Source organism: Ochotona curzoniae, unplaced genomic scaffold (genome assembly GCF_017591425.1).
Source record: "Ochotona curzoniae isolate NIBS_2020 unplaced genomic scaffold, NIBS_Ocur_1.0 contig_1014, whole genome shotgun sequence".
NCBI classification, from domain to species: Eukaryota; Metazoa; Chordata; class Mammalia; order Lagomorpha; family Ochotonidae; genus Ochotona; species Ochotona curzoniae.
In genome coordinates, this window is record NW_024464920.1 from 17,096,670 (window position 1) to 17,168,758 (window position 72,089).

The following is a 72,089-nucleotide window of genomic DNA, read 5'->3' on the forward strand; positions in this document are numbered from 1 at the left end:
GTGCAGTACATTACTGATCCTGTTGGCTTGCAACTTCTTAAAGACTTAGGATAATTTTTCTAGTAACTCAACCGTCCAAGCAATCTTTATTGGCTTCAGAACTAATGCATATTTTAGATAAAACAATGCAGCTGAAGATAAAAGGTGAATCAGTTATAGCGCAGAGAATTCCAAACAATAGGATATTTTCTTGACACATTAAAGAGTTTGTTATAAGCAACTGAGATAATTAAAATATGTGTGCTGACTTTCAGTTGAACACCCTAGAAAAAAAAATTTTGTGTATAACTTTAAGTTATACATTGCTGACATGCTAGCAGGCTAACACTGCATTTTATCATTGGCTTTTTGTTTTTCTGTCCATATGGCTTTGCTCTTTCTGGATTCACCCTTATATGATACCCCATTCTTCACAAAATTTCCTTCTCAATCTGTTCACAACTGCATCAACTATCTTTCCTGTTACGATTCTCTTTTTTTGCCATAAAAAAAATGAGAAAGAACTTTTGTAACAAAAACAAACTCAGAGAGCCACCATCCACCCAGATTATTTTTCTAAAGCAAAGGCTTCATCCAGTATCATAATCCAGTTACACTCATTCTTTGTGTTCTCAAAAGAAAATTGCTCAAAATGCCTTTTGAAAAATGAAGTTCGTTACTTCAGGACACTTGGAGTAATCTCAAAAGCAGTACTACTAACAGTGTTACTGCTTAAGGATAAAACAGCTTGAGACTTTGTTCATTTTTAATAATCAAGTAGCTACAATTAAAACATTTCATTTATCTTTATATAAAATTGATTTACATTTTACATTATATGTTTATGAGCTTTAATTCTTTTATTGCAAATTTAAGACAACGAAGTAATTTCAAACAATAATCATTTTAAAATTAAGGAATCATTTATGTAATTTTCTAGAATTGAATAAAACAGATTATTTCATGTCCTTCAGTTTGTTTTGTGGACTTACATATAGCGCAATACTGAACACTACTCACATGGAGGAACTTTTCTATGAAGGGAAAGTAGGAAAAACATGAAATATATTCAATTATAGATGGTTTGCTTTGCTACCACCAGGGGGCGCAATGGCAGTATAAAAAAGTTCAGTTGTTAAGGTGACAAATCGAAGTGATCTTTCTCATTTCCAAAGCTACTTTGTGATAAAACTTTTTAAAAGACACTTCAATGAAGAAAAAAGTCATATACTTTTGCATGACATTTAAATAACATCTCTTGCTCTTGAGCGGAAAACCCCCGGAATGAATAGTGGATCCTATTATCTACAATTAACTCCAAGATGTGAAATTCCTGGAAACGTTGACAGCATTTGTTGCTAATTAACTAGAAGAAATGGAAGTGGGAGAAATAAAGAAAATTCATCTTAATTATACTGCATCACATGATTATTAGACGTTAATGTGCAAATTGTTTTAGATACAGCCTGATGAATGTGAGCTAGGGGAAATACTGTGTTAACCAGTGTCAAATGGTACAAAAATAAACACAAGCTATGCACAGTTTTGATTAGGGAAGGAAAGAAGTGTGATTTTTTTCCCAGTAAGAATATTCTGTAAATTAGTCTTATTTGATCCCTTTAAAGGTTGGAATCCTTTCCTTTTTTGTGCTGCTGCCTTGGAACTATAGAAAAATCTAAGAATTTGCTCCAGGAACAATGGTTGAATGTATGTGTTTACATTTGAAAACTATCCTAGGATGTACCTATATGTTCTTTAAAATTTCCATTGTTATTGCTATTATTTAGTAACACACTGATCTTCCCTAAGCTATTAGAACAGTAAAGTTCTTCAAGAGCTGTCCTAAGTCCATCATTGTGGTAATGGACAATAGCAGAGAGTCAAGCATTCTATTGCCAAGTATATATATATATATATATATATATATATATATATATATATATAAAACAATTTCATTGGGAGTCCATCTTTGATCTGGAAGTAGAGATGCATACTATATTGCATCCTCACATCTGGATATAATAGTCTCCATTGCACAATTACTCTACAGCCCCTTATAATGAAAAGCCAAAAAACAAAATCAACAAAAGGAAGAAAAATTAAAATGTACAGTGTCATGAAGTTAAATGGTATGCTACTTAATGACTAAAGTGTTGCTGAAGAAATGCCACTCTTTAGGTACATTTATGAGATGAGTGTACTTTTCTTTCTTTCAAGCATTTTTATCTGAGCTACTTCCAACAAATACCAACTTCTGAAGGTTGACTGACAGTCAATCCAAACTGCCTTCTTTCATGCTGTGCTGACCTTCCAGGTAAAACTCACAAATGTGAAGTGGATGTTACTTGTTGGGATTGTAACATCTCCACAATACAGGACTTCTGAGCTTCTGCAGTGACCTAACTTAGTCTTTAATAGAAAATAGCTCACAAAGATGGCAACTGTCAGAGTGGTTTATAATCTCAAGTTGGAGATGGCCACACTCTACAACGGCCTGATGAACACCATTGCTTTATTACTATATATATTATATTAGTATCGTACCTATGTTTACATAGGACATCTTCCTTGCTATACCTATGGGGTCTTCTTGGACCTGCCAACATCCCTGTCCTGGAATAGTCTTGGGTGTTTCCGCCAGCTAAAATCTGCCCTCCACCTTCCTTTGACCATCCGTTCTTGTACTCTTCAATTTCTCATTTTAAATTTTATTTTTTTGAGAGCAAAGAGACATAAAACGACACCAAGGTAACTCCCATATACAAAATCACAAACACACAGGATATGGTGGCAAGAGTAAGGTAGAGAGGCAGCTCCCACAGGCTGGCTCACTCTCCAGGTGTCTACAGCAGTTATAGGACTGCACTAGAACAAACTGCAAACCAAGAAGTCAGCCTGGGTCTCCCACATGGGTGGCCAATACTCAAACACTTAAATTGGCGTTATTGTCTTCCATAGGCTGGACCTGTACCAAAACACCACGAGAGGACCTCCGTGTCCCAACACGCATCTGGATTTCTGTCTTTCTCTGTGTCATTTTTAGAAGACTGAGTGTTATAGACTGGTCAAACATAAATGTTTCCAAGTTTGCATTCTGAGTGTGATCTCGTCTCTGTGCCCTTGTCAGTTTCTATTAACTGTTCATCAGCGATTTGTACAGTTCATGGTAAACTGTAAACTGCTTAAAAATAGCACTGCTATTCATTATTGTGCTCGTTCTCCCTATACTTACAACCACTGAGTACTCACAATGTTCTTACTGAATTAAACTGGAATACTATTTTAAGTTTGTTACCTGTTTCCATGTTTAATATTCCTTTCAGCCACCCCCCATAACCTCTTCATTATCATTAATCTTGACACTCAATGTGAATCTTTGCGATAGTCAGTTTTTTCAACCATCTCAACATTTCTCAACCTGACTGGAGAGTCAGGCAGCTCCACCACAATCAGCAAAATCAGCTTTCAAAATTCACATGGCTGGCATCATGTGTACACAGGAGATGAGTAGTTGGGACATATGTGGGTTTACGTCATTTATCTAAACGAGTCTCTAGTTTGGAGCTGTAACTTTGATTCATCTGAACAAATAATGATGTTAAACTCTTTGTAAACCCAATTGATCTTCCTGTTCAATTAAAGTCCATTTTCTAGACATGGAGATAAGGATAAACTTGTACAGAGTCACAGCCACATGCCCTTATATAGAAAATGCTTAGAACCGAGTCTTTGAAGATTTGTGTAAATGTCAATCAAAATCTGTATCTAATTGTGCTTTGCCCGTGGTCTACAGATTTCCAGCTCATTTCCATTTGGCTCTTCCTATCTCTTCTCTTGCCTTCTTATGGGAAATTAACTTAGAGCCATTGATGGTAGACTTGTGTAATGACAGTATGTTCTGCAGTTCTAACTCTGATTGTAATATATGCTTTATTGAAACCCACATGTTAGTCAGCTACCATATTCTACTATTGAGGTCCCATACGGTGCTTATAATCTCCTTTTTGATACCTAAGAAAATACTAAAATACAGAGTCACTACCCACTGTGTGTGATGCTCAGAAACTGTCCTAATAAATCTTCCTTTTTCTTTAAAGTAAGACCAAAATAAAATCATGAGCAAAAAAAAAAAAAAACCCCAAAGCTATCCTTCAATGACGTTTTCTAGTTCTACAAATGAGTGTAATAACCTACTTCGTTTAAAGAAATGTTGCTTATCCTTTCTCCCTGTCCCTCATGCTACAAAAGTCTAAAACTAGTCCTGAGACACCTGCAATTCCCCAAACAGGGTGGGGAGACGTACCTGCAGTTTGCATGTCAAATTTGTGCCTAGACAGTAGGCCCCAGTAAACTGGCAGAGGCCAAAGAATAGAGTGAAAAGGAACAGGCAGGCAAACTGAGCCTAGAAACAGCTGCTATAACAAACAACAAAGCTCTAATAGCAATCCAAAACTTAAATATAAAATTCACTTATTGAAAACCTGTGCTTTGACAGGCCTGATGCCAGGTTAATTTAATTTCATGAAACATAGCAGAGTGTGATTCAGAGTTCAGAGGATGATATTATTCTCATTGTGTAGGTTTAAAAAAAATAGAACAGAGCTACAGAGGGTTTAAGTAAGGATAAGTCTTATTAAATAGAGTGTGGATGGGACTGAACAGTTTCATTCCAAAGCAACAACTAATCTTCATTACGTTAGTACCAGATCTAAGCAACAAGAAAATCTTGCATTAACATGCTGTTGAAAACAGCATGCCAAATAAGAGAAGCTAAGACTTTAATCTAAAAGGGCATTTACTTTAAAAAAAAATTAAATACGATTTTGAATTTGTTTCCAGTGCTTCTGTTCAACCATGTTTGTCTCCGTTTTCACACTTAGGTGTGGTCCATATCTTAAACAAATGCACAAACCCCTTTCCTCAAAATCTTTCTTGTTAATAAAGGGAATCTAGAGAACCTAAATGGGCTCCACTTGCATTGAATCCTTAACCAGTGTGGAAGATCACAATGTGTATGAAGAAAAATTAAGGGCAAATGACGTTTCATCCCTAGGGAAGTCAAAGTGGTGGCCAGGAGAACATTTCCCACTTTGTACTCTAGGTGGAGCCACACACAAGCATAGGCTGAAAACACCAGCCCAGAGCTGCCGTTCTAGACTTTGTATGAATGTCAACACATTTCTTTGACTCAAAGAATGTAGAATGAGCAGAAACTGATGAGGTAAGTTTTAAACTTTCATTGTGCTGAGAAAGAATGCAGGCCCACAAACTCCAAGTGGATTCTCAATTCCCTTCACCTTCCAACTCTTAAATTACTTCTGCTGACAGCTCAAAGTCTGATCTCAATTCTTCTCCAACACTTGCCGATCTGTTTTCAGAAATTAATTTTTTCATGAGTGTCTCTATTGTTATAATAATATTCTAACAAGCTCAAGCATGTGCGAACAGCATTAAAGGCTATAAAGTAACTTTCCTTTATGATATCTTGCCTTTTCTTTTTTTAAGATCTACTTATTTTCATTGGGAAAGATAGAAACAGCTTCTGTCCATTGGTTCACTTCCCAAGTGTTGTAATGGTCGGAGCTGAGCCGATCTGAAGCCAGGAGCCAGGAGTTTCTTCCAAGTCTCCAACATCAGTTGCGGGGTCCCAAGGCTTTGAGCCACAAGCAGGAGGCTGAAGGGAAGTTGAGGAGCTGGTATACAAACTGTCACCTGTGTGATAGGATTTAGCCACCGAGCCATCCCATGTAGTCATGATAGCTTTTTATATGATTTATGAATAATGCCTCGCTTTGGATATAATCATCTGTTATCTTTTGATAAATAAATATCCTTTGGTTCCTAGACCACAATGCTCTATTCAAATGACCTTTTATTTTACTTTTATTTTACTTTTATTTTACATCTTATTTTCTACATCTTCTTAATCCTGGAGTAGGATGGACATGATTGATTTGATGCTGTCTCTCATTAAAAAAAAAAAAAACTCATGAATCTTTAAATGAATAGCTATGACTGGGCTGGGTGATTCTTCCTTTAATTATTTGTATATTTCCTTGATTTTCCTTTATGTTCTACAGTATAAAACTTCTCAATTTACTTTTGTTTCTGACACTTTCTTATTATGTATTTATATTCTATAGGATATTTCTAGCAACATTCTTTTTTATTGGTATTGTTTTTTTGTTTTCTTTTGCATCAGTTTTGCTAAGGATGTATCAGTTTTACTATTGGATATGTCTTGACAATGGGATGCTGGTCCCCCACTAGTGTCTGTGGCTTCAATGTCAGGACACACTGAAATAGCAGGATGACCTATACTGCTTATGAAGGAAGACTTCTGATGTTGGTTGATTTTCTGCATCACAGCTCCCTCAAGTATCTATTTTCATTATTATAATTCTCATTTTTCTATTTGAGACGTTGCCTCAGTGAGAATCTCATTGATGCTCAAATGAATAAAAGTCAATTATTTTAAATTTGTTTCCCTTCCCTAACTTTTTGGGTCATGATTAAAATATTAATTTCAAACCTTTTCTCTCTCTTAACATAAACATCTAAATCTAAATTTTCATTGGATTATGTTTAGGGCTTTCTCCTGCAAATTTTGATTTTTATTACTGATTTATTTAAAAATATATTCTAGATTAAATTATATCAAGGATCATAACGCTATGAAGAAATCAACAACAGGATGAATTTGGGAATATTTACAAATATGTGAATGCTAATTGATATAATCCTAAGCAAATAATGGATTAAAGAAAAAGTTAAAAGGAAAACAAAAATATTTTGACACAAACATTAATGGAAACATAACATACAAAACTTAGGTGATATAGCAAAAAATAGTTTTAAAAAGGAAACAGAAAAGAAGAAAAAAAACAAAATTCCAATAATACACCTGAAAGAACTAGAAAAACAACATTTACTAGATTGATTACAAAAGAGAATACACAAAAAAAGGAAAGAAAAGACACTACACATGATACAATACAAATAGGATCATAAGAGAACGTAGGAACAATCGTACAACAAATTTTATAAGCAAAGAGAAGCACAAGTCTACATCTGTATAACCTATACCACTTCATCAGGTGGTAACACAGTGAGAACAGACTAATTACAAATAATGCAGTGGAATTTTCAAGAAAAAAGTCTTTGTGTAAGTCAGATTTTTGAAACTACATTGAGACACTTGACACAGGCTATTTATGGAAAATAAAGGTTCATTCTGGTTTATGATTTCAAACATTCAAATCAAAGCTTATGTGGCCCCACAGATTGGGCATCTGTTTGTTAAGACCAGGAGATGGAAAAGTAAGAGTTCCTATGAAGGAAGCAGAGAGCAGCTGGGCTCCTAGCAAGCCTTTATAATCAAGCACTTCCTAAGAACTGCATTCTGACAGGACAAATCCAATGATCCAAGGACCAGTCATCAGAATTACATTGTTTGTACCATTTTAATATCATCAACTTATGATTCAACAGTTAAACAGCTCCATGATTTCATGAACCACATCTTCATATAACAGAAATTAATGAAACATAGCAAAACCTGTATTAAATACCATGTATCTCACTCACCTTTGAAGTATCCTAAAGTAATTAAGTTAAATTAAAAATGAAGTTGTAAGATGAAAGTAAGGTGGTGATATGGAGGCTTAGAGTGTTGGGAGTGATTGTTGGAAGATCTTGGATAAAGGCTCTGTTAGTGGGAATTGATTCAAATGATCTACTGATTTTACAGCACGGTAACTCTGTAGCAATATATTGAATTCTTTAAAAAGGCTAATGTGAGGTTCTCAACACAAAATGACAACTACGTGTGGTAATACACATGCTCCTTAAATAGATTCAGTCACACCACAGAGCAGATACACTTCAAAGCAATGTGTTACATGCAGCAAATACATACAATTATATCCGTCAATTTAAGCATTGAAATGAAAGAATAGCATGTTTTTTTTAAATTTACTCTGAGATCTTCACCACAATATCTGTTCTCACAGTCCCAGACCACAACATTATTTTATTGCACATGTATCTATTATAATATAAAAAAAAACCTGTCTTGTGACAGTAAATCAGTTCAAAGACAGCTAAGTGGTAAGAATCAGTTCTGACACCACGTGTTGGCAATCTTAACCCTCAACCTGCATAGCAGTGAGAGCTAATATTTATTGATTCATTATCTTCTCAGAATATCTTCATGATATCCAATGATATATCTGTTTTGCAAAAACAGACACACAGACACAGAGTTGCATAACTAAGAAGTGGCAGAGCTGGAATTCAAGCATGTGGAGTCTGACTCAAGCCTTTACCTTTCAAACTTCTACTATGGGCATAAGCAGAATTGATTATATTCACATTAGTATTGAAACCGATAATTTATAGGAGCAATTATTTTATTGGGGTTGCTTGGTGGCTTGATTTTTTTCTATCTACTTATTTATGCTGCAGTGACTGGCTGGTATTTGTCTAGTTCATAATCTGATACAAGGATGCATTCCATTACAATTTAGTGCAATTTATCAGGAGACTTTGAGTGTATCTCCTTAATTATGGTGCATTTACAGGGGTATTGCACAGAGCTAGTCTGCTCAGAAATGTCATTTTAAAAAATGCATATTTAAAAATATATGATTTATTGACAAACATCTAATACATTAAACAAAAAAGATCCTCAATTTCTCTGGAAACATCAGAAACTTTAATGAATTCTTGCTTCACATAGGGATATTCCACCAGAGGTTATATTCACTAGTGTCACCCGTTTAATACTTTCAGAATATGTATTTAGCAATTCTTGATAAGTAATTCCATTAAAGGACAGCAATAATCTATTTTGTTTTATAAAATTGTGAATAGACCCACCCTATTCTCTCAAATATTCACTTCAAATAGTCTAAAATTAGAATGTTAGTTATTTAAACATTTTATTTATATTCATTCAAACTATTTCTTTACTTAAGAAGTAGCCTGCTGTAATTGTGCATGGCTTTGAATCTCTGCTCTGCCACTTTGTGACCTCAAGGAAGTCATTTCATTTTTCTGTTCCCAGTTTCCCTTTTTCCATAAACTGGTGATATAAAGACATACTTACCAGGGCCAGCGTGGTTACTCCTCTGCCTTCATTCTGCCATTCCGTATGGGCATCAGTTCATGTCCCAGCTGCTCTACTTCCTATCCAAGTCTTTGCTTATGAACTGGGAAATAAGAGGAGGATGGCTAAGGCCTTGAGTCCCCACATCCATGTGGGATATCTGGGGAAAAACAAGACTCTTGGTCCCCTGTTTCAGATCAACTCAGCTCCAGCTGTGTAAGCCATCTGCGGAGTAAACCAGCAGATGGAAGGCCTCTCTCTCTTTCTTGCTCTTTCCTTATCACTCTGCCTATTCAATAAGCAGACCTCTTTCTACATTCATTTTTTTAGACTTTGTTATTTATTTGAAATGCAGAGTTGTTGAAAACAAAAGGACAGAGAGAGCCAGTGGATAGAAGATCTCTGTCTCTCTGTCTTTCCTTCTCTTTGTACATTTGCCTTTCAAATAAAAATATACAAATGTTTTAAAATAAAAAGATAAAATATCATAAGTAGTTACACAGTTTATTATTATATGCAGTGCTATAAAAGCTCACCTTTGAGGACATTAATAGTACTATTTTAAGTTACATTCATACCAACAGAATATGTTAAAGATATGTGTGCTTCAAATTTTCATAGATTTACGTGCCAGAAAATTGCTTCCTGAATAGGGAATAACAATTAAATGCTCATCAACAATTAAATGCCCCCTTTAGTTAGTGGGGGTTATTATTGCTAATACTTTGCCAATCCAATGTTTAAGTCGTTATATGCTTTTGTCTTCTATTTTCTTTTCTCTCATAAATAGTGAGTTTAAGTGTAATAGTTATTTAAATATAACAGTTCCCCACAAACCCATAGATTACATTTATTAGGCATGGCAATTCATAAAAGTCAATCTGGGAGTTTTGTTCCATGATTCTGTCCCAAGGGCTTTTATGAGATTTCCTTAAGCTGTAGGTTGGGGTTACAATTTTGAGGGAGCCATGCACTTTGTACACGGCTGCTGACAATTGTGTTTAGAGGCTTCTGTCTGTTCTATGCACCTGCCCACTGGGCTGTTTAGAATATGACTTTTTCCAAAAAGTAAAAAAAAAGCAGATGTCGCAATCTTTTCCCAACTTGATGCTGACAATGACCTGCTATCACTTTGTCATCATTTGTTAGAAGCACGACACTAGGTGTAAGCCTCTTGCATTCATTAAGAGTGTGCTAGTAAGATCTGGCTATGCTCAGAACAGGGCAATCAGGAAGCAGCATTGCAGAAAATGCAGGCATATTTTTAACGTGTCAACATTGAACTTCCATAATCATTCTGTGAGGTCTGTTTTTGCACCACAAACATTTTTAACATTGCAGTTGTTAGGAATCTGCTACACATTAGAATCTTACTGCCAGGCTAAACTATAAGCCAGTGATTTGAGGAACTAAGCACACCTGTTTGTTTTGTTTTGTTTTCTGTATTTTCTACTTCAGTCACTGGAGTAACCGCTTAGTTCATCACGAAATCTAATACCATGTATTCTCTCCTTTGCATTCCTCCTCCTTTCCTGTAACAACAAAGCAGGCTTGTTTACAAAAATCACTGGAAAGGAAAATGGAAAATGAGAACAGCTCTCTTGTAGTTTTAACTTTTCAGCTGCTATTACTCCCACAGGATTCAATCTCAAGTGGTTGCCAAAAGTCAGATATGTGACCCCTACCCTGCCAATTGCTGCAAAGAAGACAAGCTTCATATAACAGAGTGACCATTACTTCCTAATCAACGTTAAGAAACTTGCACACTTAGCAGTCTGCAAATCCATGATCCCTTTTTTGGGGGTTTTCCATGACCTGCACCCAGTTCTGGCACCTGCTAGCTGGTGCTGTAGCATACCCCAGCTGACCTGCAGCTATGCTGGTTCTCATGCACACCAGCAGGTACAGTAATTTAACACAGTCTGAAGTGCTCACAGACTGGGTCACCCCAAGTCCCAGCTTTCACATTCAGCAGTGGAAACATCAGCTCAGTAAGGGAGTCCCAAAGGTCCCCTACGAGACCTTCTCCCAGTGCAGGATCTTTTGTGCATTGGCAGCTACTGTGGCCCAGTCTGAGATGGCACACTCCCAGTCTCAGCATTTGCCAGCAGCTGCTACAGCCTGGCTCAGTCTGGCTCTCCCCAGGTCTCAGCTCTTGCCAGCAAGTGCAATAGCTTAGCCCGGCCTGGCCTACCCCCAGACCTCATCTGAACTGTTGGATGTTGTGGTCCAAATTGGCCTGCCCTTCACCCTGTCCTGGCTCTCACTCATGCCAGTGTGTGTTGTGGCCTGACCCTTTTGGCCCACCCCCAATCCTGGCCCACATATATGCTAACAGGTGCCTCAGCTTGACCTTGCCTGCTCCCAGCCCCAGTTTTCATCCTCGCCAGCAGGAGCTGGGCCTAGCAGGGGAGTTCCATAAGTTTCCTTCCAGGTCTACCCTCAGCAATGACTCTCGCATGTACTGGTGGGTACTGCTACCCAGATTGACATGGCCAGCCCTCAATCCTGGCACTGACTTGGGACTAGGGTGGTGTGTCTCATCCTGGAATTCCCTGTCTTCCCCATTTATCTTAAAATAATAACAATCACAATAAGCAATTATGCTAGCATACTGTAGAGTTAACACAAATATGGCATTAGCCAGGCCAGGATGTCCACAGCTGCTGCCTACTTTTCTCCCCAAAATGTAACATTTGCATAGGTATAAGGCAACCTAGGCAGTTGCCTATAGCTAGAGCATAGCACGCTATTAATTCAAAGACCTATGCATCTGTATCAAATAAAAAAATCAGTTTTATGCTAAGGTGTCTTTTAAGCATAAACCAAGCATAAGTGCTAAGGGATAATAGTCAATATATTCTTAAAAGTTCTCTCTGGGGCCTGATGCAGTAAGCCTACTGGCTAGTATCCATCTTGCACGCCAGTATCCCATATGGGCACCAGTTCTAATGCCAGTGGCCCCACTTCCCATCCAACTTCCTGCTTGTGGCCTGGGAAAGCAATTGAGGACGGCCCAAAGCCTTGGGACCCTGCACCTGCATGGGAGATCTGGAAGAAGCTCCTGACTCCTCGCTTCACACTGGCTCAGCTCCAGCTGTTGCAGCTGCTTGGGGAGTATACCATCAGACAGAAGATCTTCCTCTATGTCTCTCTTCCTCTCTGTACATCCGCCTTTCTGATAAAAGCAAATAAATCTTACAAAATTAAAATTTACTGATTTCATATAAATATATAATGGGCAAAAGCCAAAGACTAACTCATTAATGAAGATGCCAGCAGAATTATAAAGTTAATCCAAGAGAGCAAGCACTGTTCTGTGTAATGATTGAAGACAACAAATTGAGATAAAATTAAATTAGTATAAAGTTGGCTAATATTAATGGAAGCAATAAAACTATAACTTTTGGGTTATCTCTCGTGCTACACAGAGTCATCCGTCGAAGTGAATGTTGTGGCACGGTAGGTTTCGAACACCTGCATCCCCCATTGGAGTGCCTGTGATCCACTTGCAATCCAGTTTCCTTTTGACCAGTCCTGGCAGGCAACAGATGATGCTTCAACCACTGAAGTTCCTTGCGCCTTACTGTGCTGGCCCCAGCCCCGGCTAGTGCAGGCATTTTTAAGTAAACCACCAAGTGAAAGATCTTTCTCCCTCTTTTCTCTCTCATTCATTTTGGTTCTTTTATTACTATAAAGAGAACAGATTTCATGCATTTCACAGTTGCAATTCTAAGAAGATAATCATACTTCTCTTTCTCTCTTTTTGTCCCCATTTTGTCCTTTCTTTCCAATGTGGTCCTAGGCAGCTAGTTCAGGGTCCTGAGCTTGAAATCCAGACCTTGCTCAACTAAATCGTTCTTTCTGCCCACCTGTGATGCTCGCCTATCATCACCTGGAACCTGAGAAGGAGGGAGGTTGCATTGTTACATAACCATAAAGGCCCATGATAAGGAGGGGTTCACTCTCTTGGTCAGGTGCTTCCATTGTTCTGGCACTCCAATTCTTGGCCTCCCCAGTAATTGCTCTCTGGTTTCCTGTGGACAGACTGAGGACAGGTAGCATGACCCCTGCATGTCTGCATTCCTCACCCTCTGTTCCCTGCTCCTGTAAGTCAGTAAGGATGCAAAGATGCTTTGCATTCCTAATTTGTGTCCTTCTAAGAGTTCCAGGAGAGATGAGGTGTAGCCGTCATGGAATATGGACAGCCAGGAAAAGGTGAATGTTTGCAGCTTTGTAAGTGTGTCCAGGTGGCTCACTGCAACTCTCTTAGGGTAATTCTATTGTTGAAGAAGCTGGGACATAGGTCTTCAGTTTAATGGATGGGTTTCACGGTAATGAGCATTTGCTCCTCTTTGGGTTTTGATTCAGACTGGATTGCTACCAGGACTTGTCATTTGCTAATTTCTAGTGGGCACTGCCATCAGCAAGCTTGGTTAATAAAGACTCCTTAATATCCTAGGCTTGTCTGGCATGACCCCTCTCACATCCTGCAACATTTTGTGTTTCCTTTAATTTTTATAGTAACATACCTTCAAATCACTTTGTAATAGGGGTTCCCAATGCACTCCAACCATAATATTGAATAAATACAAAATAAAAATACCACTGTTCCACTGGAATATGGAAACATTCTGAATCTTGCTTTCACTCTTGCTGCTTCTCTGGCTTTGACTCTCAAATATATAAATGTAAATAAATAAATAATGTTTACAATTTTATTTGCATTTTATCTGTACAGAAATCATGCACCAGAACCCATTTTTTCAATTTATAATATGATATGTAATTTTAGAATTTTATTCTAATCTATAAAGAAGTTGAAAATGTAATGCTTGGATAGTTTTTTAAACAGAATATTAGACAAATTTCCATATATCATCTAAAGGGCATGCAGCTATTTGCTTGCCTTATTCACAAGTCTGATGTAATATTTCTTAATACCCTCTACCCACAGTAAAAATAGTTAATACTTAGGCTAATAATATGGCTTTGTACTTTGTACGCGTTATTTCATTTTGTTCTCAAAATCAATAGGTATAAGCTCTTTTGTTAACCTTACTATTTTATTACAAGAATTCGAATTAAAAAAAAAAACTTATTAACAGTGTGAATACTTTGAAGGCCGTTACTGCACTCAGTCAGCTACAGTTCTTAGAAATAACATGCTAATGGGCACTGTTCACATCGAATAGCATTCCCTGGCCACGATAGTGTCAGAATTTAAACATCATCTTAAAATTCAGCCAACTTGTAGATGCAAGATTAAAATCTCACTTCACATACTATCTGATTCTTAGCGATGATGACTTTCTGAATAGTTTCATATTTTTTTTTACAAAAATTGTTGTTAGCTTATTTTTGTATTGATGTTTACCACCCATATTTTTATTCCTTTCATTTTTTAATATCTGAGGAATACTAAGCATTTGTGCTTTTCCCCAGCTTTACTGAGACATAATTAACAAATAAAAACTGGACATGTTTAATGTGGACAACCTCTTTGTATTTAATTCTTACACATCAAAGAGCTTGGCATGAAACCTAATAGGTTATTTTATATGAGTAATAATAACAACCTAAATGAAACTCATTTGTGATAGCTTGAAACTCAACACAAGATTATGCTAGTAAAGACAAAATGTTGTTTCCTCTTTCTCTATTAAACTCTTTTATTGAGAAATTCAGTAGACAAGCACATATAGTTTTAAGAGAACTGACACTAAAGGGAACACAGATGTTTGTAAAAGTAGGATTCTTGGTAAACTGATTTCAATTATTGTATCAGTAAGTAAATAGCATAGGTTTAGAGGATTACATTAAACAACCTAGAATATCTGGTACAAATTCTATGATAAGTAATTTTTTGGTGATATGCCAGCAAAATTAAACCAAAACTGTAGTATAAGTGCATTAAAGTTTAATTGATATTGTATTGATGTGTATATATTCCTGAATATAGAAGTACATATGCATGTTCTTACAGGCTTATAAATATGTATGTTTTTTAATAAAACATGCCATTTTAAGGTTTGTGTTTTCAAGATTTCTCTGGAACCACTAACCATAAGTCCATTTTAGGATATTTTGGACTTTTTAATCATGCTGACATCCACAACTGACAAGGTCACTGAATTGAAATATTGTCTATCATATTTTTAACCGATTAAGATTTGGACAAATGTAAATGAGATATATAATTTAAAATTATAAAAACAAAATGTCAGACTTCAAATAATATAATGATCCATAAAGTGTGCAGAGGGGCGTTTAATAGAGAATTCTCCTAATAAACAGTGAAAAAAAGAACTATTTTTGTGTGTGTGTGTTGCACAGAAACCTGCAAATGCCAGTACTTTAAAAGCGCGTTAGAACACCTTTGAGGTCACTTTGGTTTGCAGTTTCTGAGTTGTAGGGCAGGCCCTTACAGACTGGGTGAGTTTCTTGGGTTCTTTGCCACAGCCCAGAGCCCATCACGTGCAGTCCTTTCCTGTCCTTTCTCTCCCCTCCTCATCTCCTGCCTCGGAAGCATCTGGCTGGTGTGGGTTGAGAACTGAGTTAGGGGCACGGAATTCTGGAAAATGCGCCCTGGAAAATGTCCCTGAATCCCCTCCCCTGTCCCTGCCCAGGGTTTCTCGCCCGGCGCCGCCCGCCCGACTGCCCGCTCTGCTGGGAAGCCCGCCCACCCTCGACCTCCAATGCACCCTCCACTCCCAGGAACTCCTCTGGGCGCCTCCCAGCTCACTTTACTAGCTGAGGGGCGGGAGCAAACAATCCACTTCTGTCTCACACTCCAGGGTCCCAGAGGCACTCCCTGTGAGTGGTAAAGACGAAGCAGGGCTGAGGGTGTCCAGGCCGGGACAGTCGGACACAAGCCCCAGAGGTCGTTGTGGGATCTGCTGTGATCCGTCCACCGAGGAGTCCTTGGGCTCCTCCACTAAGAACCTTGGAAATGTGGAGGAGGGGGAACTGAGAACAGCTCTTAACATCCTGAGCTCTGGGGCTTAAAATCTCAAGTGGTTTCTAAATTCACTTGGGCCTCCCTGGAAGAGTTGGAAAGTTCGGGCACCCGGGGAAGGATATTCTTCTGTGGAATCGATAGACAAAAGTGCTGTTGGCCCTCAGGATCAGGTTACTTTTTCCCAGACTGGAGCTGGCTGGGAGGGGGGTTATTATTTTTTTTCCAGTCCTTTTATGTGTGTTCAGCTCACCTTGTGTGGCTGGGTGTGGAAAGTAGGGGTAGGGGGTGGGGTCCCAAACGAGTGCAATTCTCATTCCATGAGTATTACCGTGCCTCTGGGGTTGGCAGTTCTGAAAGTTTAGTTAGTCTGCAAATAACTCAGGAACACAATAGAGGCCACCCCCCCCCCTTCCTCTCTCTCTCTCTTTTTTTTTTTCCTGCTTCCAAACGCCTTCTTTGAGGCTGAAGCTGGGCAGGTCTCCAAAGGTGCAGCAGCCACAACAATCCCGCAGTTCAAAGTTAAACAGCAGTTGCACAACTTCCAGCAACTCTCTCAGCCGGCTACTAATGAGCTGAAAGCCAGGCACACCGGAGGAGGTGAAGAGGAAACGTCCAGGCCTGCTCCCTTTGCTTAAGAATCCAGATAACCCAGCTCCACATCCCTGACCGCGTTGGACATTCCATACCTGCTGTGGGCTTGCCTGGTAGACCATGGCTCCCTTTGGAAAAAACTTGCTAAAGACTCGGCATAAAAACAGGTAAAGCATGTGTGTGTGTGTGTGTGTGTGTGCTGGTGTGTCTATTTGCGAACGTGTTCACTTACTGAGGAGAAGTATTTTTGTGGGACAAGAGCCTAAGGGAATTCGGCTCAGTCTGATATGGACAGCACTAAGCAGTGGGAAAAGGGCAGAGCAGTAAGAATGGTTGTGTCTAACTTCTTTCCCCCACCCCACCTGTATTCAGTCTTGTATCCAAGCTGGGACAGCCAATGGTTGCTGTTTCGGATGCCCTGGGCATCTGAAGGACGTAAGCTGGCAGGTTTCCTATTGCTTCCAGCGGGACTTTAGAGTGGGACAGAAACATTTCAGCTTTGGCTATAGATGTCACTAGACGTGAGAGCCACTCATTCCAATAAAGCACAGGTATTGATACAGTCTGGAAACTGTGCCTTGGCTCCCTGGAGACCGGGACATTCCTGGAACGTAGGAAGTCCCCAAAGTGCAAATACTCCCCAGAGAAACTTTATGTGAACCACTGTTTGTGAAAATGACAACTGTAAGTAGTTGGAGGCACTGAAGGAGAATTCAGACAGCTGTTCTCCTAATCCTCGATTCGTGCCAATTCACGTTGCTTGGATTTGATCATTTCAAGTCTGCAAGACCCATTGAATAAATACATACATAAATATACTTATCATACACACAGATTTTCTTCAGCTAATGTGTGTGCTTCAGTTCTTTCAACGATTTAGTTGCACTTCAAGTGTTACATATTTTTATGCCAAAAACAAAATGTGAGGGGAACTTTAGAAATGGAGTTTAGTTTCTGACTTTGTGTGTTTTGGTGTAGGGGCTTTTCCACTACTCTTCTCTCCAACCTGCCTGTTTGTACTTGTCATAATTCACTTACTATAAATGTACATGGTAGGAAATTATATAATTATTTTAGAGTGTTGGCATGACAATATGGAGTGAGAGCTTATCTCTCCATACCTTAATGTGTGCATAAATGTCTACTTCAAACATTGCTTTTCACTCATGCTATATGGATTCACAATTAATTTAACTTTTAGCACATCAATGACACATACTGTAAAACTTTCTTAAAGTTTTATTTTCTGGGAACTTAGTGATATGACTGGTGATCTATGAACATTAGTCAAGGTAGCTGTATATTATGGTTATTCGAGTCTTTAATATTTTTATGATATTGATGAGAAGAGGTGCATTTTAATGTGTGTTTATTTGGAAGAGTTCCCCACCAAAACACCCCCCCCAAAGTGCTTTTCTGAAACAGTGTATTGACATTTGTACAAGTTTTATAAAACAAGTTATGTTTCTGACATACCTATCCAGTTGAGACTACTTGGAGACTTTTTTTTCAATGTAAGATTTATCATCAGTGTGCCAGATAACAGGCCAATAAAACTTTGCAATCTCCTGTGAGTTTTGCTTGGGGAACTATGTTCACCACTTTCTTCAGTTTTACTATCACACCATCTCCTCTACCCAGAAAACTAGCTATTGTCCAAGGTGGTAAGTCCACATTCTTTTAATGTGACATTTTCTATGGGAAATGCTAAAAAAGCTGAAATGATGAGTAAAGACAGAATGTAGCAGTGTTCCTAGTTTCTGTGAGAAATTGAAATGATATTTCCTAAGGTGATATTTTCTTACCAGTGCAGGTGCTTTGCTGGAGGTCTAAATAGCTTAGGAGGTGCATACACCATTCTATTAATTCAGGACTTCCTTTTACAGATTTGTAGCTTTCTAAACCTGAAGGAAAAAAAAAATCAAATGGCTGCAATGATTGGTTAAGAGAAAAAGTGAGTGTCACGAATTAGTTAGTAAATCAATCACGTGGTATATTGAAATGGAAGTGGTTTATTGGGGATTATTTTGTATTGTTATATGTGAGCTCTTTCATTTCTTTCTGCCGGTTTTGCAGTGAAAGTACAGGTGACAATTAGTTATATGATTTCATTTACCATTTTGTTTAGTAGGTTCCACAATGATTTAAATCATCACAACCCAATATACAGAAATCAAATATCTTTCTTTAAATTGACTAAGGATTCATCCTTTTACAGAAAATGTCATTGACACTTAAAGTCATTTGATAAAAGCTAATGAATTCTTCAGCACTCCTTCAGAAAGGCAAAGGATGGATTTGAATAGTATATTGGAAGATCTTGTAACAGACAACTTGAACAATGAGAAGAACTATTTGGGTCTAAGTTCATGTTTATATGCAGAAACTGATGAATTACTAGAAAGAATATTGGTAACATGAGATCATAAAACTTTGAGAAAGGTGTTAGTGACTTTTCTTTGCGTGTTAACATGTACCTATCTTTCAGTTCTTGTTTACTCTTACAGTGGTATTTATTCATCCATGATTGAACCTCATGAGATAGTTCTTTTATTGTTCACATAAGAAATGGACATCTAGGAGTTGTATAGACAAATGGGATGCAAAATTTACTGCAGTTTTTATATCTATCATTGTATCTATATATGTATATATCTAGGAAGGCAAAGGGAAAACCTGAACATGGTGAATAGAGTGTAAAATAGTACCTGGAAATAATTATAGAGACCTTTTAAACCAGTTTAGATCATATCACAGGTGATAATATATAACCTCATCATATCAACCTAAAATTAAGAGGCTTCAAAAATGTACTTGCAATGAATACATTAAAAGTAAGTATTGAAGCCTTCTTATTGTGTAATTGGTATATAAAATTTATAGTACCTCTGCTTTGGGATGTACTAGAGCATTAAGAAAAGGAACATTCTATTACTGCTGTAAATAAATCATGAGATGACTGTTCTTCAAAAGAAAGAATTATTTTTTGTGGTTATGGTAAAAGTTGTTGTCAAGAATGTCTCTTATTAGATACCATAATTAGAAATATGGTGATTTATCAAATTAGCAAAAGAGGAAATTATTGCGCAGTATGTTTTGTACTCCTAAACTGAAAATTTAAGATGCTCTTAAAACTGCAGTGGGAAATGATAGATATCCAAGTATATAAATGTTCCTAATTTTCAGGAGTTCTTGAAGGTGATTTCCCCTAATAGTACTCAGAACCACAATCAGCTTACCTGGCAGCAGACAGGTGATTAGGAACAATGACTGGTATGCTTTGTTCATGGCAAAAATATCCCAGAAGCATTGGCACAGTTTAAATCGAGCTCTCGGTAAATACTTGAATGATTAAAATCTAATCCAACTTAAATCTACTGCAGGAGATATTGTGGATGTTAAGTCAACATATACCACAAGCTGAATAACTCTTAAATGAATTAAAAAAAAAACATTCTAAAAGTTTGAAGCTGTTTAGCACTCTTTATTTAGTTGATGTTTTGATTTGCTAGACTGGATAACTAAATAAATTTTGTTTTATTTCAGTGATATGTGCTTCTGGGAGATCAAATGATAGCACTAAATAGTTCTGTAGAGTTAGAAGTGTTGGCTTGTTCTTTTTATCTTACTAATGATGTTGGGAGAAGGTTGAAGGTATAGTATGCCTTTATCTCTTACAAGTATGTACAGATACCAGTTCTTGACAAGGAAACATATTGCCTTTCTAAAATGAGGCTTCTTGTATCTATAATATATATATATGTAAAATAAATGTATATATATATATGAATGTATATGTGTTTATATATATACGTATACAAGTTTAGAATGCATGCGTATACTAATATTCCTCACTGTGTATTTGCTTAAGGGATTTTTAAAGGCACTTCAGCACAGCCCTGGTAAACACTACATTTATTTCCTTAAAGTTAATTATTTACTACTTTGTAAATTGTTTCTATTTCTGTGGAGCCTGTTGTAATACTATACCTTTCAAAGAAAGTTAATACATTTGTTGGATGAAACTGAAATTAATCGCTAATACAAATAATCACCCAAATATAGCCGTGGGGCAATGTTTAGCACAGTTTTAAGCAAGGTATTCCAAGAATAACAAATACCAATGAATTTTAAGTGGGTTTACAAACAAGGGTATTTACCCACTCTTCCTGAAGGTTTATATCTGCACACTGCAATTCCCTCTGGTTTTATTAAATGATTTAAGATTTCTGCAATAAAATTCTTGTTCAATATGGGTCCCCTGAGAGGAGAGAACTTATTTGTACCATTTCTTTCTAAATAACCAATGAGTGGGAGTTCAATAAATATTTCTGCTTGGATGAAAATATCTAACATATTGTCCTTACCTGGATCAGAATATTAGATCAGTACATTTTGATTGAATGGGTGGGTGGTAACTTAAAATAATGATTCTACAAATCCAAGATTAACTTATCATCACCCTTGCTCCCATGCTCAACCCCTCCTTGTTTTCAAATGGTAAAGGGCCATGTCTGGCGAACAGGTGCCTGGAGACTTTCCCAGGAAGAGTTACTCATTCTTCAGGGTTGTTGTCACTTCCCCAAGGAACCTTAACATCACTCGTGTATGTACCTACTGATAGGGGCTAACTATCACAGACTCCATTGCCAAAGAGGGAGCATTTCTCCCCTTTTTTGAGATTTGTTTTCCCATATGAAAGGAGGATGTGTGCCTTTTGGTGTCAGATATCTAATTAGTTTATGAGATAAAGGCAAAGTCCTGAAAATAGAAGAAAAAAGGTTTTCTTTAAGGCTTCCAGCTTTCCCTCTGTCACAGCTGTGAGAAGCCTCTCGCCCTTGGAACTCCTGCATCTACACCCCAGTGTCTGGTTCAGAACCCTGCTGCTTTGCTTCTGGGCCACAGCTTGATGACTCAAGTTATTTGGGATCCTACCACCCACGTGGAAGTCCCAGATTGAGTTCTAGGCTCCAGGCTTCAGCCTAGCTCAGCCCTTTCATTGCAGGAAAATGGGAAGTCAACAGCAGATGGAAAATCTGTTTTTCAACTTAAGTGAAATAAGTGAAAAATAAATGGAAAATCTGTTTTTCAACTTAAGTGAAACAAGTGAAAAATAGTTTTCACTGTGTCGTCACCTGAGCCTAATCACATAGATTTGTCATTGCCAGCTGCTGTGTGTCCTGGGGAAAGCACTGATACTCTTTTTAATATAACACTAGTGAACACAAGGGAAAATCCACCATTTACAATACAGGGGAGAGCAATCTTTAAGGAAAAGATTGTTCAAGTATGAGTTAAAGATAAATTGCTAAAGCCATTCTGGAACTATGGGAAGTTATGTGCAAGTGAGGGAGACCTGATGTTCAAGCATTATTAATATCAGTATAGATGAACCATTGTCACACTGCTTATATCCTTTTGCTTGCCTAGCACTCTTCTAAAAATAATGATGTGAAAAAGGAACTACTTAATTCTCTATTTTGCATGTAAGACAACTAAGACGTAGAGGGAGTAAGTGGCAGAGAGAATCCATGTCCGTTCTTCAAACCATTAGTCTGATGATCTATTTAGATCTATTTTCTGATCTTTAAAATAGAGTTACTTCTAAGTCACCAATTGTGTTATTAAAGACTTAGTACAACACTAGGACATATATATTCACTTACTGTTCAAGCCTGTTAAACTCAAAATAATAAGCCTTACGTTCAGGTGGGTTTTTTTTTAATACTTAATTATGGTGGACTTGGGGTTATTTAAATTCTAACCTTCACTAACCGGAATTTCTGTGCTACCAATTATCTTATCCCACCCTACATGTATAAAGAGAGATTATAAATTACAAGACATAGCCAGACATGAGTCTAAAATGTTACACAGAATTATAGTTGAATTGTAATGAAAGATTTGGATTTTGATACCTATTGTGAGCCATTAATAATTTTTCAATACACAGAACAGTATAATTAAGGGTTTTTTCCTTATGTGGACTTTTTCTAATTTCGACAAAAAGGAGGACACATAGTTTAAAAATATTTTCATTTGTGTTAAAAAACTGAGAACTTGGATTAGATATTTAAAATATTATTCAGTTTTAAGCCTCCAGGATGCTTATATATTCCTATTAGAATTTTGTCTATTGTACACCTTGCTTATTTTTATAAGTTAACCTTCAAAAAAACAAAATTACAAGCATGAGTATTGTATAATCACATTTCACCTCAAATGTGATGCATCGCCATGTGATCGCACAAAGAATGACAGTATGTTTGCAAAAAAAAAAAGAAATTCGTTTACAAATGAAAATATAAGTTTTTTGAATGTTTTAGTGTTTGCTAAATCTATTTCTAACAGTACAGATCCATGAATGTTACAAGTAGTTATATTTTCATTATCTCTCTATAGCTCTAATAAACATAGTTTTTTACTGTGCCAGGCATGCAAAGACACAACCTCATTCTTAACAGATTAAATTTCTAATTGGAGAAAACAGCATTATAGTTAAACAACTCATGCATGCACTTAAAAAAAAATCACTCTTCCATGGGAAACTGTATTTGACAGGGTAAATAAAATCACAGTTTTTGCAGTATGATTTAGAAAATGAGGGTGTCATGTCCAGGAGTTGTGGAAAGTTATTTCTCTTCATATATATTATATATATGTATATATCTGTATATATATAATATTTACAGAAGCATAAATGCTGATGATTGACTCTATAATATATAAGATAGGAGTGAGTGAACAGAGGTAAAGCAAAAGAACATCATCATAATTAGGTAGCATTTATTAAACTCCCACAGGTGACAGGCTTGGACAAGAGAATGGAACACAGTAAGATGTACAAGCAGCTGTAGGAGGGGGCTGAATCACAGGAAGCTGAGGCTGACTCAGATAAGGTAATCAAAAGGGGGACACCAGAAGCAGACAGTAATGTGGCCAGTTTGGAAAAAAGAGTCCGTAATCCTCACAGGATTGGTAGAAAACAACATTTACAACTGGAATTATATTGTCAGTGTTAGGAAAAAAAAATTTAAGAATGTATGCGTATGTGTCAGGCTTATAGTCAGCTGTAGCTGACTGCTGTTTATTCTAATAATCAGATTAGTCAGCTTATTGGATCATGGAGTTGGCCTTATAGGTCTTTTAAATTTTATTTCCATTCATGCAGACAGTGGCCCAACTTGTACAAATTTCCATGCTCACTAATTATGGTGTCTGATGGAAGCTTTGTGTCTGAGGCCTAACGATGTACCGCATGGGATGTGTTTGTTCTCATTCAATTACGAGTACATTTCATAACCACCTGAAATACCTTAGTTACTCTATTGCTCTAACCACTTGCAATCCCAGTGAAATTTCCCATAGTTATGATTAACTACAGGAACTTAGCATCCAATTGAAGACCATTATATTCTTAACAGACAACAATCCCCTTGGCAGAGCCCAGAGAACTTATGTTTAGTTTTGTGTATGAGGTCTCATATTTAATTGGAAGCTCTGAGAGATGTTATTGAGAAAACATGGTTATATTCATAGGATAGACACAAAACAGTCACAATCTTCTATGAATGAAAGAATTTAATCACAATTAGAAAAAAAAAACACGTAGGAAGCTGGAGTGGACCATGGGCGTTCCCTCTTTATTAACAGTACAGGAAGCTAGGCAACTTACAGAATAAACCAAGCGGTATTTGCCTTTGTTTTTTTTTTTTCTTTTCTCTTTATTTTTGACAATCTTTACATGGTTAATTATGGCACAAAGATTCAAGGGTTACAGGAAAGTGGGTAAGACTATTATTTCCACATTCTCTTCTTTTTCTGTATTTTGGGTAAATGGGGCGATAATGCCTTTGTTTTTTGACTTGTGTACTCTAGCAGAGTAACTCAAGCTTTTGTTGTTTTTCCTGGAATTGTTAACAATAGTCATGAGATATAAAAAGATTATTTTACTTCAAAGGTTCATTGTTTTTAGTGGTTCTACTTTAAACCAGAAGAAATGGTTAAGTAAAATGATAACTTATGAAAAATAATATTTCACATGTCTAGAACATACTACCTTATGTAGCACTGGTTTTTATTTATTTTGCTATTTGAAAGGAAAACATGGAGCAGATGTTTGGTCAAACAATTAAGACATTTCATGGGCTACCTACATGTCACTTCAGGATGCCTAGTTCAAGTCTCAGCACTGGTGATGGTTCCAACTTCCAGCTAAAACATGTCCTGAGACACTGCAGGGGCTTTTCTTAAAGAGAGAGAGAAAGAGATTTGTTGTTAATGGAAAGGCAGAGGCAGATCAGATTTATAGAGAGGGAAAGATCTTTCATCCACTAGAGATGGCTACAATGGCTGGAGCTAAGCTGATCCAAAGCCGGACTTCTTCCAGGTCTCCCACCCATGTTATTACAGGGCTTGGGCCATCGTCTAATGCTCTCTCAGGCGATATGTGGGGAGCTGGAAGGGAAGTGGAGCAGGCAGGACACAAACCAGCACCCAAATGTGATCCTGGCATGTGCAAGGCAAGGATTTAGCCTTTGAGCCATTGCTTATGGCCCCAGGCTGGGTCTTCACTACCCATATGGTAGAGCTGAGTTGAGTTAATTGCTCCCTGTTGTCACTGAGCCCAGCTCCAGCTGTTGAGAGCATTTAGTGAATGAACCATTGGAGGGGAGATCTCTCTGAGTCTTTCATCTTTAACTTTCTCTCTCTAACTCTCAAATAAAATAAATCTTTAAAAAATGTAAGGAGTGGGCCTGGAGTGGTAGCCTAGTGGCTAACGTCTTCACCATGCATGTGCATCAGTTATATTCTGGTTATGCCACTTCCCTTCCAGCTCCCTGCTTGTGTCTTAGGAAAGCAGTAGAGGATGGCCCAAAGCAGTGTAAAGCTGTATCTACGTGGGAGACCCAGAAGAGGCTCTTGGCTTCAGGTTGGCTCAGTTCTGGCTGTTGCAGCCACTTTGGCAATGAACCAGCCTCCTCTCTGTAAATCTGACTTACCAATAAAAACAAACACCAAATAATTTAAAAATTTAAGGAGAAATGAAAAACATTCACTAACTTGCACCTGTTTTAATGTAAGATAATGATTGCTTTATGCTTTAAAATACTAAAATGAAATGAATATTAAATTAATTTCTCATTTTAGGCACATTATGAAAGTTTAAACAGATACGGGTCACAATTTTAAGGATCTTGCTCATCAACAGACACATTATATATATACAATATTATATATATAATAAAACATATAAAATAAAATATTATATCTAATATATAATAATTATATGTATATACATAGCATTTATATATATAAATCATTAAAATCAAAAGCTGAAATTTTAAAGAATCCTAATAAAAATCCATTGTATTCTACCAAAAATACTTGCATTATTGTGTAATATGTGTCACACACATGCTACTCTATGAGCTAGAGATAAAGTAGTAATGACAATATTCAAAGTTGGTTATCTCCTTCAGTATATGGTACAGTGTTAAGCAATACAAAAATTATAAGTGACTATGACATTTTAGATAGGAGGAAAGAAACCAGAAGCTCGTCACGTGAATCATGAAGAAGAAGCTTTTGGTTTAAGGCTTGGATGGAATCAGGCATGTAAGGACCTGAAGGGAGATGGATGGAATACAAAATGTAAAGTCACATCGTTGAAATAGGGCTTGGAGCTGTGGGAGCAAAGAAGGAAAAGCAATATGAAAGGAGTTTGTTCATGGGAGTTACACTGGGGAAGCTGCATGGGGGCGTGATTCTTTAGTAGACATTTTGCGGATTTAGGCTGTTGATGTTGTGTTAAATGAAAGAGGAATCTATTAACATGTTAAATAGGAAAAGCATATGATTTATGTTTTTTAAATTAAAACTATCTTACTATTGTATTTACTTTGATTTATTTTCAAAGCAATGAGACAGAAAGACAAAGTTAGACATTTAGAGATCTTTTCCAGTCACTGGTTCACTCTCTAAATGCCTACAATAGCCAGAGTTGGACCAGATCGAAGCCAGTATCACAGAGACCCCAATGCTTGAGCCATCACCTGCTGCTTTCTAGAGTGCAAATGAGCAGGAAGATGGATTCAAGAGTGGAGCCAGGACTTGAACTCAGTAATTCTGGTTTTGAGATGTGGACATTTTGATTATTGTAATAAATGATTTTTAAAATATCAACCATAATTACTGTATAAAGAGGCACTTGTAGTAGGCTGAAGAGTAGAAACAGGAAATCCAGCTGAGGCATTATTTCAAGAATATAAACAAAAGATGATGACTTGTCTTGAAAGCAGAGAAGGAAACAGAGAGTGGTTATACTGTGGAAGTAGAACTTGTAAGATTTGTAATGGATTGAAATACAAGATTTGAAAAGCATAGAATAATGTAGAATGACTGACATTTTTTACTTGCACAACTGTGTGCTTTTACCAATCCCAGAAAGAGATACATATATGAAAGCAGGTTTTAAGTGAATGTGTTAAAAATTAATGATTCTCCCTTGGCTTTATTAAGTTTCAAATGCCTATTAAATGTCCAAAGGAAACATGACTAGAGCAACAGATCAAATAAGATGTAAAGAGATAAGGAAAAAGCAGTATCACTTTGTTTTCCAAAGAATAGCAGATGAGCTAGGCCTGAAATTAGAGGTGAGATTTGACTATAAAAAGGAAGAGAAGAATATTTTAGGTGATGAAGAAACAAGAATGTGAAAGTATTCAGTGTGATAGTATCAGTGCAGTTTGCGGAAGGCCAAACGGATAGTACAATTTATTTCATTTTGTGGGAGGAGCCACTGAAGAGCTATCAGCAATAGGATTATTTGATTGTTGTGTGCCATAAAGATAAGCCTATTTGAGAAAAAAAAATATTGGAAGAAGTAGAGAAGGAATAAGAGTGGGATAGTTAGGAGAGAGTTAAAGATATATTTTGCACATAGAGGGAAGAAGATAGAGACAAGAGTTATAAAGGCAGGAATTATAGGAAACAAAAAGTCAGTAGGTGGGGACAATATTAGCATGGAAAACTAATGTCATTGGTATTTTGTTTATTAGTAACTGGGATATAGGCTTGCCATCAGAAAGAACAGAAAAAAAAATGGCAGGTTCATTTTTTTTTAGGGAGAGAACAGGATGATGAGAGAAAAATTCAATGTGTTATTTGACTGTTTCCAAATAGTCCACCTCCAAACACCTGGTGTTTGGATATGTTGCACCTGAGACAGGACTGTGAAAGCAGCCTTTTATGGGACCTGCTCTCTCCTTTCCTGATGTTGATATGGAGCTGATTAATACAGAACACTGTGCACCTGCAGTGGGACTTTGAAGGCAAAAAATCCAGGCCTTCCTTCTGACTAATCCTATATTAATTCCAATCAGCCCACGTGATACAGTCATCCTTTTAAGGATAATTTAATCATGAATGTGGATTGAAATTGCTCCCAAGCATGACCATCACCTCAACTAGATTGTAAGTATCTTTTGTATAAAAATTGTGCTGTTTTCACAGTTGCTTTTTAGTGTAGATAACTTTGCACAGAGTACTTGGATAGCTAATGAGCCTGAGGAAACGCACTACAGAAATTTTAAAAAGTGTAAATTTTGGGAGTAGATTAATTATATAGGTCAGATTTAGGATGTCCCTGCTCCACCACTTCCAATATTATTTCCTACTGATGCATACCTTGGAGAAAAGCTGAAATGCTTAGGTGTCTGCCACCCACATAGGAGACACAGAAGGCATTTGAGACTCGTAGCTTTTGCTTGGTCTAGCCCCAGTTGCTGCAAGGATTTGACAAGTGAACCAGACAAAGGGAAATTTGTCTGCCATTGTGTCTCAATTTTTTCTATGTCTACTTTTCAAACAAAACGAAAGTGATTAAAATGTATAAGTAAAAGGTGATGCTTTTGAGTAAAAGTCCATCAATAGGGACTGGTAACATGGTATAGTGGGTTATGCTGCCAATTGTGACATAGTTGTCTCATTTCAGAGTGTAGTTTGAGCCCCTGCTACTTCACTTTTAATTAAGCTTGCTGCTAATGTGCCTGAGAAAGTATCAGAAGATGGTTCAAGTATTTTGGCATCTGGCATCCTGTGGAACAGGGTGAATCTCTGACTCCTGGCTTCTTCCTAGTGTAGGTCTAGATTTTGTGGTCATTTGGGGGAGTGAATTATTGGATAGAAAATCTCTCTTTCACTCTGCCTGCTTCCCTTACTTTCAAATAAAAAAAAATCAAAACAGGCTATATAATAAATACTTTAGATTTCCCCAGTGTACTGTCTCAACAACTCTGTCATTGCAGTGAGAAAATAGTTATAGATAATACATAATGAAATGGGCATGGCTGTTTCTCAAGAAAATTGTATTTATGGAAACAGGTGGTAAGACAGTTATAATAATAAGCAGGCCATAATTTTCAGACCCCTGATCTAGATTACTGGTTGAGAAGTTCACTCAGTTTACCTCTCACAACCTCTGCCTTTCATCTTCCCAAAAGGAAACATTTAATAAGTACCTTTAAATTTTATAGGTAAAAGCTGCTATCACAGAAACCAACTGAAAACACAAACAAACAAACAAACAGCAAGCATTACACAAGATAGAAAGAGTGTTACTGGATTACGAATGGGCTTTGATTTCTACATTGCTTGTGGGAGGGATTATTTAGGAAGATCATGAAATTGTCCTAAAAGAAAGAATATTTGAAGCAGAGTAAGAATCCAGTGGAGAATGGGAAGAAAAGGTGATGCAGAACTAGGGAACACATTATAGAAGAGCACAGAGTCAAACTCTAAGCATAGTTGATTCATTTCAATCCAGTCTAACCATCAGATTAGGTGATTTATGTGACAACTGGCTGTTTTCCTGTTAGATCTGTCATACATCAGAAAGAAGTTAGGAACGGCTGGCATGAATTGTATATTAAAGCCATCTAGTGTGTGAGATGGGGATGGTATGAGATGTTGGAAGGAATCCTAGAAGGAAGGAGGGAGAAGGAAAGTGTTGATGATAGTGGGAGGAAGGGGAGTGATTTAAAATGGACTCAGGAAACATCCAAAGACTTTAATCAAGGAAGCTTCAAAACTAGATATGCAGTTTGAAAAACATGGCAGTCTGGTAATACCATGGGATACAAATATGAAGGTTCAAGATTTCATAATAATATAGTAGCTTACTATGATAACAGAGTAAAACAGAAGAGCAGATATTTAGGTCAGTTGTGTAGAGACACAGTATTGAAGTTTAGGAAATAGGGAGAACAGTTTGGATACTAGATTGAGAGGAAGACTAGTTTTTTTTTAATGAGACAGATTTGAATTGTCTTTGGGTTTTACAAATTCAAATTTCACGTAAAGGTACCAAGACAGGAAATTGAAAATAATAGGTGTAGATCTCAAGGGCAAAATAATTACATTTGAGTGCATGGTCAGAAAATTGATAGCCAGTGTTGTGGATATTGTCACAGCTGTTCAGAAAAACATGTAGAGTGAAACAAAAAAATGAGTCACAGAACCCTAAGGGATGCACTGTATCAGATGCAACTTGCATAATGAAACATTATCCCAAATTAGGGTCTGAAAGAAAATTTCATTTTAGTTTTGCCGAATCTGCAAGTTGGCCAGAGTGTTTCTGCTGGTTACATTTGCACTAGCGCATAAGCAGCTGTCCGGCTGAAATCAGGTGCTCTCCTTTCCCCTCTCTCTACATGTAACCTTTCATCTCAGGCTTTTTCCTCACACAGTAGTTCCAGGAGAGCATCCCAGAAGGAAACAAGCAGACTGCAAGGCTTTTTGAAGCCAGAGCACCATGAGGATTTTGTAGTATTCCATTCATTTTAGCACATCCCAAGGTCTATTCCAGGAGTGAAGAAATAGCCTGCTTTGTTTCTATGACATAGTTTCATCGGCTCTGGGATTCCACCAGACCCTCCCCAAACCCTCTCCCCAGGTTGGATTCCTCCACATTGTTGCAGTAGTACAGTTCATAAACAGTCATGATTCCTTCATTGCAAAACCTGCTTGTTTTTATGAAACCACAAAAAAAATTGTCATTATGTGAATCTTTCCTGTGTGTCAACTTTCTATGTCTAATGAATGGAAGAAGGAATGTCTGGTGGCAACTAGGAAGGAAAAGCTAGGAAAGTAAAAGGAGAATTATACGAGAATATTGTCATAGAGATCAAGACTGAAGAGCTCCATGAAAGGGAGGCAGAAGCAACCACATATACTACATTGCAGAAGAGCATATCAAGTCAGTTCTGAAAATAACCATTGATTTGAACAGTTTGAAGATTTCTAGTAGGAAATCTGTCATTAAGGGATAGTTCTGGTGGTCATTCACTTCCTGGTACTTTGAAGAGTTCCTGGAAGGAGGTAGAAGAAGTAGAGAGTGACAGTAATTGCAGTTTGAGTCTGTGAAAGAAAAGAATACGTGGTCGCAGCAGTCATTACAATAATGTACAGACAGTAGAAAAACCCAGAGGGTGAGTAAGGAATCAGGAAACAAAGACCTAACAGAAGCAGAGGAAGTGAAATCCAGAATAGATGAAAGTTTAAAACTTTGGAGGAAAAAAACGCATGAACTACTTTTGATGTAGATGTCCGTTTTTTTTTTTTTTCTTGCTTATAATTCTTTCCAGTGCTTTTATTTTTAATTAATGGAATGGTGTGACAGGCCCCCATCTGCCCCTGTTTGTAATTGCCGTCTAGGTAGCTTGTTTTTGGTTAGTGTAAAAAACTAATCATTTTAGACAAAGCCTCCATTTAAAGTCACATTTCATTGTCCTTGATGACAAAAGGGATTAAGAAATTATCTCATGTTTTCACCCATACTGTTTGAAAGTTTGAATTCTTGCACATTGTTATTGTCATTCATCATAGCAACGTATCTCAAGTCACATGCAGAGGAGCCAGTGTAGGCGGTCCCAGAAACCAAGATCATTAGGATTTATTTGTTATTACATAGACAAAATGAATTATGGATTCCTTCTTCCAAAGGGAAAACTAATGCTAGTGGTTGAAATAACTAGAGTACTACTAAATGAAATATTGAAGATAGGTAGCTGTACTTTTACTAAGTAGATTCCTCTTACAGAATATTTCTCTACAAAATACAAAACAGTAAAAATAATTTTAGGTACTTGCCAGGCACAAATAATACTGGGAAGAAAAAACTAGAATTTCCAATGTGATTAGATATTTTCTCAGCATTTCACCTGGTTAATACTACATGTTAAATATTTACATTTGTGTTATAAATCTATTTCCGGAATCTGAGCTATGAGCTTAGTTTACTTAACCCCAAGTAGTCTCCAATGCACATTCTTTACACATTCCCTTCCCTTTTTTCTGTTTATGGAAATTATGTACCACAGCTTCCCTGCAGTTATGGAATGTCTGCTTTTTTTCTTTCTTCTTTTTTTTCAATCCTGCATGACTGCTTTTGCCATGACTGCCTAGAAAATTAAACTGGCATGATTAGAGGATAAAACACACACATCACATTTTCAATTTTGTATTTATAAATCATTGATTGCTTTGAATTATTATAAAACATTTTTGATGAATTCCTATATTCAAACTCTTTTAAGAGAAATGTTAGTGGTTTGTATTTGGATACACTTTTTACAACAGTTTTTTGTTGTTGTTGTTCTTCGTGTGTTAAAACAGCATTTCTGTTTTTTTTAGTGACCTAAGAAAAATTGTATTATTTTGGGTGAAGGATCTGTATTTATCTCCTCCTAGAAGTGCAGTACCGTGAGCTAAAATGTGCTGAGCACATTGCTTGCACTCTAGATATGACTTGCTGGAGTTATTTTGTGGGCCAGAGCATTAATGCCATTTGGCTCCTGCATTAATTTTAATTTTACTTAAACTTTATTTTGTTGATATGTGTATACATGTATGCATTTTAAAAATATTTTCTTATATTTGCTGGACTGGAAGGCAAAAGTGAGAAGAAAGGGAAGGAAAAAAAAGGAAAGGGAAAGGAAGGGAGGGGCAAAAGAAGGGAGGAAAAGAAAAGGAAAAGTGGGAAGGAGGGGAAGAGAAAGGAATGGAAAGGAAAAGGAATGGAGGAAAGGGAAGGGAAAGGACGAAGGGAAAGTCCCACCTGCAACAGCGGATCAGGCCAAAGCCAGGAGCCGAGGATTTCATCCTGATCTACATATGGATCGCAGGGGCCTTGTTCTGATGCCTTACCTGGTACACTAGCAAGAAGCTGGACTGGAAGCAGAGCACTCAGTGCGTGCCAAACTGGCACCTTCATATGGGACTCTGGCATCCTAAGTGCAAGCTTAGACTTACGCACCACAACACCAGCTCCATATGTGTGATTTTTAAAAGAAAGAATCAGAATTGTCACTAAACATTGCTATTTCTACTTCATGTACAACATGTTTATTTTACTTTAAAAAATGCTTTCACTTTTTTTGAAATCATTTCTAAGTCAAAAGAAAAAGAAAAATACTAACTTAAAGTAGAATTAGACAATCAATATAACTTTAGAAATTCAAGTAGGAATACCTCATGTCTTAGAGCTTACTAGAAACGAATTGAACAATTCTCTTTTTTAAAAAAAAAATTATCTTATTTGAAATTCAGAATTACAGAAAGAGAGAGAAAGAGTAAGTGAGAGAGAAAAAGAGTATGAGAGGAGAAACTTCATCTGCTGATTCATTCTCCAAATAGATACCACAAGCTGTGCTGGGCAGGTCCAAAGCTTAGGAGTCAGGAGCTTGATCTAGTGTAGTCTGTTAAAAGACTTGATTTCTTAATTTGAAAGGCAGAATGATTAAAAGCTGTATATACCAAAAGAAAAGAGATTTTCCACCTACTGGTTCACTTCCCCAATGGCTGCAATAGCTGGGGCTTGGCAAGGCCAAAGCAAGCAGCCTGAAACTCCAGGTCCCCATGTGCATGGCAGGTGCCCAAGTATTTAGGCAATATTTTGCTGCTTTCCCAGGTGCATTGTTAGATGGGAGCTGGATCACAAGCAACACGGCTTGGACTCAAGTCAATGTTTTAATAAGGTATAAAGCAATCACACTGGTACCTTAACTTACTGTGCCACAAACCAGTCCCATTCTCTACCCAGCCAGGTTCTTCTTTCACACATCCTCTTCTGTTCTTTTCTCCCCGTAGTTTGCTATTTTGCTGTTTTGCTAAATACCGGTTCTTCAGTTATCAGATCCGTAGTAATCACGATAAGCCTTAAGTTCAGTGGGTCTTCCAGACAGGCAAAATTCAAATCAATCTCCTAACTCCAATTGAAATATCTTTCAGTTCTCTTCCCATCTGATTTTCTGCAAAGTGTTATGGAAGTTGAGAATGACATTCAGTGAAACTATGTCTCTAGCTGAAAGATGATAAAATAAGGACTTTTAGTAATCTTAGTATTCAGTGATCAAAGACCACAAACAATCACTCAGTTTTTACTAAAGTGTTGCCGGTTCTAGGGAATACTGATGTTATTTATAATGTTGGATTTCAAAGTGCATTCTGAGCAAAAATAAAATATTGTCCTATTCAGAGCAGGTTTTGCTACTGATTTACCTGGGCCATTTTTCCCTACCTCTACCTTCCTGTCACTTATACGTAACATAAACATATTTTCTCTCTCATTTCCCACAGTTGTCCCTGTGGAGAGCCTCTTCAATTTGTACAAAATATTGTCATGCATTCTTTCTCTGCTAATCTTTAGGAACATGACCACGTCCCTTCCTGATTTTAATTTATAACTGTACCTTACTTCCAGGACAGAATACACTTCAAGGACATATTGAAAGAGAAATAGCTGACCACTTGCTGACTCCCAACTTACTGAACTCATCATTAATTCCACACAAATTCTCTCCCCCCAACAGCCAACTCTCCATATTCAGTGGCCAGATATCCAAATTCAGTTTCTTCATTATAAAGAATGAGCTACTAGACTATGAGTATAAGGTTATTTTTAAAAAACCTAACTCTCATTCTAGATGCCTGTGTTTTCACTGTACCTAAGTGCAGTTCACAATATTGCTAAGACCCAATTCAGAAACTAGCAAAAAGATGTTCTGTTGGCCAGGATTAATAAAAATCAAATATAGCTATTGAATACAGATTGAATGAACCAACAAAAATACTCCACGTACATCTCATAAAACATGATTCTGAGTGTAATAAAGATTGGTGAAGTCATCTTCATTAAATAATTTTGCTTGCATTTTTACATTTATTTATTTCTATTGAAAAGGATGATCAGATTTACAGAGAAGGCAAGACAGAAAGATCTTGCATCTGCTGGTTCACTCCCCAAATGGTCACAACAACTAGAGCTGAGCTCATCTGAAGCCAGAAAGCAGGAGCTGTATCTGGACTCCCATGTGGATGCAGGGTCCCAAGGTTTTTTTGGCCATCCTCCATTGCTTTCCCAGGTCATAAGCAGAAAGCCAAATGGAAAGTGAAGTGGCTAGGACATGAATCAGTGCCCATATGGGATCCTGGTGCTTACAAGGTGAGGATTTAGCCCTTGAGCCATTAAGCCTGGCCTTTAAATGTGTTTGCTTTTGTAAAATTTATTGTTAGAATCCCTAAAAGATGTGAAATAGTTTCATGCTAATGGCAATTTTATTTTAAATTGTAAAGTTAAGTTTAATTGTAGTATATTTTTAATGAGAACCAAAATGTAAAATGCCTTACTTAACACTGTAAAGGCAGTATTATCAATTTTCATCTGTTCATGGTTTCTGCCTGCTTGATATGTCTTTTGTAGATAATCTTATGTAGTTATACATATAACTGGAAGATTTCTGGTCATATAATTTATTCAACAATCATGTGCAGTCAATAAGATATTAAGAATGCTAAGTAGATTGAATAGATTGAAGCTGTGATGCAACTGCATTCTTGTTTACAAAATTTCATATCCACTTTCTAATTATAGGAGTGAACGGTCGCCAGATTAACCAGTATGAATTAAATATGTGTGATGTTACTTTGATCTTATAACGAAAAAGTAACTTTGAATCCTATAATCCAGATAGTCTTCAGTTAATTTAAAACTAGCCTAAATTTTCAAACACCTGTAGTATTTCTGTGCAGACTCCTGTCAGGATGCCCATCTTCCTGGTACTTCTCCTGCCCATCTATCTTCCTGGTACTTCTTTCCAGAGTTCTACAGCACCCTTCCTGAGGCTGCCAACTGTGTTAACCTATCTACCATCATGCTTTGTATCACTGCTCTTTTAAAATGACATCTTATCCTAAGGCATTTGTTGCAGGTTAGTTGAAAGAAACACTTTCGAGCATTGTGACTGTAAGTTATTGGGCCCCTTGCTTGTTATCTTTGTTTCCTCATCTGTAAAATGTAATATTAATAGCCAGCAAGGTGTATCTACAGGAGAAATAACTTCAATAGATTATAAACAGTAACTATCACATTGACAGTATGATTGCTTGTAAATGGAATTAAAATACTAGCTAAGACTAGAACATTTTAGAATATGAGATTTTCATAGGGTAAAAATGTAACTAGATTTTGAATTTGCTGATGTGTGCGATTTGAGATTTGTAAAGTGTGTGTTTACTCACCTCCAGCAAATATGCACAAAAGCTAAGTAAAACAAGACAAACTACATTTTCAGGTTTGCAATATGTATGTACATTTTTATGTTGTAATGACAGTCCCCTGTGGCATTAGAGTAGCAGCTTTTGTTTCTCAGCCATTGGATTTGGATCTATTAGATAAGAAATGTTTGCTCTATTATGTAACAGTCTAAGTTACCTAGTACATGTTTATATTTTTAAGCTTGTCTATTATATAATATTTAGATGTCATAAGTTCTGCTAGATAGCAAAACCATAAACATTGGGAAAGGAACATTTGAATTGGTTCCAATTTTGGTGTTACATTTTACTTTATTGATATCAAATGATGAAGTTTACATGGAAATAATTATTTCCATAAAATTATGATTATTTAAGATTTAAATTGGTTTTGTTTTGATGAATATTTCATCTCTTTCCTATACTCTTGATTTAAATATTTATTTATTTTGTGAAAATAAGCTGAGTGTTTTTAGTTTAAGTTAGTCTAGCCTTTGGGAAGGTAGCAGGTGCTGATTCAGGTGCATGGGCCCCTGTCACCCACTTGTCAGACCTGGACTGAATTTCCAGGTCCTGACTTCACATTGGTCCTGTCCTATCTGTTGTAGGCATTTAGAAGTGGGCCAGCAAATGGAAAATTTGCTCTTCGAATAGCTAATATACATATCAAAAAATATTCAGACTCCTTAGCTATTAAGGGAATAGAACTGAAAACCACACTGAAGTTCCATTTAACTCCAATGAGATTGGTCTATACTAAGAACTCTACTAACAACACCTGCTGGTGTGGATGTGAGTGAAAAGGCTCTCTTCTTCACTGTTGGAGGGAGTGTAGACTGGTTCAATGACTATGAAAGTCAGTATGGAGAGTGCTAAAGAACTGAAAATTGATCTGCCATATGATCCAGTTATTCCACTGCTGGGAATATATCTAAAGGAAATGAAAACTGCATATGAGAAAGTAACTTGTACTCCTATATTTATAGCAGCACAATCTATAATAGCAAAGACATAGAAACAATCCAGATTCCCATCAAAAGAGGAGTGGATAAAGAATCTTCTCTGTGGAATATTACTCAGCCATTAAAAGAATGAAATTATACCATTTGCAACCAATTAGTCCCAACTAGAGACCATTATGATCAGTGAAATAAGCCAATCCTGAAAAGACAAATATATGTTCTCTCTGATAGAAGGCAACCTTGGTGTAAAATAAGAAAAGAATAAATATATATATATATACATATATTAGACCTTCATATTGACTATATGATTGTAATAATATAGTGCAAATCAGTGAAGGGAAGAGACTTGGATGGAGAGAAGAGGAAATCCCAGAGGCTATGAAACTGTATTATAAAATTAAAAAAATAAAAAATGAACAAATACAGAAGAAAATATATTGTTTAATATTGAGTCATCAAATGCAAACCACTTTATAAAAGAATCATCATCACTTCTCAGCCTTTTGGCTAAGATCAAGTGTATTAAGAGAATCATCACAACTCAAAGAATGTTTTGTGTAATCATACATTTTATTATCCACAGTTAAACATTGAGTTTTTATCAGATTCTTTGGTCAGGAATTGAACCTAATCTTTCAGGTTATGTCATAGTAAATAATATTGGAGTATAAGTCACTTTGTATTGTTTATTTCTTAGAATTATTTTAAAGAGGTGCTATGAAAAACATTGTCAGTTTCATTTGTCATCATGATAGAAAATGTGATCTCTAAAAACTTTCTTTAGAAAATTGGTCTTTGTTATCCTTGTCCCTATGTACCTCAAACAAAATTTCTTCATATACTCTGTGTTTATAGTGCTAAAACTTTAGATCAAGAAATCATCTTTTTCCTAAACGTCATAAATTTAAGCATTAAAAGCTGACAGAAATCAGCACAAATTATTTTGATATGTGTTTCATGGCATTATATGCTGTGAGGTATTATATAAATGAAGCCTTAAATGATTTTCACAATAAACCCAATTGCTACTCAAAAAAAGGCTATGCAGTAAGTGCCCAGCTTACCCATTGTGTTTTATGCATAGCCCATTCCACAAACAGAAGTCAGATGTGATCATACATGGAGATTCTATTCCTCCTTTGGTTAAATGTTTACTCTCACTTCCCACTAAACTGGAACAAAAATGAATCTCTTGTAGCCTTCAAGGTTTTACATTTCTCTTTGGCTTCAGTGGCCTATTGTTTGATCTCTTGCTCACTCAACAGCCCCGGATTCACTATCCCAGCCTTCAACTACATCTAGTTAGTGTTCCTCGAGTACACATCATGGCACTTCCACTTTTATTCACTCTTCTTGGAATTTTCCTCTAAAGGTCCCTGTGTATCTCCTTTAGATATTTTATATCTTTATTCAAATGTTTCCACACCAGGAAAGCTTTCTTTCAACTTTCCCTTCTTTCAAGTTATTATCTGTCCTCTCACTCCATTTTAGTTTCTTCATTGTACTTACAGCTATCAGTAAAATATTCCTGACTGCATTCTTATCTTTATTTACTAATACCTTCTTGATATCTTCAGATAGGCTTGACACACTTGGTTTACAACAAATATATACTGAATGAAAATGCCACTATTTTTTAATACTAAACTATTTTTCAATCCTTCACTCTGATACTAACACATCTTTCCTACTTGTGCTTTCATGGTCCTTCTCCAAGCTTTAGGCTACAACAACAACAACAAAATAGTTTTATAGCATCACTTCCCATTCATTTTACCCTTGATACTTAACTCCAGTAGTTCTAACTGGAGTTATATCCTATCTTCAGGAAGTTAAATAAAAATAGCTTTACTTATCTTTTATAATTTGAGTTTTTCAGGTCCTGTTTGAACCTGACACACTTAAAAAGATGTACTTATTTATGGTGATTTTTTGTATCTGGAAACATTATACGATATCCAAGTCAAGTAGACATAACCATTTCCTCAACACCATTTCAATATGGTAAAAACTTCAAATCCTTTCTTGGGTCATTTTTACTCTTTTCTTTTCTCCTTTTTCTTGTTTTTTTTAAATGTAACCACCACCTAAAATTGCATCTTCCCGTCAGGGTATCTAGACTCCTATACAGAGTATGAACAGCACACGATCAGTCTAAGTTTGCACAAGTGATGCCTGAATACCGTGTGTTTGTTTTTCTTTCAGATCTCCCACTAAAGACGTGGATTCTGAAGAGAGGGAAATTGTGGTTTGGGTTTGCCAAGAAGAAAAGGTTGTCTGCGGGTTGACCAAGCGCACCACCTCTGCTGATGTCATTCAGGCGTTGCTTGAAGAACACCAGACAACATTTGGAGAGAAACGATTTCTTCTGGGGAATCCCAGTGATTACTGCATCCTGGAGAAGTGGAGGGGCTCAGAACGGGTTCTTCCCCCACTGACTCGAATCCTGAAACTTTGGAAAGCATGGGGAGACGAGCAGCCCAATATGCAGTTTGTTTTGGTGAAAGCAGATGCTTTTCTTCCCGTTCCCTTGTGGCGGACAGCAGAGGCCAAATTGGTGCAAAACACAGAAAAAGTGTGGGAGCTCAGCCCAGCAAATTACATGAAGACATTGCCGCCAGATAAACAAAAAAGAATAGTCAGGAAAACATTCCGGAAGCTGGCTAAAATTAAGCAGGATATGCTCTCCCACGATCGAGATAACATGGAGACATTAGTTCATCTGATTATTTCCCAGGACCACACCATTCATCAACAAGTCAGGAGAATGAAAGAACTGGATTTGGAAATTGAGAAGTGTGAAGCTAAGTTCCATCTTGACCGGGTAGAAAATGATGGAGAAAATTATGTTCAGGATGCGTATTTAATGCCCAGTTTCAGTGAAGCTGAGCAAAAGCTAGACTTGCAAGATGATGAAAATCAGTTTCTGGAAGACCTGAATGAAAGTGATGGGATGGTACAGTTGGAAGAGAGGCTAAAATATTATAAAATGCTCATTGATAAGCTCTCTACTGAGATAGAGAAAGAGGTAAAAAATGTTTGCCTTGAAATAAATGAAGACACAGAAGGGGCAGTTGCAAGTGAACTGGAAAGCTGTAATTTGGAAAGTGTCAAGTGTGATTTGGAGAAAAGCATGAAAGCTGGTTTGAAAATTCACTCTCATTTGAGCGGCATCCAGAAAGAGATTAAATACAGTGACTCATTGCTTCAGATGAAAGCAAAGGAATATGAACTTTTGGCCAAGGAGCTCAATTCGCTACACACGGGCAACAAGGATGGATGTCAGTTAAAGGAGAGTGGAGTGAAGGAATCTGAGGTTCTTAACAGTGATAGGGAAGTCCCTCCCTTCACTCAAAGAGTACTTAACACTTACACAAATGACACGGACTCTGACACTGGTATCAGCTCTAACCACAGTCAGGACTCTGAAAACACTGCTGCAGATGTGGTGTTGTTGTCAACGTAATTTTAATGGCCTTTTCTGATTTGCCTTAGTGTTGTTTTCACTTTGCATATTTAACAGGAAGCTTTATTTGATATATGACTTTCTGAAAAGTTGTGAGTGATGTTAAAGCATTCAGCACTTAGTAAAAATTAGGGAGAGCTGGTATTTATTTTTTGGTATGAGATTTTTTAGTAAGATCTTAAATATTACAATATTAAGAATGAGCTATCAGGGACATAGCAGAAAGTCTGTAGTTTCATAATGCAAAAATAACTATATGGGAATCTTAGATAATTTATCACGACCTCAATGAGAAATGATTCTTATAAATTAGCAGTTCTCAGTAGTGTGTAGTCAGGATATTGGAACTTAAGATTAAACATACTGAAATATCTTTCAACAATGCTGTTGGGATTTGTAATCTGTAGAAGAACATGGAACAGACTATCGTGTAAGTGTATTAATGCAAATATTGATTATTTTAATAGATAACATACTGTGTCACATCCTCAACCTTTTACCATTTAGGCCTTTTTAACAAACTGCTCTTGACCCATGAATGAATACTGGCAGTCTATAACACAGGGGCAGAGAGTATAGGTGAGGCAAGACCAGGTGCTACACGCAAACAGTGAATTTTCTACAGAAGTCTAAAACTATCCAGAGCCACACGTGAGCTTTTGCTCATGCAGATCTGAGCAGACCAGTGTTCAGAGACCCATGCTTTCTGACTGAGCTTGGGTTGCAGAGGAAATTGGAGTCCCAGTTCTGTTTGCATATGGCCTATCTACAAATATTAAAGGCATGCGATTTTATCCCTTTGTGTGGGTAAAAGAGAGTTCAGTGTGCCATAAATATTAGGAATTTGTTTCTGGATGCACAAAGGAAAGCCTGTAATGAAAACAACAGGTTACGCTTCAGTTCTATTTAGCCCTTCATCTAAAAGATTTTAAGGGATCTAGCAGTATCTCCATCATGCTCCAAGAAATACAAGAACCTGCATAAACTGGTTAGTCTCCATCTTGACCAACTGTCATTATAATGCTGGACTGAATTTGCTTTTGATTAGTTTTTAATTGGGAGTTTGTCTTCTGTCTCCTCTGCCTGCTTGGCTGCCGTTTTGCTCTATTCCTGCCTCCAGTTCTCTCTCCCCCCCTACCCTCTTACTCCCTTTTTCCTTTCCTTACTGCCTGTCAGTCAACACATATATAATCATATGGAAAATATTTTTTTTTTCGTTTAGGTGACTTCTTCTTTCCTGAGCCAGTCCATAAGTAATTAAAATATATGTATATATACATGTATGCATTTACATATGCATATATGTAAACTATGTAAATAGTTTTAACACAAGGATAATGCTGAAGATTCCAAGTGTTTCTAGTTTCCTTTTTTCCACAGCATCTTATAGATTTTTTATTCAACTTTTCTTTTCCATTTTTAAAGTTTGACATGCTTTTAATTTTTAAACATTATTAACTCACTTTTCTTTGCCTTTATCATATTTTTCTCATGTAATATTTCATTCTTCCTTCTCCCAAATTTGTTACCCATCTTTGGGAAAATATACAGAATTCTGTTCTTGGAAAGATATGTAGACCGTTTAGCAACTGTGTTGTCATTTATTGTACTAAGATATTTGTAGGCTCTATTTGAAATCGACTGGAAGAAAAAATAGAAACTTCCATTCTTTAAAATACACAGAGATAAAGAAGATGTGCAATCCAACAGACATACATTCCAGTACACGTGTAAATGGAATTGAATAGTAGTCATTTGTGAAATGAAAGTTTGCCTGCCTAACAGCCCATTAAATTATTAAGGAATGTGGTAAGCTATTGACTAATCCATTGTTCCCAAGAAGGGATTAAATTCAAAAGCTCATCATAAATGATAAGACGTTTGTGAATGTTGTTTTCCTAAAGTGAAAGTAATCTCTTTGGATTACTGTTATCTAAATGCATAAAAATAATGGAAAAAGAAACATTGTTTCTCTCCTTATGTAGCTTAACTATCTCAGTTCAAAAGAGATCCTAATGAAACAGAAACAGACAGAATTTCATTGTGAAGCATTTAATTAGCTTCTGTTTTTATGGAGATGAATACCAGGACACCATTTAAGGCCAATTTTTCTAAGTTTTGTAGTGAATAATGTTTAAACCTTTTGATAGAAAGTAAAGCTATTGGAGTTTTAAATTCATTTTAGAATTTTTATTTGTTCCTTAATTATACAATTGTGATTTTAATCATTATGATAATGGTAAATCTACAATTTAGTTAACATGTTAATAAAATATATCAAAAGAGTGTAATTATTTCTAAACACAGAACGATTGATTATCAAGTTAATGAAAATTTAAGTTGTAACATTAAGACTTCAGACCGTAGTGGCTAAAATCCTCATCTTGCATGTGCCAGGATCCCATATGGGCAAAGGTTCTAATCCCAACAGCTCTGCTTCCCATCCAGCTCCCTGCTTGTGGCCTGGGAAAGCAGTAGAGGACAGCCCAATGCCTTGGGACCCTGCACCCATGTGAGAGACCCTGGAGAGACTCCTAGACCCTGGCTTCAGGTTGGCTCAGCTCTGGCATTTGCGGCCACTCAGACAGAAGATCTTCCTCTCTGTCTCTCCTCTTCTTTGTATATCTGACTTTGCAATAAAATAGATAAATCTTTTTTTAAAAAAATTAGGACTTAATAGAAAGTCCAATGTATTTCTTTGTCTACAGACATTTCAGCGCTTATGATTTTTTTTCAGTATTCTGACAGGTTAACTATGAAATTGTTATGTGCAACTGGAAGAAGCAAATCAAAACTGACAAGGCTATTTGTATCACAAGATGTATCCTTCCACTTGAAATGCCTATTTTCTCTCTCCAGGTGCCACCCTCTGGAATCCCACCCATCATCACAGCTTTGTAGTGTTATGAAGCATTCTCTTGTGTTCAACCAATTGTCATCTTTTATCTCCAAATTTACAAATATTTTAACTATATTTCTCAATTATTTCAACAATTGTTTTCTGGCTTAGGGTATATCATTTTTATGTCATTATTCAATTCTCCTTGAACAATGGAATCTTAATGTATACATTTATCACTTGTAAATCTAACTTCCTCTAATAAATTTGTTGCCCCCTACTCAATTTTTGAACTGCATTCCTAAATTTTCAGGAGTTGTAACTTTCCTATTTGCATTTTTTATGCTCTTGTATTTGTACATAAATACCCAAGTATTCTTTTTAGCAGAATTAAAACATTAACAGTAATTCTCCTCAAATAAATTTTAGAGGAACACAATGTTTTCATGATGCTGAATTTATAAATATGGCATCAATTTTTAATTTTGTCTGTACTTAAAAGTTATTGAGTTGAAGCACCACAAATGTTGCTTTTTAATTCAATTTAATAGTTAGTTGTGTCTATAAGAAATTGTGTGTTTTAGAGTTGAGTTAAAAATAGTAGCCATGCAACTTAAAAATATTCAAAATGAAATATCTATTTTATATTTCTTAGAATAATAAAGGACCCTTCATTAGTGTGTAGAAGGTATTTTAATTCCTTAAAATTTTATTTTTATACTTATTTAAACAACTACTGACAAGACAAAATATATTTCTGTGGCTTAATTTTATAATTTGTCTAAGTACTATTCCTGTTCTACTTAAAACATTTTTCTACTGACTAAGGAATCACTTGGTCTAGACTTCTAAAATATTTCTGTTTCTGTGTTTCTGTTTGTACTACTTGATTGGTTTAATAAACCTGATGTTACAAATAGAAGTATATTTCATTTCTCAGAATTGTAACCAGATTAATAAATCACTGAACACCTCATACGGTAGTCTTTCTGTGTTGATATTATTAATAATAAATTTTATATAGATATGAATGATATGTTAATTTATTTAATAATAAATTTCAAAATCAGTTATTTGTTGACAATACAAGTATGTAACAAAACATACTTGCAGATTTCATACATTTTTGTGCTGATTTGTTATGAAATTTATACCAGATAGTCAGTTTTATAGCAATTACCTTGCTTCCTAGAATGAAATCACTTCAAGTTAAAACCACTCAACAAAGGATAAATCTTTAATTTATTTTGTTTTGTCACCTCAGGGCCTCTTAGAAGTATATCTTAGGAAAGATTTTGATTTTGACTTCTTAAATAGCTGATCACTTAACTCATAAGGAAATTTTACAAGACTTATACACCTTTTATATATAAAAGTCCTGATATGACTTTCTTAATGATTGCATATATTATCCAGGAAAACAGAAGTAAATTCACACTCTATATCATCAACGTGCTTCAATAGTGAGAGAAAACATAGAGCAGTCATTTCTTCAATCTCGGTAAAATTTGTTTCCAAAACTGTTGGGACTGAGCATCATATTTTTAATTTTGCAAGTAATTGGTTTATATCAAAAGTATTGCTTGGATAATTAAAGTGATTTAAATGTGCTTGTCTTATGTGGAATCCATAGACACAATTTAACAGGGGCATTAAGTCTTTCACCATATTTTATACATACAATATTATTCTGCTCTTCATTTTTTTTCAGCTCTTATTGTTGTTTTGAAATAGAGAGAGCTCTCACTCACTGCCTCTCTAAATACCTACAGTAGCTGGGTCTGAGCAAACCTTGGAACAGGTAGTCGGAAACTCATTGGAGGGCTTTGAAGTGAAAGTCAGAGAGGAATGGAGTCTTTAGAGACACAACTGCTGCCCCACCTGGTCGGTCCAAGAGCTGGGGCTGTGAACTGAAGGGAAGAACTCCCGTGTGGGATGTGTGCTTCTGAAGCACTAAGCTAAACATCTGACCTTTTTATTTTTAAACAAAATAGATACACGGTTTCAAATTTGAATTAGCAAACTGAGTAATGTGAAAAGTAAACCTTCCTTCTGTTCCTTAGCTACTTAAATATTCTCCTAAAATATATTCAGTGTTAAATATTACCTGTGAATTGCTCTCAAGGTAATGCGTTTGTGTGTATGTGTGCGGGGCGGGGGGCATTTACTCCCCCTAAAAAAGACTGCTTATTTTAAAACTTTGCTCACGGGGCCTGGCAGCGTGGCCTAGCAGCTAAAGTTCTCGCCTTGAACGCACCAGGATCCCATATGGGCGCTGGTTCTAATCCCGGCAGCTCCACTCCTCCTCCAGTTCCCAGATTGTGGCCTGGGAAAGGACGGCCCAGAGCTTTGGGACCCTGCATCCATGTGGGAGACCCGGAAGAAGTTCCTGGATCCTGGCTTCGGATCGGCATAGCACTGGCCATTGCGGTCACTTGGGGAGTGAATCATCTCTCCTTTCTGTATATTTGACTTTCCAATAAAAAAATAAATCTTAAAAAAAAAAAAAAACCAACTTTGCTCAAGGGCCCAGTACAGTAGCCTAGCAGTTAAAGTCCTCGCCTTGAATGTGCTCGAATCCCATATGCATGCCAGTTCTAATCCCAGTGGCCACACTTCCCATCCAGCTCCCTGCTTGTGGCCTGGGAAGACAGTCAAGGACGGCCCAAAGCCTTGGGATCCTGTATCCATGTGGGAGCTGTGCTGAAGCTCCAGGCTCCTGGCTTCAGATCAGCACAGCTCTGGCTGTTGTGGCCACTAGGGGAGTGAATCATGGGATGGAAGAGCTTTCTCCCTGTCTCTCCTCCTCTCTGTATATCTGACTTTGCAATAAGAAAAAATCTTAAAACAAAAACAAAAACTTTGGTCACGTGACATGTTTTCTCCTTCTGACTGCAGTGAGGGTCCTGGCTATTGAAATCACCAAGACCCACTGTGGATGCTGTAGGCAATATTTGGGGAATGAAACAGGGATGGAAGATTCTCTCTCCTTTCTTTACCTCTTTCACTCAGAACTTTAAAAAAATGCAGGCTTAAGTTAGCAATGAACTAGCTGTCACAGCTTTTAAACATTTGGATAATGAATCTGAGATCTAGGTCTTACTTCTCCTAGCTCTTATTTTTTCAACATTATTAGAATGTATGCCTTTGTAACGTGTACCAGCATCATGCACAGTATTAAGAATATTCCATTTGGAAATAAAACGAATCAAATTTATGGACTTATTTATAGTAGGTGATAAATGTTCAGAAAAGAAATTTGGAAATACAGGCATGTTCATAACCCTTGATGATTCACACCCTCAGACAGTACTTCTATGGTTCATAATAGATAAAAAGGAAATATTTCAAAATCTGTGAAAGCTTATATACATAGAGGTATAAATAGAACCTATTAATAGAAAAAGTTTTAGGCAAGTTCTGAGATATTTGGGTTTGTTCAAATTATATTGTTTGTAAATCTTAACTTTCATGGAGATGAGATGATACAAAACAAACTCTAGTGTAAAAGAAATAAATTTTAAAATATAGATAGGTCACATATGCTCAGAATAATTTTTTAAATTCTTCATACCAGAAACCAAATCCATTTGAAAATGAAAATACATCCATTTTTACATTAATGTGAATTTTTATGTTAATGTGATGATTTAGGCTTGATACTCTTGACTTAACCATGATTATATTTCAAAATATAGCACCTTTTTTATTTCAGACCATTAAGAATATTTCCTTCATATACTTGTGACTCCTACTTCTTTGCCGAGGCTCATTAGGAACTTCTACGAATGGATTAACTGCTGGGACCTGAAAGCCTGAATAATCTAAGCAAACCTTAGCAGACTTCTATTCACAAACCAATGTTAAAAAGAAAACTTATTTAAATTAGATATTTTAGGTCATTTTCAGCTCGGTAAAATGATGTGAGATCAGGTATTGTAAGGATTTGTTACATGCATAACAAATACTAAACTGATTGTTCTTGGCCATCTTGCTATATTATTTTGAATATAGTGTATTAGGTTAAAATTGAGTACCTGAGTGCGTGATAAAGGGAGAGTTAAAATTAAAAACTGCCTTTCCTAACTTTTTTAACTCTTACACCTCATTTCTTTCCAAACTAGCTAGGAAAGACTTGTATGGCTGTTGGTCACAGTTTTTAAAAATCAGAGTCATGATTACATTAACTACATAACAGATAGCCAGGAAAAAACATGTAATTTATGCTTCCGGAGCAGAAAAAAAAATAAATTGGAAATAGAGCTGGTGAGGATGTTATCATGTATTATTTAGTTATATCTATCCCATGCCTAACAGAGATTAGTATTCAATATTATTTGCCAATAAAAATAATAAAATCAGATAGGCGCTGAAGGACTAGCCTAGTTCCTGGAACATGAGGTATCCTACAAGTGTTAACTCTTATTATGAAGAGAATATATTAACATGTTATTGTAAGGGTTTAATAGTTCTTATATTCCATATTTAGAATGAATACTACATCTGTCCCCTCCTATTAGCACACATACACTGGTATTCATATAGTTATGCGTTCAAAATAAGTTTATCTTTTCCGAAGTCTACTTATAAAGGCTTTTCCCCCCTACTCTAATCAGCATGTGTCATATCTCAGACAAGACAGTAGAGAAAGTTTGACAACTTTTAAGAATTGAAATTAAGATTTTAAGTGTTTGTTAGTTTCACCTTTTGCTTGGTGAAACTTGTGCAAGTCACTCGTCTCTAGGAAGTGCAAAGTTGTGACATGATGATTGTTAAGGATTGTTCTGCTTTTCAAATACAAAATAAGTGGATTTTGTGTAACTTTTTCAGCATCTTACTGATTTCACTCGAGTCCCAAATAATTCTACATTCCGCCAAGATCATGATCTGTGAGGAACTGCAATTTCACTGGAGATGAGAGTGGGAAGCTTAACTGAGCTTTTCATTCAAAAGCAGGACAGACCAGGGGAGAAAATGTCCCGGGTTAGAGGTTTGATTTTTAGGTCACCCTGAGTCATGAGTCTCTCTGAGGTAATCCCCAAACCTGTCTCCACAACAGAAGCACAAAGAGTGCCTTTTAAAAATAAAGATTCCTAAACTTCACCCTGGAGAACTTGAACGGGGAGGTTTGAACTTCTTTTTCAACTTTTGTATTTTCAAGCAGCTATCTAAATGTTGCTAAAGCAATGGCATTAGAACAAGAGCATGGTTTGTTAGTTCTTTCAGAGCTAGTGACTAAAGACTAAGGAAAAAGAACCCAGAGACTGAAACTCAATGCTCAAAAAGTAGCCAAGAGAACCCGTTTTCATGGAAAACACATGAAAATCTGGAGTTCTAAGCCAAAGATGAGTTTGGAACAGAACTTGTGAAGTGTCTGTATCAGGGATATAAGGAGCTTGAGGTCATAAAGCTTCCTGTTAAATTTCTTTTTTTATATGTATTTTTTATTTTGAATGTTTGAAGTATATGGTGCAATTTCATATGTACTGGGATTCCCTCTCAAACTCCCATCCCCCCCAACAGATTTTCCCTATTTCACTAAAATGGTGTGGTCCTTCATAAGGAATCATAATTCTATTAGTCTCTTATTTAAATTTCTAAGTGATTCTTAATTAATAAAACAAGAAATGAGGTTATTATGGAAATTTTTGATGGCATATAAATCTTGTAGATATTGCTTATGGATTTTTCATATTTTTCCTCAAATGTATCTCAGTGGCAACCCACACATTAACAATAGCATGCTGTCCATAGTGTCATTTTTCTTAGCTCACATTCAATGTAATTAATTATACAAAATAATTAAAATAGGTTCTGCCATAGGCAACTTACAATAAATTACACTGTGACTTGATAAAAAAAAGAGCAGGACAGAATGTGTCTGGAATCTTGAGCTAACAGATTGCCAGTGCTGGAGACCCAGGTCAAACTCTGCAGGAGATGGTCTGTGAATGGGAAAAAAGTCCAAGACAAAGGTCAAGGCCTATGAACAAAGGGTCCACAGTTGGGCAACTGTCCAAGGCCACAGACCTGTGTGTGTTAGGATATCCTTGAGACAGTCACACATTGACATCTATACATAGGTCACACTGTTGTTTCCTGGTCATCAAACATTGGCTTGTTAACATCAATACAGGACTTACCTATCAATGTTTGTGCCACATCAAATCCTGTAATTTGATTCCTCAAGCATCTTGATAAAAGATCGAGGCAGCAAGACTTCTAGGTCAACCTCCTTCCTCAGAAAAAGGGGATTCCCTCTGGCTGTCTGTTTCCACAGTCTTTATCCTATGTCTGTCTCTTTTTTTCTCAATTGCGTGTCACCCTCTCTAACCCTGTTTATGCCACACTTGTGGTAGTTCCCTTTCCAAAAGCCTGAGAGATTCAGTTCATAGTTGGAATCGAGCCCTTGTTACTAATATATTTTAGCAAAACTATTCAAATAATACGTTAACAAATAAAAGAATGATGTATAAATATATATATATATACATACATATATATGTACACACATGTATATATAAAGAAATACAAGTGTCCACAGATTGTATAGAAGATTATATTGTTGCTGTTAATGCTATGCCTTGGAGATTACTTATATCTATTCTTTTGCTCATTATTTCAACAGCATTTCCACAATGTATGATGTATCGCAAAATCCACTTAGCATATTTTACTGCAGTCCTCCACTGGAAGAAAAAACTTGCAGCTAACAAAAGATGGAAATAAAGCTATCAGATGAAACAAAACAGTTTTGTAAGTAATGTGTGGTTTGTTCCTTGGAGTATAGCGTTATATGTATACTTGGAGTGAGAAATAAATTTTTATGGTTTCCTGTAAGGCAAGAATGCTTGCCCTGCATTTGATTCTTAAAATGTTTTCCTAGTCACAAAACAGAAATGCAATCAAAAGTAGTAGAAATTGCCAACAATTTAAGAATCGCTCACGGAATTTTCAAGTAATAAAGGTAAGCGTGAATTTAACTATGTATCATGAAGACTGTCTCTAAGGCATCCAATGACAATTTGTCAAAATCACCTGACTCATTTTTAGAAGTTAAATTCCAGTGATATTGAACTATGTTAAGGGATTAAGTTATAGTCAAAGTGAAAGACAAGGGTAGATTGCTTGCTTTCCACTTATTCTCAGAATAAATAAATAAATTTTATAAATATTTGTTACAGTAACCAATATCTTACATGTATAGAAGATGCTCATCAAAAGTGTCAATGCTCAAATGCAATCAAGAGAAATCTAAGACTTCTTAATGGTAAGTCTTGGACAACTCCTAATACATAAAGAAAAAGAAGTTCATATAAATGTTGGCTAAGAATGTTAAATGGCAAGTATGAGAATTTATTTTATTCTTCCAAACTAACATGAAAAAATACATGTTGCCACTTGGGGGATGTGAGCATCCTATACTGGAGCACCAGCAGTAATGCCTGCACAGCTTCTGATCCAGCACCTTGCTAATGTGCACTAAATAGCAGTAAAGATGATCCAGCTACCAGGTTCCTCGCACTGCATCAAACCATCCTTTGAGACCCCTAGTCACATCAGACAGCTTGGTTTCAGTCCCAGCTCCTCCACTTCAGATCCAGTTTCTAACTAGTGGATCTTTGAGAAAGCATACAATGTCCCAAAAATTTGGTTCCCTGCTACCTGCATGGGAGACTTGGAATGTTTTTGGGGCCCTTGGCTTCTGCCTGGACCAGCACTGGCTGTTAGGGGCTGTTCATTCTGTCTCTTTCTCACTCTGCAATTGTCTTCCAAACATATAAAATGCATCTTTTTTTTTCTTACAAAAAAAAACCTTGCTACTTCTTTACAGTTTGTTTAAAGTATTTTTCTCATTATTTAAGTGTAGTGGAAAGAAATCACATGGTGGTTCTATTAAAAGAATGTATTATGACTAATATAATAAACGTTTAAAATCTCACAGTAGAATAGAGGATCAGAATTTTAAAAAAGGAAGCAGAAAAACAGAGGAAAATGTCATAAGATAGGGTAGGCTTTGTACAATGGATAAGTCACTACTTAAGGTTCTGGCATGGTGCATCAAGGTGTTAGTTTGAGTTCTGACTTCTCAGCTTCTGATCCAAATTCCTGCTATTACTCAACCTGGGAGGAAGGAGATGGTGGTTCAAGTACTTGGGTCCTGGCCACTCATTTGAGAGACATGGGTTTGGTTCTGAGCTCCAAGTGTAGCCTGAGCCTTCCTCAGCTATTGTAGGCATTTGGAGAATGAACTAGCACTTGTAAAATCTCTCCTCTCTCTTTACCCCAATATCCTTCTCTCTCTGGGTATTTTTGACATTTTAGAAGTGAAGCAGCAGGTGGAATACCTCTATTCAGCTCTCTTTTTTTAACTCCGCTTTTGCATATACAAATACATATCTTAAAATTAAATCAAGATATTTATATACATGGATTTTGATCTAATGTCTAGATTACATCTTCTGTAATATTTTGGGATATGCATTATAATTTTTCAAATTATCTGCGAATAGTTATTATCCAAATATTCATTTGACTGTTGTTTTCCAATATTACTTCATATTGGTTTAGGTAACAGGAGGCAATTTGTAAATGAAGTGTGACTTTCTAAGCTTTACATTTTGTGAATGGTACAGCTTAAAAGAAACAGCTTAATGCTAAAATGTTTAAATGATTGTTTTATCAATCAATATGTTGGAAATACAGCTACAGCAGTTACTATTTACAGTATGAAAAGAAACATTTTAGATGAATTAAATTTAGCAGTTTATTTGAGCAAAGAAGTCATTCATGAATTGGGCAGTAATCTAAAGACAAAAGCTTCAGAAAGCTATCCAACCTGTTCCTCCCTGGTGACCTAGGAAAGAAGCAGAAGATGGCCAAAGTGCTTGGCTCTGAGCATCCACCCCAAGAATATTCTGGTTCCTGGAGGTTTTGGTCATTTGGGAATTTAAACAGTTGATGGAAAATCTGTCTTTCCCCCTCAGTCTTTATAACTGTTTCTTTCAGATGAAGTAAAATAAATCTTTAAGAAATAGAAAGAAATAATCACACTTTCATCACATATAGCTGTAAAACTTCTAGCTAATCACAGGCTTACAGCTACGTGGACATGTTCAAGTCAGGCAAATGCTGACTCATTGCCAGTCTATATTCAGATAGTCCTTTTTCTCCCTGTACACACTGCCTGACCATGTGATTGGGGCAGCATGTAGTTTGTTTCAATGAGAAGTTTAGTTATAGTTCACTATGTACACAGGTGGAGTAAAGCCAAATTTGAGTTAATTTAACTTTGGGAAGAATATTATATGGCTGTTCAATGACATACAGATATGAATTACAGTGATTAAGAATGGAAATTTTCCAAATTACCATAAAAGTTAAAATAATCTGTTTATTTTGAACTTAAATTCTTTCAAATTTTATGTATGCACAATGACTAAGGAACTTTCCATATTTAATGCAATTAGAGTATGCAGCATCCATTAAATACTCAAAGTATTGATGCAGTGTGCCATTCCAGATTTTCACAATATTTCCACAATATTCCAAAACCTTTATCACCATGGAAGTTCAGCTGAAGCTAACATTCTGTCTCCACCCTGTTACCCTTTATGCCACCATGAACTAAGCTGACTGAGTGCTACTACTTTAAACCTTACCCTACTATCTTACAATCATAATTAGAGACTGCTTGTTAGTCATCATTCCTTGTAGATATAAACTAAATGAGGCTTGAAGAATACATGCTTTCTCCATGCTAAATGAGTAATAAGATTTTATGCACAATGCCAGGGGAATTTTTCTAGATGTTTGTGACAAGAATATACAAGTCAGAGAAATGAAACAAAAGAATGAATAAAGGAATGAATGAATGAATGAAGTTTGGCTATAACTTTCCCAAGCAATCAATCCTGGATTGTTAAATATGTAAACCATCTTAGTTGTTGCTTTCTGTTCATTTTGCCTGCATTTTGAAAGTCAGCAGTTAACTTCTCCAAAACGGTTCATCAGTACTCAGTTATCCAAACTGAACAATTAAGAAGCTCCTTAAGCTTCCCATCTAGCCAAACCCTCATATCCCATATTTTCAGGATCCATAAACATTTGTTACCAAAGTCTTCTCAGAAATTCCATCTCTTGTTTATCATAATATTTTTCCAGTTGAGTCTAGTAGAAATTTGAAAAGGTCATGTAATCCAACCCTTCAGATAACAAAAGACCAAAACCAGCTTCAAACAACTATCATAGTTAATGGTGAAATTATTAGTGAAATTTAGACTACTGGATACTTAATGTACTGTTTCTAGAAAAGTCAAACCCTTGAGTTTACTCTGTTAATATAACACTTCCTGTCGTGGTTTTGAAAGAAAGAATAAAGTATATCCAGGTGCAGCTTACTTTGAATATTCTTCCGTGTCCTTTCCTTTCATGGAGAAAATAATAAAAATGGTAAAACTGGTATAAAATTATAACAGCCCTGGCAGAGCTTGGACCTGGAATTGAATCCTGAAACACAAAGCATAATTCCTTGGAAGCAATAAGTGGACAGGAATTATACCCTGCTAAATTATCTTCTCATGCCCTCACTAGAAAAACTCCTATGGTTGACAGTAACTGTAAATATTGATCAGATTCAGATTATATCAGCGATGACAACTAATCGCAAAATGAAAATGTGCACTTCCTCCACCAAATCATTCATCAATTGACACTTTTCTCTCAATTCTTTGTGTATATACTACAAGGATGTAAAATCACCAACTTTTTCCAGCTGAACAAAAAAGGGTTTCTAAATGTTACAGATACCGGGTAAGCATTATGCAAGCATCACATATGTAGCCTATATTTAAAAACAATTTCTTGTCACCTATTTCATTGTAATGAATGCATTTTGCAGTATAGGTTACTCATAACTTGTGAGAATCTGAACAAATATCCTACACCTTTGTATAGCTTCCTTAAGTAAGATTTTGTACTGGCACAAATGTTTGTTGCTGAAGTATCTCAGTTTTGTCATGTGTTTTATCCTCAGAAGGGGAGTACAAAAGGATATTTCCAAGATGGTCTGAGAAGCTAGCCCCTGCACTATGAGTCACCCTGAGGATCCAGCCTACCTGCCTTCTTCACTTGGCTCTTCCTGCCCCTCCCAGGGAACAGCATGGGAGAGTTCACCCAAGGTGACCAGTTTCCAAACCAATTTGTTTATTCAGGCTCTGCTAGTCACCTATTATCGTGGATAATTGTGAGTTGGTTGCACTTTAATTATGATGAAGACATTTAGGTTTTAGTCACATCTCTAGGGATGGTGAGGAAGCTGAGTTTTAAGAGGCCTGAGCATCAGATGGCACATTCAGCCAACAGAAGCAGGAGAGAGTAGATCATACATGTATAATAAATGATCTGAGAACAAGAATCATGACTAAGAAGTAGAAATTACGGGTACTATGTTGAGCCTGATGGCAGACCTCTGCTCTCTGTGCCAGGTGTCTTTTTTTTTTCTCCCAAAGAGTATCCTATCCTGTAGTGAAAGTAACAAAGTTAGTTTAAAAAGACCAAGAATCCAGGCAATTGTTTGAGTAGCAGATTATCTGCTTTGCAGGATAAAAAAAAAAATCGTTCCTTTGTGTATCAGAAACCTTTCAAGTCTGACTGTAGACTGAAATTTTCTGCTGCCTGTGTTGATCAAATTTCATGTCCAAAGAACTTCTTCATCAGTGCAACTTAGAGCTTCCAGAGATAGATCCTGAGTGCTCAAGTTCTACCAAATGCTACTGTGGATTGACAATGAATGTTTAAATACCATTCCCAAAATGTTGTACTGCATTTGGATTAAAGCTGTCAGAGGGCTAATGTTTGTTTCTAAACATAACGCTGGATGCAAATGGGACAGACAGTTTCTACTGAGCCCGTGGCTACATTGGATCAGCAACAACTCTTTTTACACTCAGATGTACGTGCCTCAGAGGGGAGTTGGAGTAAAGAGATTTCTATTTGCCAGTAGGAATTGATGTGGTACGGGTGATAAGTTTGAATGGTTTTAAAGTACAGCATTTTCACTTTATTCACCTCGATAAAAAATGAACGAAAACAGTTAAAACAAAGAAGTTAGAAGCAATTGAATACATTAAATCTTAAAGAAGCAATCTGTGCAATATGTACAGTATGTACGAAGATGATGTCATTCTAAATAGAGTAGTTCTTTGAAGCTTTCCCAAGAACAACAACTAAAACCCTCAAAGTGTTCTCATACAAGATATTAACCTATTATAAGTCACACCGAAGAGGTAAAAGTAAATTCATGTACATTTTAGAGATGTTGAAACCAAGCGACAGTAAGGCATTTTCATCTAGAATGTCTTTATTGTAGGTAAATAACAAAATTATTTCTCAGGTTCTCTCACACTAGTCTGATCTTAAGCTCTTTATGTATTTTGATTTTTCACAAATCATTTTCATGGCTCATTTTCCCACTTGTTTTGTTTTGTTTTAAAGTATAAAAGTGACATGGATTTGTTTTTTCGGTTGTAAACTAGAAACTTACAGGATATCTTTCACAAGTTGGGCTTGCAAGACTTGATTTGTACTTCCAGAAGATTTCACAATTCATTTAGCAAACTCATCCAACAAATATTTGGTGAGCCCTACAATGAATATAATACATGGTAAGTGCTGCGGTGGACACAAAAGAAGTATGACTCAACACAGGGGTGATTCTCTGAGATCTTGTTGGGGAGGCAAGATACAACCATGAGAATTAAATGAGGATAAAAGAAAATAACAATACAGTAATTTAAAAGTTACTTTTAAAAATCAAGAAAGGAGGCTAATATGGCTAACATTTTTGAGGTTAATTTAGTTAAGAACTTTGTAGTAGTCATCTTTTTTTCAATTTCACAACTCTAGGTATAGATAATATCATGTCAACCTTATATATTAAAAGAATAATAACAAACAAACCTGAAGCCAAAACAGATAAGCAGCCTTCGCATGATAATATAGTCATCTGAAACCAAAGGCCTTATGTCAAAGGTACTGCTTTGGAAACTGAAGGATTTGCAGAGTTGTGCATAAACATAGAGATAAAAAGACCAACATAAATAATGAAAGAAAAAAATGGATGCATTAGCAAAAAAAAATCTTTTGAGGAGTTTTTGAACTTGCCGTTAGCCTTGTAATTAAAACCCTCACTTCCCACATCAGAGTGCCTGCATCTGATCCTCAGCCCTGGCTCCTGGCTCCTTTCCCTGTCAGTCCAGAAGGGAAATCTTAGCTCAAGTTATTGGGTTCCTGCCACCACCGCTGGAGAATTGAATTGTGATTTAGGCTCCTGGATCCATTCGTGGATTCCCCTGACTGTGTAGCATTTGGGGATGAACCAGCAGATGAGAGCCCTCTGGCTTTGTCCTCTCAAAGAGTAGAAAATACATGATAAAGAATATGTATTTAATTTGAAAAAGCACTAGATGATACATTCAAGGATAATATAATGTTGGGAATGTATGTTAATCACACGTTATTGCCAAAATCTAGTCAGGACCACAGATGGAGTTGTAGAGGGAAGAAAAAAAGGGATGCCTGGCAATATTATTTCTAAAAAAAAAGTATTCCTAGAGCCTATGTGACTGTATAATAAAATTATACTAATAAATAATAAAATAAAAGTAAATAAATAAATGATAAAATAAAATATTCAAAAGTCATACTTCATAGAGTAAGAAAAAAGTATTTGAAAAATTTGATTATACGGAAGAATGGATACCAAGCAAAAGATTGTATAATTTTAAATTGATTGAGATTTAAATAAAGAATAGATAAAGATTGTTAATACTTTACTGTTTTCTTAAAATATTGTAAACCTGAAAAATTAGTTATCGTGACTGAGAAGAATTAATAGTGCAGTGTGGCCTTCAGCCTTTGTTGTTCATAATGGCTTTAAGAAGATTATGAAGTTCCCAACATTCAAGCTACACCAAGCTAATTAAGTCAGTATAATTGAGGGTTTATCTAGCTATAGATCATTTTTAAATCTTTCCAATGTGAAGGACTTTTGTGGAGAATATGCTTTGAAGTGGCGGATGTGGATAAGGTCACCATACATTAGTAGATAGATACATGCACGAGAATCAGCAAAGTGCACAGAGAAGAGGTCACAGTTGGTCAGGGAAAACTGAGAGGTAATAAAGGCCAAAAAAGAAAAGAAGTCACATAAGAAGAGATACCAAATATATCACCTGTAAAGACACAGTCAGGCTAAGGACTGAAAGAAGGATTTGGGTTTGCTAATAAGTAACTTATTAGAGAACTGGAGGGTGACTTTTAGGAATGTATGAAAGTCATATTACAACTGTATAAATGGTGGATGTTGAAAAGGGAAGTTGGCTTATGTGAATCACTGTAGAATAAATGATCTGAGAATTGAAGAAAAAGAAAATAAAGGAGTTTTCCATCTATCTACCTATATATCTATCTATTTATCTTGGTAGAACTATGGACATTTTAAGCTAAAAGGAAGAAATTAGAATGCTGAGAAAAGTTAAAGATGCAGTTAAAGTAAAAGACTGAGGAAATAAACCCTGATGACTGCAAGAAACAACAGCATGCAAGATGTTTTCAAGGGGTCAGTCCAAGCACATAGAAAAGCTGTGTTTCAGGAAAGTAACGTAGAATAGCAGGGATGACAAGGTTCACTGCAAATTAGGAGATATTTTCCTTTATTTTAAGGTATATTTATTTTTATTGGAAAGTCAGATATATAGAGAGGAGGAGAGACAGAGAGGAAGATATTCCATCCGATGATTCACTCCCTAAGTGACTGCAGCTGCCAGGGCTGAGCTGATCAAAAGCCAGGAGCCAGGAACTAACTTTCTCTTTCTTTCTTTCTTTCTTTCTTTCTTTCTTTCTTTCTTTCTTTCTTTCTTTCTTTCTTTCTTTCTTTCTTTCTTTCTTTCTTTCTTTCTTTCTTTCTTTCTTTCTTTCCTTCTTTTCTTTCTTTCTTTCTTTCTTTCTTTCTTTCTTTCTTTCTTTCTTTCTTTCTTTCTTTCTGTCTTTCTTAATTACATTGCATTATGTGACACAGTGAAATAGGCACTGGGATTCCCCCCACCCCTCCCCAAACCCTACCCTCATGGTGGATTCCTCCACTTTGTTGCATTATCACCGTTCAAGCTCAGTTGAGATTCTTTCATTGCAAGCATATGCCACGCATAGAGTCCAGTATTGTATTGCCGGGATAACGGCTTCTTGGGGAAACCATCTCTGGTCTGACAGAAGCTTCTTTCAAGTGTGCTGTGTGGTAGAGGGTCCCAAGGCATTGTGCCCTTCTCTACCGCTTTCCCAGAACACAAGCAGGGAGCTGAATGGGAAGTGGGGCAGCCAGGACAAGAACCAATACTCATATGGGATCCTGGTGCATACAAGGCAAGAACTTTAGCCACTAGGTTAGCGGACCAATTCCAGGAGATATTTCCTTAAGGTTTCAAAGTAGTATATGCATCTTTAGTAAAGTTAGGAATGTATGGGAATGTTCATGTGCAAAAATTTTTTTGCAATGCTTAAAAAAATGTGAACCCAAGAAGATTTCACAGGAGCAGAGGGGATTTCTGAGGATATCTAACGGGAATTTATTGTGAACCTCGTTAGCATATCTTCCAAACAGCTCTACCTAGAGGAATGTTGGGTGTAGACGCATTGTGAAATTCGTTTGCTATTTATATGACTCATATTGGAAATTGATAAGGAGAAAGAGTAAAAGGTCTATAGATTCTCAATTAAAAAACATGATCAATTTTCTTGATATGCAAAGTTGGAATGGGCAAAAGAAGAAAGAAATATATTGGAATACTGATGATGAGGTTCATTTTTGAAGATTGTTTGTTCAACTTAATGAAGACATGGAAGAATTATGATGTGGATGTGACAGGAAGAAATACTTTAGAGTTCGTGGTCAAGCAAGCGAAGTTGATGTTGAAGTATCTTTTAAACACAAGAGTAACAGGATGAAAGATTATTAAATTTAAAAGGTTAAAGTAAGGCATGTGTGATTATGCATTAGAATGTCTGCATAATGCTCACATTGCAAGGTAGTGCATGTAATCCACTAAATAGAATCTCCTGCAAGAAATAACTTGTTTATTATGTAAGGAAGATATTTCCTTGTATTTCTCCATAATCATTTGCCATTAATTGTTCATTGTAATACTAGTCAGATATTCCAAATGAAGAAAGGTATAGGATCTCTATTATCAAAAATTAAACGCAGTATAATATTTCTGGTTTGGCTATTTATAATGCACATTCACATATTGAAATAGCTGAGAGGATTGGAGTGATCATTCACCCTGAAGGTTATATCAAAGTACCTGGGCTTGGTTCCTGATTTCAGTTTCCATTAAGATAGTCCCTGGGAGACAGCAGTGACAGCTCAATTAATTGAGTTTCTGCCAACTTTATGGGAGATCTAGATTGAGCTTGCATCTCCTGGATTTGGCCCTGGCCCCGGCCCAACCCTTCCCATTGTAACCATTTGGGGAATGAATCAACTAATGGATGCTCTCTTTCTTTTATCTCTCTGCCTCTCAAATAAATAAGTAAAATTTAAACGTGAAGATCTGAAAAGGTAGGATATTAGAACATAGAGAAAAACAATATGCAATCACAGCAGCACCTACGCTAGTTTTAAGTTGATATAACTAAACAAGCTCAGAATTCTTTCGTTATTGAACTCCTTTTGTTCCTACTACAGATTTTGAAAGATCCACTGGGATAGTGGTTTAATTAAACTATGGTTTCAGCAAAAATTTTTATCAAATTAATTAGGAAGTAATTAAATTATTCAGGGATCTGTAATTTTTCAATTTCAAATGTGCTTCTTCAATAGTATCACACTGTTGACTTAATGATAACTGACTCTATGCATAAATTCAAGGGCATCTTGCAAAAGCAGGTTTTGTGGAGGCTGGTTAACAATACAGCTTGTCTTTGTTAGATTTTATAGGGCATCATTCTGTAGTGTTCACTGAAGTGTTGACTCAGTTCTGACTTTATATTTTCTTACAAGCAAATCAATGTTATCTATGATGATGATCTCAGAAACTCATGATCTGTATTCTACAGAATATATTAAATCACTTACATGAGTCACTTTATTCTATAGCTAGTTCACACTTTTTTCCTATGGCTCATCACATTCTTCAAAAATGTGTGAATGAGAATGAATAAAATTAATTTATGATACTGTTCTATTAGCTCTGGGATTTATGCTCCCCCTTTCCTCAAATCTTCCCCCATCACTGATTGTCCCTATATTACTACAATAGAATACTCCATCAAATATAGTTATAAGTCCAGCATTCTGATGTTTAAGTGTATCCTGACATAGTAGGTATTGACAATGGCAGAGAGTCCAGCATCTTATTATCAAAATATTTTTAACAGTTTCATTGGGATTCCATCTTTGATATGGAAGTAGAGAAGCATACTGCATTGCATCTTCACATCTGGATATGATAATCTCTATTACAGAGTTACTATACATCCCTTAAATGAAAAGCTATAAAACAAAATAACATGCTACAGAATGACCAATGTGAGGCTGAAGAACTGAAAAAGAAAATGAAAAATCCTTCTTGTAGAAAATGATGCTATTGTATTACCTGTGTTACTGAAGAAAATAATTTTTTAAAAATGAAAGATTTATTTACTTTTATTGCAAGTCAGATATATAGAGAGAAGGAGAGACAGAGAGGAAGACTTTCCATCCGATGATTCACTACCCAAGGGACCCTAATGGCCAAAGCTGAGGAGCCAGGAGCTTCTTTCAGGTCTCCCTCCCCGGTGCAGGGTTCCAAAGCCATGGGCCAGCCTAGACAGCCTGCCCAGGCCATAAGCAGGGAGCTGGGTGGGAAGCAAGGTTGCTGAGATTTGAACTGGCGCTCATATGGGATTCCAGCATATTCAAGGCAAGAAGTTTAGCCACTAGGCCACCGAGCCAGGCCCCAAAACATGTTTTTGAAGAAATGAAACAGAAAACAGAAATAGCAAAATCCATGAGACATAGACAACAAGGTGGAGGAATCCACCATGGGGGGAGGGGTATGGGAGGGGTGGGGGGAATCCCCAGCGCCTATAAAACTGTACTACATAATACAATGTAAGCAACAATAAAAAAAAAAAAAAAAAGATTTTTAAAGCAAAAAAAAAAAAAAAAAAAAAGAAAATTGTTTTGACATTGACAATTGTAACATTAGGCACTTAATAAAGCTCAGAATATCTCAAATGATCTCATGATGCATCTCAGGTACTTATTAAAAGTGAAAAAATGAATGGGAAGCTAGAAATGATAAAAAATAACAGCACAAATAAATGGGATCGAAACTAAAAACCAAAAATTGCAACAAAAAGAGCCTTTTTTAAATGAGCAAAATAAATTTTAGCTAGGCTAGCAAAAAAAAAATGCAAGAGAGAAAAACAAGAAAAATTAGAGATGAAAAAGAAAACATAAGAAGCTAGTGAGATGATCTATTCTTGCTGAGTGGATCCTTCGACCCTTATGTGGTATGCTTCTTCATCTCTTTTAATATTTTTCACATCAAAGTCTGTGTTACCTGAAAAACGAATGGCTACACCACCTCATTTTTCTTTTCCATTAGTCTGGAACATCTTTTTTCCATCTTTTCACTTTCAGTTTCTGCATACCTTTGTTGATGAACTATGTCTCCTACAGACAGATAGGTGGCTTTTGCCTTTTGATCCAGTTGCTATCCTATAATACTTTTCTAATGAGTTTAATCCACTTATATTCAGGGCTAATACTGATAGTAGTAATCTGGTTACCCTACAGAAATTGTAATGGAAGCCTAGCAAAAGTGCCCAGGACTGAGACTCCCTGGAGAGAGTGGCACAAGGGACCACAAATGAGAAACCAGGTATGGGGCACAATCAGTAAAATTGACCTGTAGACCAGTGGGCAGCACAGCTTAGAAAATAGTCTTAAGGAGAGGAATCTGCTAACCAGAAGAGTAATGACCAGGAGCAAAAATGGAGACAGAGGGATAATGAATATTGCTGATGTATCTCCTGAAAAAGAGCAAAAGTCTTTGTCAACCTCAGAGTTAACTGAGGAAGACATCGATAAAATGGGGGATATAGAATTTTAAAAACTTATAAAGCTTTTCAGCAAAGGAAAGCACATACAGGAGTTCAAAGAATTTAAGGAATATGTCATGTGTAAGAAAATAGCAACAATGAAACAAAATAAATGTTTTATTATTTAAAATGAAGGACACGATAGAGCAAATTAAAAATTCAGAGGAATGCCTCGATAATAGAATGAGTAAAACAGAAGAAACAAATCTCAGAATTGGAAGACATTTCCTTCAAAGAATGGGTCGGGGTGAGGGAATAATAAAGCTGGAAGTGGAACTGAATTAAGCTAAGAAAAGTGTTCTAGAATCAAGAAATTTTTACTAGAAACTAGTTACCATATTGGAAAGATATTTATTTTATTAATAAGGAATTATTTCTGATCTTTAGGCTCTAATTCATGTTTACTTTCATTTATGTTTAGATGTTCAATGAGATTGAAAACAAAGTATCCCAGATTTTGACCGTTTTGCTCAAAATTTTCTCCCTCCCTGTCTTTTCCATTGGTTTTTAAAAATACTTTTTGTTATTGTGCTTGCCAGACGTTGGCAATAACCATGCCCTTAAGCAAACATGGATACAAGGGTTAGTGGGCATGAATAATGATTTCTTGGTGAATTAGAGAAAGATATTGATTTTGATTAGTCAAAAATTTGAAGCACCAGATATAGGAACTTATCCTTGTCTTTCATTTTAGCTTTAGATTTTTATTAGCTAAATGTTGCAAGCTTCCATTTAACATACTGTCTTAGCCTTTGCCAAACAACAGCCAAATTTATTATTCCACTTGCTGGTTCACTTCCCAGATAGTAATGATGGCTAGTACTAGTCCAGACTGAAGCCAGAAGCCAGGAGTATCAACTCCTACAATGTTAACAGGGGCATAAACTACTGCTTTTCTCTGGCCATTATGTTGTAGCTGTATCAGAAGAGGAGCAGCCAGCACATGAACAGATGCCTACATGCAATGCTGACATTGTAGGTGGCAGCCTTACCTACCTCACTACTACCATTCCAGCCCGGGGGCAATTTGATTTTTATAGCCATTTGCTTACATATCTCAACTATAATACAGAACAGTATTAACAATAAATGAAGATAAAGTAAAAATTAAGCTAATAATAATAATGAAAAGCAAAATCCTATTGTAGTTTCTTCCTATTCTTGTAGTGTGCAAAATCCCTACTCTGGCTAATTTATTATTATCCATCTAATGTCACTGAATGCACAGATCAGAATAGATGCTGACAGCTGGAGGTAACTAGGCAGCATGAGCCTTCCCTAGCATACCACTAACTATGTGCCATGAGGGAAGAAACTCTTAATAATCTATAATTATTACCTTTAAGATAGAGCACACTGTATGCAATAGAAGAGGCAATGTGTTCTCCAAAATCACTGATTCGCTCTCCAGATGGCCAAATGGGCAGCTTTAAACAGCATCCAAGGCAAGACTTGGCGTTTACAGAATCTAAAGCTTGAAAAATCCTCAGGGTGGGGGTTTGACTTAATCGATTAACATACCAGTTAAGATGTCTGTGTTCCATATCAGAATCCTTGGGTTCAGTTTCTGGCTCTGGCTGCTGCTTCTGACTCTGGCTTTCCACTAACTCACCCCAGGCTTGTCTCTCATGTAGGAGACATGAATTGTCTTTCTAGTTCTTGTCTTTGGTGTTGACCTGGCCAATGGTCTTGTGGGCATTTGAGGGGGGGTGTTCTTTTTCTTTTTCTCTCTCTTTCTCGCTCTCTCTCTCTCTCTGCCTCTAATATAAATAAGAAGAATTTAAAAAGAAGAAAAATATCATGATGAAGTTACAGGATAAAAATACAAGAGGTTGAAACAAAAGATGAAATAAAACATCAGCTGCCTTTAAATTCCACTGATAATATTGGATGGCATCTTCTCAAAGAATGGCCCATGAACCATTTGTATCAAAATTACTCATAATGATAGATTAAAATGCACAACTCTGGATCCTACATCTCCCTACTAAGTAAAAATTCCTCCATTTGAGGTTTTGAAATATGCCTGTCGTTTAACATTCTAGATAAATCTCATGCAGTCTGAATTTTGCAAATAGCCGCAATCACTATAAGCCTAGGAAGTACAGCTTGTTTCTAAAAAAAGAATTATATTGGCCACATATATTACATTCTTACTAAAAGAGTATTGCTTTAATTTTTATTAAAACTGCGTAATTAAAAGTAATGTGAAAGATGGCAGATCTGAAAGCGAATATAAATCCAAGTCCTTGGTGATTTCCTTAAGTGGTGGCCCCGATCTTAACTGGCTAATTCCTGGCCTTTGTTTCGAGGAAAATATAAATACTATGCATTTTAGCCACTTAAGGAGTTTCTGAACTCCTTAACAAAAGCACAATTTTAAATGGTATAAGTGTCAAAACAGTAGAGGTGACAATAGCAAAAGGTTGAATTTGAACATCACTTTATATCAACATATATTTTCAGAACAAAAAATATGTACGTTATTAGCCTTACATTTTTATAATGTATCATTTAATTCTTTACAGTTTAACATTTGCCGGTACATTTTATTTTCAATTTTCTCTGTAGAATTCACATTCCGTGATGAATAAAGGTAAATGCTCATAATCTTTTTCATTTAACTAGGAACATTTTCAACAACTTAGATAAAAATACATGTCATTTTTACTTCTTTCCTAAATATGACATGCCTAATTGCTAGGAAACCACTTCAAAACTCACAGGAATTAAATTGTTAAGAATGAAAGAAAAGAACTAACAAAGTAGGAAACCAGTTTCCACAATGGTGTTTTTACAAAAAGAAAAAGTCTGGTAAAACAATAGTATGTATTAATTATGAAGCAGCTAAAAGACTGACTAAAGCAGATGTCTCAGGAGAAAATTCCCAAATGATGACAATAACTCTTGAATCATTAGCAGCCTATACAGTTCATCAGAAACATAAAAGCATTGCTGCAAATGGAAACAGAAAACAGATCCGTCTATAACATTTAAAGTCTGTAAGTTCTTTGTAAAAATTACCTCATAATACTATTTTGTACTTGAAAGATAACATTTTTAAACTTCTAATATAGCCTGCAATGGGCATGGTTGCTGAGGAAACTGCTGAAAGAATTCCAATAATTAGATGTGATAAGTATTTCCAGCATGGGGTAGAATACAACCACCCAAAGTTCCAGCATTCAATAGAATGCTCTCTTTCTTTCTCTAACTCTGCTTTCAAAAATAAAAATAGAAATAAGAATTTTTCATTGGAAACTACATGTACTAAGAAGAGTTTCTGGTGATCCATCAAAAATTCTGTGAATTGCTTTTTGTATCTTTCTGAATACAAACATTGAGTGTTAGACTTCACAAATTTTAAATTATATTTATAAACTTTATTTTATTCACAGGTTAATATCCTTACTTTGCTTCCTCCTTTAGACTTATACCTACATCTGGCTTCAAAAGAAATAACTGCCCCTAATTTCAGTCTTATAATCAGCCTCCTGAACCATTTTTCTTTACTTCTTTTCTTCTTTCCTCCTTACTTTCCTTATTACTGCTCCTTTTCTTCAATTTCCTTGACACCATTTCAATGGATGGCTCAAGGACGAGTCTGACCCAATCTATTTCATCATCCTCCCTCTTGTTGCCACACCTATGTTTCCTATTATCCTTCATTACTACTTGGACCTAATGCTGACACCTGGATGTTAGCAATTGAAATCCACTCTCATTATTTTCAGCAGTAAATCTACTGCTTCTCTTACTCATGTTCCTCTCCATGCACCTCCCTCTACCTCTTGCCAATCTCTAAACATGATGGGCTTAGTTACCAACTATAATCACTGCTTAGCAATATATAGTGGGTAAACATAGTTACCAAAGGCATAAATGATAGTCATCTTTTTTGATATGTTTATTGTTTATTTGAAAGGCAGAAAAGAGACAGAGACAGACAGACAGAGAAAGACATAGAGATCTTTTGTCTACTGGCACATCTATAAATGGCCAAAATTCCCAAGCTTGGGCTAGGTTGAATCCAACACCCTAGAACCCATCTGGTAGAGTCTTCTGTGTGGGGGGCAGGGCACCTGCCTCTTTTCCAGGAGTAAGAGCAGGGTGTTCTGTGGGAAGAGGAATAGCAGGGATTTGAAAGAACATTGCAACGTGAGATGACAGTATTGTAAAGCAATCCATTTGCCACTGTATCAGAGTGCCTCTTAGTCTTTCATGAATTATTCTTTCATATTCTATCCAAGATCTTAACAAATATAAAATCAAACAAAAATACTTTTAGTACTAATTAATATGTCTTTTATTACAAAATAATCCTAAAGCAGATCCCTAACAATGGTATTATTGAATTAGATATATCTTAAAAAGTAGGAGGATATCAAATAATTTCATCTACATTGACAAGCAGTATATGAAGTCCGAAGTAGGCATAATAAGGGATTTTAAATGTGGTATAGTTACTGTGCTTGAACAGAAAAAATCCTCAAAAAGAATAATGAAAAAGGCAATATGGTTGCTGTATGAAAAACAAAAGACTTATAAATTCTTTAGTGAATTTTGCTGAACATTTCTTTCCTCCAATAAATTTCTTTCCTCCAATAAATGAGCTTATTATCTCTTGTCATTCCTGGTATTTAGAGAAATTTAAAATATTTTGGATGAAAAAATGAGTTACTCATATTTTGCTTCATTTCCACAAACTTTGCACACCAATTAGGTAAGGTCTATTAGCTAGCAACTCACTCTTCATAAACTTTAATAATTTAGCTGCCATGTACAGTTTATGTTTTTTTTTTTAACAGAGATTCATACAGATTATAGTATCTATGAGACAAAGTATCTGATGCACTTTAGTGTAAATAGGCATAAAATTACTTTTAAAATAAACTTTTATGTTGTGATGGGTTTCTTTGATAATTACTATCCAAATGAATCTTACAATTTTCAGATGAGTCTGAAAAAAATCACTGGAAATGATTAGTTATAGCATTTGGAAAATATGTAAAGTGGTTAATAATAATATGAATAGTTATCTAGGAATTCATTGTACCAGAGAACATAAAGATATCTCCAAGAGGGTTTGTTAGGCAACATGTTGAAACAAGGCAATAGTAAAATGAGGAGTGGGTGACAATGATAGAAGAAATGTAGGACAGAGTGAAGTAATGTGTGAGATACATCCAACCCGTTGAACTGAAGTGAGAGGCATACAGGTCAAATAAGCATACCTTTTATTTTGTAATCTAAATATTAGAAGTTAAGCATACACCACAACTTAGAGTTCATTTTGTTTTAAATCATAAATTAAAACATAAATATTGCAGCTCAGTAAAAATAGATATTGGGGAACACTTTAAAAATAAGGAAGAAATGAAAGTAGGTGAGAACAAACTCCTTATGTTTTTTCTATCCTAGCAAATACATTTTATTGTAATTGGTTTTTGCTCACAACTGGCTAGATATCTCCAAACGATGTTGAATATTTCTTAATTATTACGATTATTGTCTTGAGAGCATTATAAATCCAAGTTGTTTTTCACTGCTACAGGGTCAGATAATCTGAGTTTTTTGTTTGCTTTATATTTGAAGGATAAGCATTATTATCTGTCAACTTCTTGTTGCTTCAACAGAAAGAGAGTATTTTATTCTCCTCTTTTAAAATAAGTGAACAGAAAAAAGATGTGCAAACAGTGAGGTAATCAACTAACTATGTTTTATGCAACAGTACTAAAAAGTACTCTAGTTTGGAATAAAACATCACAGGAAATGTAGTGTAAATCCCTGTTTCCCCAAGTGATATTAATAAAATACATTAATGTCTCTTCATTGTTGCTAGTGTCCCTAAGATTCTTACTGAATTTGCAAAATCTGTAGTGAATCAAAATTCTAATCTCTTAACATCAAAGAAAGTAGATTATTTACATTTCTCTCACTCTTGATCCAGAAGAAGATTTCCACAGGGGTAGAACCAGTAAGACTTTTGTACATAACCAATATGAACATTGGGGAAGTTCTATAAAGTGCGGGAACTCATGACCATAATACAACATGAAAAATGAAGGCATTCAAAGAATGAATGAAGTGAATGAAAAGATTAATGTAGTTAAAAATTATGTATGTTAGTCTTCTTTTCTGCCTTATTCTGTGATTAACATGATCCTACCAGTTTCACCTTGAATCCCATCATTTATGGGACATGAAACATTATCCATTTTTTATTTGGATGTGAGAAATGGTTATTGAACTCTTATTATAAAGGGAAGAAGAGATTTTTGAAACTTCATGGTAAGTGGGAAAATTAAATGATAGCCAAAAACATCTTACTATTCTTATCAGGGAGATTTTTAGTAAAATAAGCATTAAAATTCCCAATAATTTTTTTCATTTAGAAGTAATTCCATGGGCAAAAGAGAGTTTTTTTTTTTTTTTTTTTTTTTTTTTTTTTTTTTTTTAAATCTGGCTGTCTAGTCTGTACTTGAGACACTGGCTTTGCACTCTTCATTATAATTACCTGTTGAAAAGAGTTTCGATACACTTACTAAAATAATCAAACACAATAAAACATCTAACTTATTAACGGTGATATTAAGAGTTACCATTGTCTGAGATGGCATATAAAAGTCTGCAATTTTATTTAAATTCTTCAAAGAAAGAAAGCAGCACTTATGTCAGCCAGGCATATTAACATCATTAGTACAGTACATGTAACTGTGATCCATGATAGCTCTTTTATGGTTTTGGTAATGAGAAAGTGGTTTAATTTTATCAAGAAAATAATTTATGTAATTTAGCAGTTTAAAACTGTAAGTACTCTTGGAAATAAACAATAGGATAGCATGAATTTTTGTTCAACACAAGATAGATGCGCTATAATAATCTGATAAAAAAAATCTCTAATAAGATGTTTCATATTACAATTGTCTTTTTACAAATCAGTGAGTGCTTGAGGAAAAAAGTAAAATGAACAAATGTATTAATAGCATTCTTTGGTTACTGGTGTTGTGGTGTAGCAGGTTGGAGCCACCACATCGCAATGCAGCCATCCCTACAGAATACAGATTGGTGTCCAGGATAGTCCGCATGTGGTCAGCTAACTGCTTATCGCCTGGGATTTGGGAGGTTTCTTGCAGTAAGACTCTGTGAGCACTGAGGGGATGAGGTGGCAGCTGTCCTCCTCAGCATGAAACACCAGAGACTGAGCGAGCATATCCGTTTATTGTAAAATGAGCCATTTTGTTTTTTTGGTTGTTGTTGCTTGTTTTTAAAGATGTATTTATTTTTATTAGAATGGCAAATTTACAGAGAGAGAAGGAAGGACAGAACAAAAGACCTTGCATGTGCTGGTTCACTCCCCTCATGGCCACAAGGATTGGAGATGAGCTTCTCTAAAGCCAAGGGCTAGGAGCTTCCTCGAGGTCTCCCACATAGGAACAGGGTCCCAAAGACGTGGATCAACCTCCACTGATTTCCCAGAGAGAAATACAGGTTTCTGGATTGATAGTGGAGCAGCTAAAACGTGAACCCATGCCAGTATAAGATGCTGGTGCCTGAAGGTTGAGAGTTAACCTATTCAGCCACCATGATTTTTCAAAATTAGCATTTAGACTCAGTATACCTTCTTGTAATATGAAAGTAATGAGACTGCTGCCAATAGAATCAGGAGAGTGATACCAGTTCATAGAAAAAAAGATGATGCTTAGGTCATTATTAATCCAGACAGAAATAATAGTTTGAAATTATGCATATTCAAATTCTAAGTGTTCAGACTTGAGTAAGACTCTGTAAAGACAATAAAAAATTGTATTGGTGATTTAACCATGAGCTGTGGTGACAGGTTCAGAAATAATATTTTTTTATTGAAAGTGCTAATGGCTGGATTTCAAATAATAATTGGAACAATTATTTAGCAAGATTAAAATAAAGTTCATATTTGTTCATTTTATGTTGGAGATGAGCTATTCTGAGTAATTTTTTTTCAGTTTCAGTGAAGAATTCAAATAATATCTGAAAAATACTTCCTGAGTAATCGGTGCTATGATGTTGCTTGTTGAGCTTCTTCTTCTTCTTAATTATTTTATTTTTACTAGAAAGTCAGATTCATGGAGAGAAGGAGAAACAGAAAGATCTCCTGTCTGCTGGTAAACTCCTCAAGTGTCCGTAACTGCTGGAGCTGATCTGAAGCCAGGAGATCCTTCCAGGTTTTTCATGCAAGTGCAGCATCCCAAGACTTTGGGAAGTCCTCTACTGATTTCTCAGGTTTTTGGAAGTTTTAATGGAAGCGGAGCAGCCGAATGTAAACTGGAGCGCATATGGGCTCCCAGCGCTTGCAAGGCAAGAATTTAGCCACTGGGCCGTTGCGCTGGGCTCTGTTAAGTCTCTTCTAACATGCCATACAGATAGTATATCCAGTCCTCACTGCTCTACTTCTGATCTAACTGCCTGCTAATGTGCTTGACAAAGCAGCAAAGAACTTCCCAAATGTTTGGGTCTCTGTACTCAACATGGGAGACTCAAAAAGAAATATGGCTTTGGCCTGGCACGATCCCAGCCATTGGAGCCATCTGGGTGCAAACCAGTAGCTGGAAAACTCTCTCTCTCTCTCCCTCTCTCCTTCTTTGTCTCCCTCTCCCTCTTTCACTTTGTAAGTCTGATTTTCAATAATCCCTTTTAAGAAAAGATACTTTAGGGTCCAGTGCAGTAGCCTAATGGCTAAAGTCCTCACTTTGCATGCTCTAGGATTCCATATGGAGCATGGTTCATATACCAGATGCTCCACTTTCCAGCCAGCTCCCTGCCTGTCACCTGGGAAAGTAGCTGAGGATGTCCCAAAGCCTTGGGAGTCTGTACCCATGCAGGAGATCTGGAAGAAGCTCTTGGCTCCTGGCTTCAGATCATCTCAGCTCTGGAGGTTGCAGCCACTTGGGGAGTGAATCAGGAGATGGAAGATCTTCCTCTCTGTCTCTCCTCTCTATAGATATGACTTTCCAACAAAAATAAACAAAATCATAAAATGATGCACTACCTCATATACCTGCTACATCAATGATATTGTAGGTGTCTGTGGTAGTGCATATAAATACAATGTACTACGTGAGGACTGTAAATATAAATTATGGGTACCAAGTTGGTTCTTCTAAGAATTATCTAAAAACCATACCATCTAATTTTTAATTTATTTAAATAGGGCCCAAATACACAAGTAGTAGTACTTGGCAAGTTAGGTGATAAAATCACAAGTATAGAAGAGGACATTTACCTTTGCCAATTAAATCAGATTAGGAATGTTGACAATCAGAGTGCCTAGGTTCAAGTTCGAGCTCCATTCTCACTTGAAGTTTCCTGTCAGCTCAAGAGGCTGAATTCCTCACACCCGTGTGAGAAACCCAAACTAAACTTTAGTCATTACTGTTGCCTGCAGCATCCGTAGCAGTAGG

The 72,089-nt window shown here is 36.2% G+C and overlaps 1 protein-coding gene across 1 annotated transcript; it reads left to right on the forward strand.

The window, feature by feature from the left end:
• The first annotated feature begins 16,574 nt into the window (after positions 1-16,574).
• Positions 16,575-40,758, forward strand: RASSF9 (Ras association domain family member 9). The gene is made up of 2 exons (XM_040989722.1): positions 16,575-16,807; positions 39,404-40,758. Exons 1-2 carry the CDS (start codon positions 16,761-16,763, stop codon positions 40,662-40,664), a joined length of 1,308 nt encoding a protein of 435 aa, XP_040845656.1. The 5' UTR covers positions 16,575-16,760; the 3' UTR covers positions 40,665-40,758.
• Positions 40,759-72,089: the final 31,331 nt, after the last annotated feature.

What these genes read in the sequence shown, in the direction of transcription:
- RASSF9 (XM_040989722.1), top strand. Translation starts at nt 16,761, where the DNA reads ATGGCTCCCTTTGGAAAAAACTTGCTAAAGACTCGGCATAAAAACAG. An exon ending in AAGACTCGGCATAAAAACAG is followed by an intron (nt 16,808 to 39,403) that starts GTAAAGCATGTG and finishes TTTTTCTTTCAG; the next exon opens with ATCTCCCACTAAAGACGTGG.